General features: G+C 38.1%; 3 protein-coding genes and 1 pseudogene across 4 annotated transcripts; 2 read left to right on the top strand and 2 right to left on the bottom strand.

The window, feature by feature from the left end:
* Positions 1-26160: 26160 nt before the first annotated feature.
* Positions 26161-30817, bottom strand: GNG11 (G protein subunit gamma 11). Its single transcript, XM_059171145.1, has 2 exons — positions 30332-30817; positions 26161-26585 (listed from the first exon to the last, which is right to left on the bottom strand). The coding sequence occupies exons 1-2, from the start codon at positions 30425-30427 to the stop codon at positions 26460-26462; spliced, it is 222 nt and encodes a 73-aa protein (XP_059027128.1). The 5' UTR covers positions 30428-30817; the 3' UTR covers positions 26161-26459.
* A 5946-nt stretch (positions 30818-36763) lies between these two features.
* Positions 36764-58799, bottom strand: GNGT1 (G protein subunit gamma transducin 1). The gene is made up of 4 exons (XM_059171144.1): positions 58713-58799; positions 56956-56999; positions 40762-40864; positions 36764-37138 (listed from the first exon to the last, which is right to left on the bottom strand). Exons 3-4 carry the CDS (start codon positions 40855-40857, stop codon positions 37010-37012), a joined length of 225 nt encoding a protein of 74 aa, XP_059027127.1. The 5' UTR covers positions 40858-40864; positions 56956-56999; positions 58713-58799; the 3' UTR covers positions 36764-37009.
* Positions 52608-56958, top strand: LOC131829385 (tissue factor pathway inhibitor 2-like). 2 transcript variants are annotated; one of them, XM_059171142.1, is made up of 5 exons: positions 52608-52922; positions 53243-53428; positions 54389-54568; positions 56082-56252; positions 56614-56958. In XM_059171142.1, exons 1-5 carry the CDS (start codon positions 52643-52645, stop codon positions 56673-56675), a joined length of 879 nt encoding a protein of 292 aa, XP_059027125.1. In that variant the 5' UTR covers positions 52608-52642; the 3' UTR covers positions 56676-56958. The 2 variants fall into 2 exon arrangements, with proteins under 2 accessions (XP_059027125.1, XP_059027124.1); XM_059171141.1 differs by having other exon boundaries at positions 53222-53428.
* Positions 57112-64864, top strand: LOC131829386 (tubulin polyglutamylase complex subunit 2-like; annotated as a pseudogene).
* Positions 64865-72089: the final 7225 nt, after the last annotated feature.

The following is a 72089-nucleotide window of genomic DNA, read 5'->3' as shown; positions in this document are numbered from 1 at the left end:
AACAGAACATCAATAGCTCTCAAGCTGTGCCAAAAGTGCTTCTCCAAGTGTGTGTCTGGAAGACCACCGCCAAGAGCATGTCCTGGGAGCTTTTTGGGAATGCAGATTTGGGACCTTGCACCATAACTACCGAATCCTGGGAGGGGGCCCAGCCATTTGTGTTTTAATAAGTCAGCCAGGTGACTGTTATACCTACTAAAACTTATGAACCACTCTACTAAAGAAATTGAATTCACTACCATCAATAAACACAAGACTCAAAATAGCAGTGCAACACAAAAGTTCTCAGAAAGTGGAACAGTTTTGAATTCATTGCAGGAAACCAGCATAATTCGGATACCAACCTGATGAAGACATTACAGGGAAAGAGCACTAGGGACGAATATCCCTGAAGAACTCATATTCGAAATATTTCTTAAAACTTTTAGATAAATTAACCTAATAATATATAAAATGATAATACATCATGACCAATGAGATTTATTCCAGAAATGCCAAGTTGGGTTGACAATGAAAAAAATCAACCATGCAATTGATACTAACAAAATGAAAGAGAAATATCATATGGCCCATTTAATAGATGCAGACAAACCATCAAAGTAGGAGTAGAAGAAAAAATCCTCAATCTGATCAAAGGACAGCTAACTTCCTACTTACATGTGAAACACTATGCATTAAAACTTTCAGAATAGTGCCTGGTACAAAAGTAAACACTAAGAAGTATTTGCAAAACAAGAAAATTCACACATTTTTAATCTATCTTTTCAGAAATGCTACAAGTAACTACATGTTGTGAAAATTTATGATACAATATTAACTTTCATCCTGGCAGAAAGTAGATGTTTAACAGATGTTCTTTTATGTTTTCCCTTGGATCTCTACATTTTTTAAGAAATTGTGTTTATACTTAGTTTTGAAATTTAATGATCTTATGAATACTTCAGTACAGGAAAAGAGAGATGTTGACTCATAAAATTAATTTTAAATACTTTTACTATTTTCTCCTTCTCCAAAGAACGAGTAATGCCTTCATATTTTCATAGACTAAAAGCTTTGTAGCAAAAATACAAGTTTCTCATAGTGTGTGTGTGTGTGTGTGTGAGAGAGAGAGAGAGAGAGAAAGAGAGAGAAAGAGAGAGAGTTTCTGAGAAAGCTTGAGTGTATGTATCTGACCTGTCAGTTCATCGGGTCCCCCCCCCCTTTTTTTTAATTTAATAGAGGTTTTATTTATTTATTGGTTGGTTGGTTGGTTTTTAAGATTTTATTTATTCATTTGAGATAGAGAGATACAGAGAAAGAGAGCATGAGCAGGAGTAGAGGGGGAAGCAGACTCCCTGCTGACCCAGGAACCTGACATGGAGCTGGATCCTAGGATTCCAGGATCATGACCTGAGCCAAGGCAGATGCTTAACCATTTGAGCCACCCAGGCACCCCTATTGGGGTCCCTTTTTATCTCCATTATATGTCCATCTGCATGAGGCCTGGACTCTGCTTTTAGCATCACACATCACCAAAGCACATACATTTAGGTGTGGCTCAGTGATTCCAGATGGATCTCTGTGTCCCAGGAATGTTTCCCAATACAAACCTTAAAAATCAGAAACCCATTTATGGAAGTATAGTATTTCTACTTTTCTTTAGGTTTCTGCAGAATAAGAGGTTTTCTTCCTTAAAAAGCTGCCTTTAGAGATATGAACTACTCCTAACTCCTTATTTCAAGCTCTGTGAATTTCCATTGTCTCCTCAGAAAAAAAAAGCCCCAACTTTATCCATAATAACTCACATCCCCACTGCAGTCCCATGAGAGGTATTCATATTATCCTCATTCTATAGATAAGGACACTGAGCCAAAGGGAGATTCAACAACTTACAGTGCTCTGACTAGCAAGGGGCAGAGTTAAGTTTTGAACCCAGGTAGACTGGCTCTGGACTTCCAGCTTTTAATGCATATACTGCCACTCACATTAGCCATTTCCTTCAAGCCATCATTAAACCGTAGAATTCATAAAGCCACCAACTACTTACCTTGCTCATAGGGCTTCACACATGGTAAATATCTAAGAAATAGATACATGTTAAATGAATGAACCTTATCGGGTAGCTATTCTTATCCCTGATCTACTGATGAAGAAACATAGATTAAAGAAGCCAAAGCAGTCTACGCAGAGTCAAACAAGTAGATAGTACATCCAAAATTGAACCCGGACCACTGACTCTGAATCTTTCTCATTCCTCTTAAAGCATGCCATTCTAACTCCTCTTTAGATATCTGGGCATCTCCAGCAAATTAATAGACAGCAAAAAGGCACTGGAAAGAATTTGGCCCTTTTAGGGATTACATATGAAATCATTTTGGGCATGAGCCCTTTATAAAAGGAGGTACTCAAAATCACCTTCTGGTGATGGCAATGGCCTTGAGGTACTTGATGATGATGACAATGATGAAGAATTAGGAAAAAAGTGGGGGGGAGGCCAATGTTCTACTCCTAGAACATAAAATTGTGATGTGTTCTGTCAGATAGATCTGTTATTTAATGGTCAGACATTATCTGGGCAAGTGAAAAATTCACACAATTCAGTAATAAAACATCAGATATTGATTCAATACTGTCATTAAGATAACACTGCACAATCCAGTTCACAGTTATTTATTTAAAAAATTGTTTTAAACTTTTTAGTTTTTAACTGCATCTTTGACACTATATAATATGTGTTCAAACAGGAAAATGGCAAAATGAATGTAAGCGACGTTAGACGAAAGACAGCAATACAATCATAATAAAAAATATAAAGGAAGTAAATCAGATTTGCTTGTATTCTCTACAGATTCAGAGGTAAAAATGGAAAAATTCACATTTTAGCAGATAACTAATTATTAGTTTTAATAGGAGCAGACTTCTTGTCCATGGTAACAAAGTCAGAAAGCCATTATCTTAACACTGACGTTCAGTGTGGTTCTATCTTGTTATATACAATTGTTTTCTTAAAGAAGGAAACTAAAAAGGAATTGGAAAAGCAGTTTGCTACCATTCAGGGTCAGCTGCAAGCATTGCCACGGGGTCTGTCCACGTAAATAATGGTCTGTTGCTGTCCAGACAGGCTGGTGAGTCATCCCCAGACTTGCCCTCTGAATAGAATCACAATTACTGGAAAATTTCACAATTTTCTGCCTCATGATGTGAATAATAAGAAAGCACAAGTGTTATGTTTAATGAACAAATAAAACATTTGTTTTGTTGGTTTGAGTGACTTAATCTAATGCTTCAATCTTTTGAGCAATAAAAGACTAAAACACTTTCCACTAACTCTGAAAGTAGCCAGAAAAGGCAAAGGCATCAGTAAGACATGGGATGACAAAAACCTGTGAGTAAAAAACAAACTGAAGTACACTGTCCTTACTTTTATGCCTTCTTTCCTTCCTCACTTCCCTTATTCACTCATCCATTCAACAAATACGGTTGGAGCACCTATCATGAGGAACACTGAGCGTGGACATGGATGTTGTGTAGCCAGCACACTTGAGAAAGCAGGACATTACATGGAAATACGGCAGCATGTGGTAGACCACATTAGAAGGAGGGATAAGCGGGGCGCCTGCGTGGCTCAGTTGTTAAGCATCTGCCTTTGGCTCAGGTCATGATTCCAGGGTCCTGGGATCAAGCCCCACCTCTGTGGGCTATGGGGGCTCCTTATTCAGTGGGAAGTCTGCTTCTTCCTCTCCCTCTGTCTGCACTCCCCCTGCTTGTGCTCTCTCTCTCTGTCAAATAAATAGATAAAAATCTTAAAAAAAAAAAAAGGAGTGATAAGCAGATAAGCAGTTCAAACAACTGTAGTAAGAGAGGCTAGATCTTTATCCAGAACTTCCAGCTGGCGTAATGAGATAAGGCGTCTGAGACTCTTTTCAACTCACATCAGGACCACCAATCCAGTTACAACATCTTTAAAAATCAAAACAAAACAGACTAGTCTTCTGTTTTTCTTTACCTTCCTCTGAACCAGAACACATGTATTCTATTATTCAACATTTCCATAACACTCTTGGTCTCACTCTAAATATATGTATGTCCCTACATTTGGTCTCATTGGTTTTGTAAAATACCATTCCTGGACAAACCCACTGACTGACCATCTCTTCCTTGTATTCCTTGTTGGCACTCCGATAACTTTTTTTTTTTTTTTTCATTACTCTGTAGTCACATTACTCAGTGGTGACAATTTAAAACCTTTTCTATTCTCCTGAAATTTTCATCTCTGCTACTTTCCACTTCTTCCTTGGTGTCAGCATGTGACATTACTTACCATCTCAGAGAGAAAATACACAACCATCAGCTGGGCACTTCGTTAACCCCAAAATCACCAAACACATTCCCTTTCTCTTCCTCCATCTGCACCCTCTCTTTGCAAGAGAGGAAGTGGTCCTCCTCCCTCTAAAATTCAAAATCTCCCCAGCTGTGACCTATAGCCCAACATCTCCCAACTTCTCAGAAACTTTAGAAAATCAAATATTTCTTTCTCTCTGCAATATTTTCTAATTTTCTCTTTAAACTTGAGTATTTTCAATTGCTTTTAAGCTTTTTGAAGCCTGTCCTAACGAAAAAATTAAATGTTTACCTGATCCTTCATTCCCCTTTAGCAACAACAAACTTGTCAAAAACATTGTACCTATTTTATTGTTTCTAGTTGCTTATTTCCTGATCAATCTTCTATGTGGCTTACCCCCACCATTCCACCAAAACAGCTTTTGCAAGGTCCCTCGCAGCCTCCATGTCACTAAGTGCAATTATCTTTTTTATGATTTAAGTTTTAATCTTATTTGATTTCTCAGTAGCATTTTACAATGTGGAACACTGTCCCCTTCTTAAGACACTTTTTTCTATTGATGTGTCATATGGTACTCTCCTAGCTTTTCTCCTATATTTGGCCATAGCTTCTTGGTTTCCTTTTCATGCTCATTCTCTTCTACCCAGGAGGTAATGGATAGCTGTCCTCTAGGCCAGGTCGAGGCTTCTTTCTGCTTTCACTTCTCTCTCAAAGCAACTACATGGTTTTAATCAGCATCAATGTCTCTATTGGACATAAATCTTGTGTACCTCCTAAGATGTCCCTCAATTGCCTCCTTCTTACGTTCTTGCTCAGCACCCCACCTAGACCTGGGCATACCTCTCTTGCATGGCGAATACTGGGATTGTTTAATTTGAGTATTAAAGGTTGGGGAGACTTTTCTGAGATGATGTATAAAAGTAGAGAAAATTATCCCAAATATCAAAAATGGCAAAACAAAGGCAAAATTCATAAGAAGAAAAGATGAAGTTGAATTTTGGAATCAGGAAGTTACCTGCTTATATGAATATAAGCTTTACAAATAGGTTGAGCCTGGGTCATAAAGCAGATAAGGAGCTCAGGCCCCACCCAACCAATAATAGTAATTCCATGATGGTTTTCAACAAGGGATAAAGGGTATCAAAACAGTGCTTTAAGATGACAAAACTCAACTTGGGTCCTTATGCGAAGTGGCTCTATGGAAAGAGACAATAGAATCTAGAACACGAAGTTGGAATATAACTATTTTAGGCTTCTTTTTTGGGGTAATAAAGACCTTAATCAGGATGGCAATGAGAACTAGAAGAAAGAATGGGCTAAAAAACACAGTAAAAGGCAGACACTAAATTTGACGTGCAGGATATATAGCAAATGAAAATTCAGGTGAAAAGTCTTGTGAAGGTTGAAAGTAATTGGAAAAAGAGTCACTCTTCAATATTTGGAAGGGGATTTCAAAATGTGAAACTAGCCTCTAGGAAAGAAGCCTGGGGTATTCATATTTATTTAAAAGTCACACTCAAAGAGATGATTGCAGAATATTCAAAGTTGAGTTTTCCAAAGAGGAGGATGTAGAAAAAAAGGAAGAGAAGAAGGTTGAGGATAGGACTTTAGAAGGTACAGAAAATGTTAAGGAAGGAAATGAAGAAAGGACAAAGGAAGAAGAAATTTAATTTGTGCAGGGCCAGAGAAGCCAAGGAAAAGAAGCATGTCAGGAATGTTCCGAGACACTGAGGGGGAGAGAAAAAGCACTTGGCAAGTTCTGAGTGGTTTTAATCCTTGTAGAGGATTAGGAAGGTTTTGATGAAAGCAGCCCAGCCTTTGAAGAAATGTTGTGGTTAAAGGGGAAAAAATTATGTTAGTTTAAGGAGGGAGTGGGATTGCTGAAAAGTTGGTATTTTTGCTTATTTTAGGCAAAGAAAAAGCTGACAGCATATTTATACAGTGTGGAAGGACAATTACTGGAGAGAGGAGACATAACATGATAAGGAAATGATGAAGTGAAAAACGGTTTAGAGGATGGGAGAAACTAATGGAATTTAAGGAACAGGGAAAGGTAAGTTCCAGAAAAAAGGAAGGACGCCTTGTCCTTCCAACCATTGCTGAAAATAGATCAGTTGTGAGGACCTGAGAATGATGTGTTCAGAAGTCTATTCAAAATGGATGAGATCAAGTTTTAAGGCACTGTTGGAAAAGAAAGATAAGGGAGGAATCGGATCACCCACAGTCATTCATCTCCTAAAATGGCCATGTACAAAATAGAAAAGAGGGACTGCCAAGATAGTCTTCCAGCATTTTTTTTTTTTTGAAAAGTGATTAATGGTAAGTTTTGCCCAAATAATTGTTGTATCTGTTATATTTAGAAAAGTCTAAACCTGAGAAAGCAAATGGGTTTAATCTGTCATGTCAACTCCAATTGATTAGTGAGCCTGCAGTGCTATTGAAAAGGACTATGAGACCTGTTCTAGCTCGGCAGGAGAGCCCCTTGTGATTGATCAGCCATGTCTACTTTGGGCCAAGCATAGAGGGTTGATGTATTTGCTAACTCTGGAATCATAACTGTAAGTTATTTAGTCCAATTTCTGATATACAGATCAGGAGCAAGACAGCATTTAGATATTCATCACAGGTTTTTATAAAAGTATAAATGTCAGGCAAAGCCACCCAACTTTAAGATTCCTTAACTGAAAGATTTGGATTTTGGAACCCAAGTTCTGAAACTACAGAGTTAAAGCAGAAATACCAGGCCCCTCTCATTTCTCCAAACTGTTTTCTGATTTCTTGTTCACTCGTTCCTTCCTTTCCTTCCAAGTTCATCTGGGACTGGGGTGGAAACACATTTGAACTTTACATTAAAGAAAGTATGACTGAAATTTGCACCACTATCCAAGATCGGTTGTCTTGATTTTTTCCCCTAGTGGAAGGAAACACTATTCTGAATCAAATTGCTTTCAATTTGTACTCTTTTTAGCAAGATGAAGAGAGAGAGAGGACGGTAGGGAGGGAGGAGAGGAACAGCACAGCATCTCTCTATACATAGAGAAGTTCCTACAGAAATGGTGGGGTAGGTGGGATCCCTGTGGCAAAGCACGTTCTGTAGTGTCATCTCCTATCAAAGATGTAAATGTTGGTCAGGGACTTGGTTGACGGCATAGCAGTCCTCTTCATCTGCTTCAATACCCCAATTTAAACTGGATATAGAAAGTGGCTACAGAAAAGCAAATCAGAAGGGCTATCGTTTCATTAAAGACATTTTACTAAGAATATACATATTGAAATGTTTCTTAAGTATAATTAACTTTTTGAATAACATTGTTGAAAACTAATTTCTATGTTTAATGGTTACATTCTTGTTGCTATACTTGTGTTATAAAATTCCTCTGCTGTTATGTAGTGCATTGTTCATGTGAAGCTGTTTTTAAAGGAAACACAGCTCTGTCTTGATAAATATCAGGAAACTACCAGATGTTTCCTACTGTCTAAGCCAAACCAGTCAACAGTATGATCATGCTTTCTCTGACACAGTTGTGAACTATCACATCACCCACAGCCACCCTATAATACAGAGTCCAGTGCTTTAACTCCCAGCAAAATGTACAGCTTTTAAAAGTTTAAAACATAAAACAAAAAACAAAAAATGAGGACCATCATCCTAATATTACTTTACCTTTCTAACCAAAAGAAAACGCTGTAGTCATATTCGAATTCTTAATCCAAAAAAGGAATAGACTTGCTTTCTAATATCAAGTAACACTTCCATAAATAGAATAGAATTTATATTTTTTTCTCTTTTGAAAGTAGGACATTATTTAAGAGATTAGGCAGAGAAAAAGTTAACCTGTTGTTTAAGAATAATATATTAAGAAAGGCTAGTATCGAAGCAAGATTCTTATTTGAATAACCTAGAACTAGTTGTAGTTCCCTTGCTGAGCAGGCATGCTAATGTTGATGCCACGTGGGCAGGGGGTGAGGTGGGGAGGGAAGACAGGTTTTCACACTGAGTAAATGGCATCTGCAAAAATTGGGTTGCAGAAAAACTTACTTAGGCTTACTTAGCTATCAGCCAGCAGTCCCCTGGACAGGTATATTCAGAAAGCAATGGGAAGACAATGGCAGATTCAAAATGTTTGGAGTGGAACTTTGAAGTCAAGCTGAGTCATTTATACCTACATCCTCAAGCAGGCAAAATAAGGCCATGAAAAGTTTCTGAAGGAAATATTTTATACAATTGCTATTGAGATTCTTCATGAAGAGGGGTAAAGAGAAAAGTGTGAAGGGCAGAGGTCATGGCATGCCTTTGTATAAGAGCCTGGAAAGAATGGCTATCAATAGGCTGGAAAAGCTCCAAGAGGCAGAAGCAGTCAGAGAATCATGGTAGAAGGTTCCGAAGTGGAAGGAGGAAGGGGCTTTGAATAGAGAGAAGCTTCCAGCATCAAGAAGGTCACCAGTGAATGAGAATTTAAAGGCACTGGATTTGACAGAGAGTCATGTGCAGAATGTCGGTAGTAAGAATGGAAGTGGAATTGCAAGATTGCAGAAGAATGAGTAATTAGTAAGGGACAGAGTCAGGCAAATGGTACAGAAAATGCTCTCAACAGTCGAAACTGAATAAAAGCATGGAAGGTATTGCTCACACAGGAAGCAGAACAAGGGAAAGTTTACTCTTTCTTTTATCATTATAATTGTTGTTATTATTATTGATTGGGGTGGGAGGGGGCAAGTTACATTTTTAGGTAGAAAAGAGGAAGCCCATTGAGGTTAAGAATTAAAAAATCTAAGGGAGACAGCATAACTTATATAAGTTCCAGGAGATCCAGGGATACAAGAGCTCAGAAAGATAGGCTTGGCAACAGAAAAGGAAAATGCTTGCTTGTCCATCAGAAAAGAAATGGAACAAGAAAGAAAGAGGAACATTTGAGACATTTTCATACAGGAAGGAGGAAAAGTAGGAGAGTATACATGTGAAGTTCTCAAACTTTTCTCCTGAGTAAAAGGGTAGGACAAGTACCAGCAAAATGGTGGGCTAAAGCAAGGCGGGACTCTTGAAGAGAAGAGAGAGAGTTGGTGATGGATACGGTGGCGAATTCAAATGAAAAGTAACAGAATGCCAGGCAGCAAGGGGGCTAGCCGAGGTTAACCAGGTTTTCTACATACCTAATTAATAGCCTGAAAGCAGAAGAAACTTCAGAGGATGATGGTGGAGAGATGGATTTTCACTAGAAATTACCTGGAATTTGGAGGTGAGAGAGAGCGGAGGGTAGGGGATACGTAGAAAGACGACTGGATAGTGAGGCTCGCCAAGAAGGATGGCAGGAAGACGATTCAACTTAAGGTTGAATTTTATCTTGGAACTTCCTCTTCATTGAAATCGTCAATGGTATTTGCTACACACGAAACTGCCTTGGGACAGCACTTGGGGGAGATGAAGAAAAGACTCAGAGCAGAGCACAGTGGCAGGAGGTGAAATCAAAGGGATCTGGGGGGCGTGAGTGGGGTGGGATTCTGGACCACAGGAGACACTGAGAAAGTAAGTCTCAGGAATTCACATCCATGGGCCACGGGTTCCCACAGGACTTGCCACGCAAGAGCTGAGTGAGCTCTGTCAAACTCTTAAAGGATGGTATGAAATTCATCTGATGCTGGAGCGATACAGGAATGGTGTGAAAATGGCCAGCTGCCAGGTTGGATGGGGGCAGTGAAACCCAGATGGTGGGGAAAATGGAGGAAAGTAAAGCAGCTACAGAACGAGGATGTGGACAAGCCTCTGTGGTTCTGTAAAGAAGAGGGAGAGATGAAGTCCCCGAAAACTCACCGGTTTGGGATTGAAGACGAACGTGCTTTCACGTAAACCTGTGCTGGCAGAGACAAAGGGGAAGAGAAGGGAACAGAAATGGAGTGGCCCCTGCAACGGGAAAGCGCGAGGACAATGCTGGTATTTTGATATTTAAGTTGGTGATTTATCATGAAGCAGGACGCAGTTGTCATCAGATTCTATATTCTGCCGGAGGTGCTGCTCCCCCTGAAAGGGGGTCAGGGTCCAGGCCTGAGGTGCCTTTGACCTTCTGGCTCAAATGATTGATGAAAAAAAATCCTGGTTTAAATAAATCATCTAAGAGCACCAGGGGTCAGGCCCCTGACAATTTACCAGGTTTCGAATAAGGAGAGAAGGAGAGTGAAGTGCATCCATAATCAGCCTTCATGGCTGGCCTGGGGATTGGCCGAGGTATGACCTCCCACCCTCCACTGCTCTCCTCTGCTCCCAGAGCCCCCTACCGCACACCCTCCTGATCTCCCTGTTGTCACTCCCCTGGCCCCCGATTTTTAAGATCCTCTTATGGATCCCAGAAAGTGCAGGGCAAACTGGCTTGGGGAGAACTACAAATGATTAAAACATAAGATTCGCAATTCAATGGTAACCTGGGGAGTCTGAATTAAAACCAGAACATTATCTCTTAGATAGCTTCAAAGAGGAGAAAGGACCTCTGAATATTTTCTGTGATGGCAAACAGTGCCTATCGTATCAGAGAGTACAGCACAAAGAAATATTTCACAAAGTGAACGTAAGTATGAAATGAAGGTCCTCACTCACCCTACATTACCAGCCTCCCAGAAAATCCCTCCCCTTTGTTTGCACTCAGTCACACTCTACGCCTAAAAGCAACCATAATCTTGACTTCTTACCCCATCTATTAGTTTTACATTAAAAAATTTCACTGCCACGGGGCACCTGGGTTGCCCAGTCCTTAAGTGTCTGCTTTCAGCTCAGGTCATGATCCTGGAATCAAGCCCCACATGGGGCTCCCTGCTCTGTGGGAAGCCTGCCTCTCCCACTTCCCCTGGTTGTGTTCCCTCTCTCATTGTCTCTCTCTCTCTATCAAATAAATAAATAAAATCTTAAAAAAAAAAAAAAAACACTGCCAAAAGACAAAAAAGATATGCAACTTGCTCATGATTAAAGAACCACAAATCAAAACAATGACACAGAAATAAAAAAGTAAAAAGTTCACCATCATTTTGCTCATGTTTTTAATACACTCTGGGCATAGCTCCAGATAGAAATTATTAATATCTCAGATGGGCAATATGCCAACAAAAATACTAGTACTTTCATACATTGAGGTAGCACAAGATAATGGAAAAGTGGGATGTACAAAACCAGCACTGTAATCCCTTGGGTGAAGGAGATGAGAAATTCTAAGTTTGAAGTATAAAGAGGGTCATGGTCTTAGAAGTTAGCAGGTGAGGGAGACAGGAGTAGTCGAGGTCTCTGATGTCATCAAGGAAGAAGCAAGGAAGGCAGGTAACTGATTGCCATGCGAGAGAAGGGCAAAACGGAGCAGCCTGAACTTCAAACATGACGTGAGGGCAGTAATGTTGTGGTCAGGATATGGCAGTGGAGGCCCCTCAGCGCGTGAAGGAAAATGTGGAAGAAAGGGCAGTGTCTTGGAATGACTGGGATAATAGGAAAAGCTCATGGAAGGAGATAACCCGGAACATGGGTCAGTTTGATTACTGTGGAATGGGAGAGGGCCGCCACAGAGGAGGGTGTACGCGGGGCTTGTGCTCTAAGTCTCCCAGAAGCCCTCACTGTAGTGAGAGGGTACCTGGTCTGGACTAAAAGCCCAACACAACCTCTTCCATGTGGATTATGTAGGCAATCTACTTCTTAAGGTAAATACTTATTGACCCATTTGAGATTAAAATAGACTGTTTGGGGTGCCTGGGTGGCTCAGTGAGTTAAGCCACTGCCTTCGACTCAGGTCATGATGTCAGGGTGCTGGGGTCGAGCCCCGCATCAGGCTCCCTGCTCAGCAGGGAACCTGCTTCCCCCTCTCTCTTTGCCTGCCTCTCTGCCTACTTGTGATCTCTCTTTCTGTCTAATAAATAAATAAAATCTTAAAAAAAAAAATAGACTGTTTGGGGGCACCTGGGTGACTCAGTCTGTTAAGTGTCTGCCTTCGGCTCAGGTCATGATCCTGGGGTCCTGGGATTGAGTCTTGCTCAGGCTCTCTGCATAGTGGGAAGTCTGATTCTCCCTCTCCCCCTCTCTCAAATAAATAAGTAAATGAAATCTTTCTCAATTAATTAATTAATTAATTTTTAAAAAGCGGGCTGACTTACCCTGGGGGTTGAGGGAGGGTGTTGAGCATATGTACACAGCATGTCAAATGGAATTTCAGGAGGTTAGCTCGCTCCTGAAACCCACTCACATATAATCATGCATACATAGTACAGCTTAAGAGCTCCCGGTTTTTAAAAAATAAAAATGAGTGTTTGAAAGAAAAGTTCGCCAACTGAGGATATTTATTTAAACAAAGGAAAGTCAGAAGTCCTGACTTAGACATATGACCTTTGGAAACTCCTTGACTTGAGAGGGGAGGGAGCAGGGGGAGGCACGAAACACTTAATCTTGTCATCTCTAGGATGAAAATAAGTCATGAGGTCTTTAGATGTTCTGAGGCATTTCAGTGTTGGGGGTGTATGTGTGGTGGGGGGAGGGGTCCCCCACAACACCAAACAATTCTTGGACATCAGCTGGGTATGTCTGAATTCAACGCAATCCTGACACTACCCACCTGAGACAGCCTCAGATCCCATAGGTTAAGCTCCCAGTGCTCCCAGACTGATGCTCCCCAAACACCACCTCCCACTTAAGATGCTGACTGTAAGTCCAGATTGTTACCTTTGCTTCTGACCAACTGGCTATAAATGAGAGGTTCCCATGTCCTCCTCCTTGGGTGGGATTCATTTGCTGCAAAGGCTCACAGAACTCAGAGAAGCATTCCTTACTAGATAGCGGGCTTATTACGAAAGGATAGAACTCAGGTACAGCCAGGTGGAAGAGAGGCACACAGCAAGGCTCGAGGAAAGGCAGCATTCTCTCCTGGAACACATTTCCCCAGTCTCCACTTAAATAGCAATGAGAAGCTCTCCCAACCCTGTCCTTTTGATTTTTTAAAAAATCGTTTATTTATCAGAGAGAGAGAGCACAAGTGGGAGGAGGGGCAGAGGGAGAAACAGACTCCCTCTGAGCAGGGAGCCCAGTGTGGGGCTCGATCCTGGGACTCCAAGATGATGACCTGAGTTGAGGCAGTCGCTTAACCAATGGAGCCCCTCAGGTGCCCCGTCCTTTTGATTTTTTAAGGAGGCTTCATTATATAGGCACGATTGGATCATTGGCCTTTGCAATTGATTTACCCTCTAGTCCCGCTCTTCTCCCCTTCCCCAGGTCAAGGGGTGGGACTAAAACTTCAAATCCTCTACTCACATGGTTGGTTCTCCTGTCAACAAGCCCCCACCCTTAGGTGTTTTCCAAAAGTCACCTCAGTCACATAGCAACAGATACCTTTGTTGCTCTCATCACAGAGGAAGTGCCAAGGGTTATGGAAGCTCTGTGTCAGAAATGGGAGGAAGACCAAATATGTATCAACTTATAAATCACAAAATCCCATGGGGTTTAATACCTACACTGTCTCCCTCTCAGGATCAAATGAAATAATGGATGGTGCCCAGAAAGTGTCAAAAGACCATACAAATAGACAGAAGTCACTCTTAGTGTTATACTTATTTATTGCTTGTTGGTTTATTCATCCCAAGAATCTAGCTCTTCCTAGAATATTGACGACATGAGGAGCAGGAAAACATCTTTTTTTCCTCCTACTAGTGAATAAATGGTTAAATCTCTCCATCTCTACTCTGGGATTAGGACTGGGAAAATAAATTAAATTAAATATCTTTCAAAAGGGAGATTTCCTTTAGATTTGTTAAGTGGCCTGAATTATGAATTAGATGGTTAGAACAGTCTTCTTGACTTCAGAGCATTTCAGAGATACTATACAGTCCCTATTTTTCCATTGCTGCTCTCAGATTTCCTTTTCTGGGTATCCTTAACCTAAATGCCTGAGACGGGGAGAAAGGAAAAGTTTGGGCTCCATTATGTACTAAGTAGCAGGAAAACACTGTTAGAGAACATCCAACCAAATACCCCAGTCAGCAGCAATTTTGGCTTAACTCATTTTTTTAAGCAATTAAGAGGTTTAGATTAGTCTAATCAGAATTTGCCAATAATAATAAAAACCGTACAGATGGAGGATGAAAAGTATAGGAAGCAAGAGAAAGGGGAGAGGAAAGTGGGGGAGAGAGAAGAGCAAAAGAAGGAAAAGAGGCAGAGAAAGAAAACCAGTGTCTCAACAATGTGGAAAACCAAGAAGATACATGAGAATCTAACCCAATGGCCTTTATTTTTTTATCCTCATTCTTTTTTTTTCACCCTTTATTTGTTACTGGTTAATTATGCCAGGTACTAAGGGGAATACAAAAGATGTGTATGACTCAGGTCTTTGTTATATACATACGTCCAAGATAACCTGATGGTTTCATGTGAAATAAATAAAATCAGCTTCTCTAGAGAATACAATGTACAACATCCAAGGAAACAATATTAAGCAATGATACAGTATAAGATTCCAGTGGAAACAAGCTTTCTGGCTTTGAATCCTGGTTTCGCCATTTAAAACCTGTACAACCCTGGGAAATTTACCTGAGCTCTCCAAACCTCAGTTCTCTTGCTGTAAATGGGTGTAATCCTACTGAGATAGGAAAACTGAGGGACCTCATGAAAAACCAAAAAACCAAAAGACCCCTGCTTTCTTGCTCCTTTTCCTCCTTCTATTCTTGCTAGGATGTGCATCCTGACCTTATACATGGTTTAGAGTACTGATAATGTCTTCCATGAAAAGTCAAGCAGTTAATGATTTCTTTGGAGTTTTCCAGAACAGTTGATAACATCTAAGGAGTGACTATGGGGTCATCAAGTCTATCTTCCAAGACTATACACTCCCGCCACCTGGATGTCCAAATCCCCGGCTCCAGGGCATAAGTGACTTATGCAGGCGACCTGAGCTTTCATCCTCGCTTTGAAGCTCCAGAGGACACACACTGCTGACCACTCCCATATAAAAGACTTAGATCCCCAAGCAGAGATGAGACGCTCTCTCCTTTCCCCTCAGAGACTCTCATGTGATGTGTCTATATCTGCTTCCTCTCTTCAGTAAATTTCAGTAAACTATCCTCCCACTTCCTCTGGGCTCACATTTGATCTGCATGAAGCCAAGGACCCTGTTGGCTGGTCCTGTGGAATCACCTCTGGGTCCTTGGATGGGGCCAGCCTGCATCACTGGTATGAATCTTATAGGGTCCTTCTGAGGATAAAATAGGTTAATGTGTACAAAGCCTTTGGGACAAAGTCAGATAAACTCAACAAATGTCAACAAGCATCAGGAATAGGCACAGGAATAGGAAGAAGCCTCCAAATAAGGAGTCTGCAGACTGCATATGCTTGTTGTGGTTTTGCTGCCCTAATTTGCTACAAGACCTTTATAAATATCACTGACCCACAGCTACCACAGCTTAGAAACTCACAGGACATAGTCCACAGTACCCCCTTTCACTTCTGATACCAGTTACAAGTTCAGGGGTACCCAAGACCACTCTTAGAGTGAATAATTTGATAGGAGAACTCACAGGGCTCACTGAAAGCTATTATAGTCAGGGTTGCATGTTCATTACAGCTGAAAGAGACAGAGAAAATCAGCCAAGGGAAGTGATGCATGGAGCCAAGTTCAGGAAAGTTCCAAATATGGAGTTTCCAGTTGCCTTCTCCCAGTGGAATTATGGACAACATGTTCCTCTTTCTCTCAGAGATGATGTGTGACAATATGCATAGGGGATTGTTAAACAGGGAAATCCACCAAAGCTTGGCATCCAGAGTCTTTATGGGGGCTCCATACTCAACTACCCACATGCTTAGGTCCCATCTCTAGCCTCCCCAGAGATCAAACTGACTCACACAAGATTCAAAGACTCACCTTGAGTCACATTGTTATTCTTCCTGGCATAGTTCAAAGTCCCCAGGTAAACAAAGACACTCTTAGCAAGCAGGACATGCAAAGGGCTCAGAGATCAGCTTGGGACTGGGGGTGAGTAGTAAAAAGCCAGGCTTCTCTTTGGGCAAGTTTTAAGTCATTACTGTATACTATCAAAAGCCAGACTTCAGCTCTAACACTCTGGACTAATGGTTTTCAGACTTTCATTACCTGGAACCTACAATAAGAGATGAATTTTTACATGGTGACTTGGACAACTATGTTTTAAAAGATAAATACTTACCCTTTTACAATATGGAATGTGTCCCGATATTTTATTTTATTAAATCATTGGTACCATTCCACTAAATTGATCACTAAGTGAGACAATGATCTAGAGCTAGGCCCTGTAGGCCAAATCCAGCCTGTGGCCGCTTGGTATAAAAAGGGTTTTATGGGAACACAGCCCCACCCATTCAGTTATCTGTTCTACTGTGTGTAGCTGCCTCCATATTGGAGTCGTTACCACAGAGATTACATGGCTTGCAAAAGCTAAATTAGTTACTATCTGGCCTGTTACAGAAAAAATTTGACAGCCTCTGCTCTAGTGTACCAATATGACTTAACACTCCAAGAAAATACATTCATAATATTGCCTTATAGCCCTTCTCATATGCGACAAATGCATAACCCTATGCCCAGTTTTTTAGTTTATACAGATGCAAGATGGCGACACAAAGTTCAGATTACAGGTACCCAAGTAAATTTTGTGAGGGAGAGTCTCTAGCATTGCTTTAGGAAATGTCCTTCTAAAAGAATAAAAGAAACACTTGTTTCCAGGCACCAAGACAGTCTAATACTTTAAGCTCATGATTTGTGTGCCCTCAAACTTGTGATTGTGTTACTCATTAATCAAAAAGTATTTTCAAACTCCTTCCCTTCCAGATAAACTGCACTCTTTCAACTACAGGAAAGTATGAGGAATTATGAGAAACTTCTGGCATAACAAAAGAAAGCAGAAGCCTCAGAAAACACTGATTAGGATTAAAGAGAAGTTCAACTTCAGTAAGATAAGTGTTATGCAAAAAAAAAAAAAAAAAGTCCAACATAGACAAATACTGAAACAAATATCAGTAGATGTCCCTCTCAAGTCCAGATTCAAATGGAGTGTGCAGAAGAATGTCGCAGCTGGCACAACAAATCGACCAGGAAAACGTGAGGGTAAGAGGATGGTGAAAAGAAACTAAGAGACAAAGAGATGGGGGCAGGAGGAACACTGAGGAGGATGTCCAACAGTGCCGATTTTATTCCACATCTTACAAGCATTTATAAGGCAGACCACAATAGGAGGAGTAATAAATACATCAGTACCTAGTCAGATGATCGCAGTTCCTATAACAAGTTTACATTAACTACAGGCAAATCTCATGATGCCAGGTAGTTTCGGCTAAAGCCATTAGCAAGACAATCAACCAGGGAGTGGGTTATGGGAGGTACAGAACATCAAGGACCCACTAAGAATTCATGACCCTGACCACTTGTTCCCTTCCGTAGGGAGAGTGTGTGGGAAGTCACGTAGGTGAGCCCACAACACATAGCACAGACCCTTTTCTCCCTGTTATTCAACTTTCCCGTCCTTAATCTTGTCAAGGTGTCCGGACTTTAAAGGAGACACAAGTCAGGGCCTGGTTTGGTCCTCGACTCCAACCACACTGTAGCCTCCAACAGATGAATTAAGATAAGAGCAAATTTGGGAGGTAAGCTCTAAATTGAACAGCAAACTGAATTCTCTAGACATCTCTCTCACTGTCTCCATCTAAGTTTGAATATTTGGAAAAGACTAGAAAGAAATGCAGACTGCCAGGGGGTAAACCGAGAGTGGCATGTTATCATCAGTTTCTGAAATACTGGCAGGATTGGCATATTATAGCCCTTCCACTCACCAGATTGGCTGGCAGTGCTGGGAACACATCTTGTGACTTCTTGGAGGCTGACTCTATTGAAAACGAGTCCCTCTGCACAAAGGGGTCATCAAGTTGCAGGAGTCTTTTCTGTTCTGTAAAAAGAAAAAAAGGGCAAAATCAGAACCTGTCGTCTTCTGCTTTCTAGAAACTGATGTTTTTGTAAGTTGAGTTAGTGCAATTACTTTTTGAGAGGCTGATCATTTTCTCCTGCATGTAATTTGGGTTTGCCACAGTAGCTGTGAGAATTGGTCAAGTGGCAAATTCATTGTCATGTTTCCCCTCTCACAACAAATTTCTAACCCATTTCTTCCCAACTTTTTGAATTACTAAGTGTGTGCCCTGACCATCCCCATGTTTTGCCTTTATCATCAGAACCTTCTGGCTCTTATCCTAACCAAGCATCTTTGCCCACATAGCCCTAGGTTATTCCTACTGGCTTTCCGTTGCCCAAGTTTAGAGCCAAGATCCTCCCCCAAGGTGATGGATAAGTTGTAAACTGTCCCTAATATTTTACGCTTCCTACTATCTATGCTTTGGCCATATGGCATTGCCATGCCTTCACTCAAGAGGGGGCATCTGTTTTCCTGCGCTTTGCATCTGTGTTTGTCTTGTGTCTTCCTTTGTACAACTGAATGCAGTGGAAGGGATGATGCCCTTGTTCTTTTTCTTGGCCTTAAGATACCTCTTACGCTTCTCCTCTTTTTAGAATTCTGCCATGCCGAGAACAAGCCTAGGCAAGTCTGTTAAAGGATGAATGACATATAACCCAGTCACCAACTTTGCCCTAGCCAACTCCTGGCCAACAACCAGCTAACCAGTTGGGCCCCCACTGATGCATCCGCTGATTGCACACCAACCAACGAAACCAGGCACCATCAACAGAGCAAGGCCCAGCTACACTGACTGGTAGACTCACAAACAATAATAAATGTACTGTTTTAAGTCATTGAATTTGGTGTAATTTGTTTCCCACAATAACTGAAACAAGAATTTCAAAGACTTTTTTTTTTTTTAACCAAAGACAGTGTATCCAATTAGCTATAGGTTCCTTCTGTTCTTATTCTATACACTTGGCAAATGCTTTCTTAGTCCGCTAAGCTCTGCACTCAACAAGTGAAATTTCTTCCTCTTAGTTTCATACTTTCCAAATTCTTTTCCTTCATTTAAGCTATTATGTCTTCTTCCATGAAGTATTCCTCCAAAAGATAGAAAATGTCCTGATCTTATTCTACTAATCATTCACTTATTATCCTCTTTTTCTCAAGCACTTAATCCACTTACATTTTGTACATAAATTGATTTAATTGGACTTGATAAATGTCACTACCATTTGTTTTGACTGCCAATTCCTAGAACGCAAGAAAAATATTGGCTGAACTTGTCCAAGAGTGTCATGTTTATAGGGCCTTAATCTATTTGTTGAATCAAATTTTAAAATATTGTTTTTAAATGTCTAAATTATTCCCTGCCCCAAATTGCAAAATCCAAATGTTAATAAATATTAATTTATTCTACCTGATACTTGCTTTTTTTAAATTTATTTTTTATTAACATATAATGAATTATTAGCCCCAGGGGTACAGGTCTGTGAATCGCCTGGTTTACATACTTCACAGCACTCACCTGATACCTGCTTTTATATTAATGTATGTAAATAAGAATCAGCTTAAAATCCAAAGAAATAAAGGCAAGCCTCAGTATTAGCAATTAAACAGCACCTACATCCATATTGTGGTGTTCCTTGCTAACATATTACTTCAGTTATAAAGATGAAACATTTAGCAACAATGGCCTTTGAACTGTTCTTAAGCAATCAGTGAACTATGTTAATATTTATAAGATTTTTTAGATTATGTTTCAAATTATTATTATAGGTTAAAATGTTTCTCTCTTCTCCTCTTCATCTTTCCTTCTTAGGTTGAGACACATACAGGTTTCAGTGCTATTTCAAAACACTCAGTAAGGCGAGACCAACTCCCTTTCTTTCCTTCCCTATTCCTGTACCAAACAGAGCTGTGAAAGTTTGAATGAATGCACTAATTCTGTAGAATAAATATATTTTTAATATATTTGTATTTAATCTGGTTACTTCCAAAAGGGATTTGGAAGTATTTACTGATAAATACAAGTCAATGCTAAAAATATGAGGACCTTTTTATGGATTTAAAGAACTCTACTCATAGCCTAGAGAATCAGGCCCAATAATTCCCAAACCAACTCTGGGAAGTAGGTCATTCACATTGTGTCTCAGGCTGGCTCTAAGAAGAGGCTGAGATGACATAAGTTAAAGCCAATGGGTAACATTATTAGGGAAAGCATATAAGTTTTTAGAGAGAATGAGCTCAGTCACTTCTTAGAAAAGATTCTTTGGTACCTATACGTAATTCTCTAGGGCTAACTATGATGTAATAATTTTGGTAAAGAAAGTCCTTACAGAATATGATTTATTTTTTCTAGACACTCTACCATAACTCATGTAGCTTTTATCAGACTAAATTCTCGTACTAAACTGAGATATTATATTATTCAGCATACGAGCAAGTGCTATTTAATATATAATTGGAGGTTATCACTGTTCCAAAAATTTAGGTTGTGATATGATTTTTACTAAGAAAGCAAAATTCACTCCCTTGTATAGGTTAAAATTTTCGTATTAGACTGTGATTATAGAAAACCAATCAGCCAACTAACCAACCTACCAACCAAGCAGTAGAAACAACTAAAATAAGCTACTATAAAATGCTATGTCACAGGGCGCCTGGGTGGCTCAGTAGGTTAAAGCCTCTGCCTTCGGCTCGGGTCATGATCCCAGGGTCTTGGGATAGAGCCCCATGTTGGGCTCTCCACTCAGCGGGGAGCCTGCTTCCCTTCCTCTCTCTGTCTGCCTCTCTGTCTGCTTGTAATCTCTGTCTGTCAAGTAAATAAATAAATTCTTTAAAAAAAAATGCTGTCACACACAAGGGCTAACCATTTCTGAGGCTATAGCAGCTGGCTAGATATGTGCCAAAACCACTTCAGAAAACGACTGAGTTAATGGTTCCTTTCAGTCTGCATCTATATTGACTTCTGCAAGAGACGTGGTGCTGCATGTTGTTTAGGACACAGTCTCTGTGTTGACAGTTAAGTAGCTATATGACTTTGTGTAAATTATTTCTCCGGTATATAAGGCACTTGTGAGATTTAAAAGACATAATCTATGTAAAAAGGCTTATTCCAGTGCCCAATGGATATTAAGCATTTCACATGTGTAAGCTACTGCTATCATCATCAATGTCATCATGATGCCATTTAAGACGCTGCCTTCGGCTCAGGTCATGATCTCAGGGTCCTGGGATCGAGTCCCACATTGGGCTCTCTGCTCAGCAGGGAGCCTGCTTCCCTCTCGCTCTCTCTGCCTGCCTCTCTGCCTACTTGCGATCTCTGTCTGTCAAATAAATAAATAAAATCTTTAAAACAAATCAAAACAAAAAGTAGAAAAACCACTCTCCTATTTATCCTAACCTATACATTATAATATGCTCTGTAATTCCCACCTACATCTGATTAATTATGATTCCTGTAAATTTCATGATGCTAAGGACTTTGTCTAATTCACCACTATATCCCTTGGGCCTAAACCAGTGCCTAGTACACAGAGCTCCAAATATTTTTGGTTTTGGATAAATAAATGCATACATTTTTATATATGCCAATGTGAATTATTTTTCATGACTGTTAATTTTACGAGGACCTTATCTGTTCATTTTTTCTTTTCATCTTTTTTAAAAAACAATTTTATTTATTTATTTGACAGAGAGAGAGAGACAAGAAGAGAGGGAACATAAGCAGGGGGAGGAGCAGAGGGAGAAGCAGGCTTCCCACTGAGCGGGGAGCCCTACACGGGGCTTGATCCCAGGACCCTGGGACCATGACCTGAGCTGAAGGCAGATGCTTAACTTCTGAGCCACCCAGGTGCCCCTCCTTTCATTTTTAGTGTAATTTTTGCACAATAACTTCGAGGTCATTTTCTGAACTTTATAGTCCACATATTTTAACCATTTGTGTCTTTTTATGTTCAATGAAATTGCTCTTTAAGTACTCTTTAATATCAGGTTGATTAAAAAAAAAAAAGTCATCATTTAATATGTGTGCAAACCAAAAGAAAAAGGAAGAAATGGCATCAGTATGTCTCTACATTCTCCTAGTGCCAGTGGATGGTTTTCAATGGTCTGTGGATTCATCACCTCAGACTGAAGGTAGCCCAAGTGGAAAAGTTGCTGATGATGCCCTGATCTTCCCTGGTTAGGACCACAGACATACAGACTAAGGTATCAGGGTTTCTTCTTCTTCTTCTGTTTTTTAACCTCTTTATTTATTTGACACAGAGAGAGAAAGAGATAGATCACAATTAGGCAGGTGGGGTTGGGGGGGGGGGGAACAGGCTACCCACCGAGCAGAGAACGCGATGTGGCGCTCGATCCCAGGACCCTGAGATCACAACCTGAGACAAAGGTAGAGGCTTAACCCACTGAACCACCCAGATGCCCCAGAGTTTATTTTAACGGAGAGCCCACAGCACTTTCCTTCTGTGACCATTCTATGAAATCTAATTATCTTCTGACTGGTCCCTACTCTCCTAGACTGTAATACTAGAAATAGGAACTTATTTTTCATTTGTTGTCATCCTTCTAAGACTCAGTTAGAGGGGATAAGGGTAGATTATAACTATTACTGACTTAATTTTTCTAACTCAGTGGGATGAGCTGAATAGATATAAATGTACTATTAATCAGATCGTGTTGACGAAACAGACTCATTTCTGATTCATAAAGATGTTAATACCAATACATACTTAGTCTCCAAAGCCCAAGCATAGTAATACAAAACTTCTTCTATTTTTTAATTTTTAAATTAATTTTACTTTTTAAACTGGATAATACACTTACAGGTTACACAAATCAAAACTTTATAAAAAGAATATTCCTTGAGAAGCCTCAATCTCATCCTTTCCTACATAGTTGTCCCCAACTTTGACCCTAATAGGTAGCCATTATTGGTTTCCTGTAATAACCTTCCAATATTCCTTGAAACAGCATATAAAAGCAGATAAAAATAGGTACATGAAAAGGTGCTCAACATCACTAATTATCAAGGAAATACAAATCAAAACCATAATGAGATATCACTTCCTACCTGTTCAAGTGGCTTTTCTCAAGAAGACAAGAAATAATCAGTGTTGGCAAGGATGTGGAGAATAGGGAACAACTGCACATTGTTGGTGGGAATGCCAACTGGTGCAGCCACTTTGGAAAACTGTATGCAGTTTCCTCAAAAAAAGTACTACTAGAATTACTCTAAGATTCAACAATTCCACTTCTGGCTATTTATCTGAAGAAAATGAAAACATTAATTTGTTCACTGCAACATTATTTATAATAACCAAGATATGGAAACAACCTAAATGCCCAATGATGGGTGGTGAATGGATAAAGAATATATTGTAATTAGATGGAATATCTATACAAACTGGAATATTATTCAGCCATAATGAAAGAAGGAAATCTTGGCCATTTGCAACAACATGGATGGATCTTGAGGGCAAATGAACTAAGTCAGACAGAGAAAGACAAACACTGTATATAATCTTTTTTTGTGGAATCTAAAACAACAATAACAACAACATCCCAAATAAACCAAGCTTATACTCTTGGGTATAAGGGTAGTTGTCAGTGGTGGGGGTTGGGAGGGTTGAAATGGGTGAAGGTCGTCGAAAGTCACAAGGAATCTGACTATTAAATATATGGGAAATCAAGGAAATACAAATTTAGAAAATAATGAGATACCAGTGTGCATTCAACATGTAAGATAAACTCTTAAAATACCAAGTACGAGGGAGCTCGTAATGTAGATTCTGGCTGGAAATAGGAAAGTCAATTTTGCTAATTTAATGAGTTCTATGAACCTAAGTCTCAATACACAAAGGATAGCAACTATTTAATCAGATGCCAAATGATTAACACAACTATATACTTGGAAGAAATTGAATACATGATTTAAATTCTACTTAACAAATTCCCATTTACTAAAGGTTACTTTTATAATACACCCAAATATGTAGTTACCATATTTTTCATTTTCTTCCTAATGTAAGCTAATAAGTTTTTAGCAGCTGAACACTTGAAAATCAAGAGGATTTTATTACACTTCCGCATATTTGCCAAATTACTATGATGAAAACAGTAAGAAAATAAGAACAGAATTAGATTTGGTAGAAACATCTACAAGATTGGGAATTTATTAAGGAAAAAGCAGAAGTGGGCTAAGTTGTCATTTGGCTGAAAGTACATGAAAAGCAGAGGCTAGGACTTGGAGGTGTACATGAACGGATAGTTGAACGTGGCTAACAGAAACTCAGGGCACAGCCTTCGAAGCCATAACTCTGAAGAAGTTACAGGATAAACATGTTGACTTGGCCCTCCATGAAGAAAGCAGGTCATCTGATCTGCCTTAGCAAGAACGAGATGCTTCCTTCCTCCTGCAAAACAAGAAAACTCCGTGACTTGAGAGACACGAAACAGTGCGTTGAAGTCAAAACTTCACAGGCCCCAAAGTATTAAAATCCCAGGCCACCTTAAATGTGAAATGACTGATAGTAGCAACACATCCCAATACAAATTATTCTATGGCAGTTGGTAAAATTATGCCTTTACTTTTCTTAAATCTCACCTTGGAGTAGAGTGTGCTTTGGGCTAAAATTATCCCTGGGCTCTCAGTAATCCCAATTGACGTCAACACTTGGAAAACGGCAGGAAACTGAAGGAAATAGTCTCTGCTCTTCCTTTGCTGTAACCTGCTTGGGGCATCCTGTTCCCTCTCAGAGAGGGAAGGGAAAGCAGTTTCAGAGGAGGAGGCTGGTATGCTTTAGGAAGCTGCTAGAAGTCACCGGCACATCTCTGGCTAACATCTTGGTCTAAACAGGAGAAAAGAACCTAATCAAGCCTGGGTTTCTGGTGTCACATTTAAAATTGCGGGGTGCATTAGTGACTAAGCCCATTTGAACTGGAACTTGCCTGGAAGGGTTTTCTCATCTTTCTTTTGGCTCAAACATTGAACAACTGACATTCAAAAGTCAGAGGGAAACAGGGAAAAATGCTTCAAGAGAAGAAGAAGAAAGGTCGCTTTCTTTGAGGTCGCTGCTGCAGTTGCCTTCATAAAGAACTCTCCGAGTGTGAGTGGGCCCTGTACCTTGGTGCGTTCCACCTTGGGGCTAAAGCCGCGGCAGCTACCATTCTGCCATGAAATGTTAAGCCATGGATTGGAGAAGGTATTGGTGACACCTATCACTGATGATGGCCAAAATATATGAAGAATGCCTACAAATTAATGAGGGGAGAATAAAACAAGCTGATTTTAGAAATGGGCAAAAGATTAACTGGTCCCTTTGGAGGAGAAGGACCCTGGAAAGGTGATGTGGTTTGCCTGGGCTTGCTGAAAGACACTGGTAAGAGTAGGTCGGAGCCCAGTGTCTCTGCCAATGCCACAGGGCCAGAGGGTCACAGTGCCAATACATGCATCCTGTGAGAGATGAAGCTCCCTGAGGATGAACATATTGGGGCTGACCTCCTGGGGGCTTCTCGCAGGCCCCACATGTGGCCCTTCCCCACAGCACCACTGCAGCAACACTTTGACCAAAATCTGTATGGTGACTGGTAATGCGGGTTTCGAGTGCTAATGTGGTTCCTGACTCAGCTACTCCATCAATGGGAGGAATTCTACTCCCTTGGTTCCCTCATAGTTAAAATTAGATCAGAAACATTCCAGAAGTCAGAACTCAGCATCGTAAACCAACTGAGATTTGAAGGAGAGAGCTAGATTGGAGAACTGATCTATCAAATCCCCTAATCCTTTGATATGTATGTGTCCCAAAAACGTGAATGGTTATGGGAAAAATATAAAAGTAAATGCAAAACAAACAAACAAAAAACACCAACCCCCCGCCCAGCAACAAACTGCTTTTAAAAATTGCCAACACTCATTTTCCAGAGATAAAACTTTATTTAAGGCATCAAGCAATATACTGAAAGAGGTGAGTCATGCACAAGTAATGTCCTTATTTCCATAATTGTACATTTGATACTCTCTGCCCTCTTAAGAAGGAGGTGTAGTGAGCAAAGATAAGAAGCACACAGCTTTGATACGTAACCATATCAATATAAGTGTTTAAGAAAGTCTTTAAATTTTGTTTTCCTTCTTTGAAAGGAATTTCGGTTTTAGTTCAGAAAAACAAAACAAACTAGTTCTTCTACTGAGGATGAAATTTCTCTCCAGAGTTATTTATGAAATAATACAGCTGCCTTTCTCTTTAAAAGGATTCTTGTCTTCTGGAATTCCTTTCACCAGCGGATCCTCTCCAGAACGTTCTTCAATGTAGTTCTTGATTTCTTCAGAACATTTAGATACCTTAAGAGAAAAAAAAAGAATGAATTAGGTCAGGATTGTCTACACTTCATTAGCACCCTTTAGTGAAATCAACATAATTGAGCACAACTAGCATTTAAAAAAATAAAATAGTATAAAAATAGTTGTACAAAGCATGTATAACATATATATATGTTATATATATATGAATGGCACAATCTATGTAAAATATATTTCTCAGTCTGGTGAGGGTCAAAAAGCTTGAAAGTCATTGTATTAAATAGCTCATCCCAGCAATTTCTATCCATTGTGGCTCATGTGAATTCTCTCCTCTGCTGAAATATAATTATGATCTATTCATAATATTTTACAAACCAAATATACTGCACTTTCAATTTCCCATGCTAATGATCAGGTGCAGTAAGAGATAATCCCCAAATGTTTTGGGCTATGTCCTGCCAAAATTCTCACTTATGGGTGTGTGCCATGTTCTGCAATTTTACAAAATGATAGAAACATTGGAGAAAGTCTGATGCCTGGAGAGGCTGAGGTTGCCCAGTCATACCATTTGTGTCTCTATTCAGGATTCCTTCCCATTGCTTGAGGGCAATGATCATAACAAAAAATTTATCTGAGGTTTATTGGGCTTATATGAGATCCTTGTGTTTATGTAATTAGTTGAAACTTTTTCTGTAATGAAGAAAGGACTGAATAGTGTTTTCAAAATTTCTATCCTTCAGAGACAGATCACAAGTGTGAATTTAAAAAAGAAAAAGGATGAAAAAAGGAAGAAAATAAAAGGATTAGTGTGTTAATGAAGGCCTGCATTGTTAAGAAGAAATTAGTAAAAATTACAGAAGCTCCAGTAAATTCTAATAGAGATCTCTTAACCCTGGGAAACTGTCCCATTGAATTTGTAATCTAGATTAATAATCTTCAAATTGTCTTAATGGTGATCACAAAAACATGCTTGCATATATATATATATCTAATATATATATATATTAGATATATATATTCCAAAATGTACATAATTATGTAATGATATCTAATTTACTTATTTTATAAATAAGTATAAATGCTACTGTGTTATACTTAATGTGTGATTATAAAACATAAACTGAAAACTGAAAATCTCAGAAGAGATTTAAATCTAACCAAAATCAGATATTTTTAATATTATACTCCCATACACCACATACTTTTTGCACACAAAGTGAAGACCACTGTTCTAAAATTTAGAACGAGGGGCACCTGGGTGGCTCAGTGGTTAAAGCCTCTGCATTTGGTTCAGGTCATGATCCTGGTGTCCTGGAATGAAGCCCGGCATCGGGGAGCCTGCTTCCCCCTCTCTCAATCTGCCTGCCTCTCTGCCTGCCTGTGATCTCTGCCTGTCACATAAATAAATAAAAAATCTTAAAAAAAAAATAAAATAATAGAACTAGGTGATGGAGTTAGATGATTTAAAGTGTGGTAAAATAAAAATCTTTTCAAGTGCCATTCTCTTGGATAACAACTGCTCTTATTTGTTGCTGACGTTCATAGTGCACACATTTTATGGGAATTGTCAGAAGTACAGACGCAAGTAACCACAATCTGGGGTCTGTCTTCCCACAGATAATTGTGGGTAAGATTAGAGCTCCCCCAAATTGTATCTGTTTCTATAGAGGCTTCTTCACTAGGTTTCCAAAGAGATCTGTAACCTCCAAAAGTACATAATTACTCCTCTGAGCATTTCCTTCCATGATCAAGAAGATGTGTTTGAGCAACAGTTAGCTGGAGCCAGAATTCAGCCTGTGGATTCTGTGTCCTTGGCCTGAGCAGAGCACACAGCTCAGACATGAACAATTTATTGACAGAATAATGAACTAGTTTATCAGAACACATGTGTTTTAGTACACGTCTGTATCATTACCTATGAGGTCTTAAATAAGGAGGTACTTAGCCTCCTTGGGATTCAAGTTTTTGATCCTTAAAAGGGAGAGCACTGAATGATCTAAGAGCCATAATGGTTGTAGAACACTAACACTCTATAAACTGAAGTGTGTGGTAACATGTTTGAGTATTATCATTAGGATTCAGATACCTCTCCTTGTATCTGCTAAGGCTCTCTCTGAAGGTTTCTCTCCCATTAGCATACACTTGGAGTTGGAAACTGATTCAGTAGGGTGTGTCCTAAGGAGAGGAGGTGGGGAGCTAGCTGGGAGGAATGGCTCAGGAATGACACCTTCAATTTCTACACAGTCAGTTGCATCCAGGTCCCTGCCCAATTTCAAATTTGAAGCTTAAAATACCTAGAAGACACTTGTCTCTTTTTTTCTCCTAGAAGTTCTGTGCACTCTGGTATTAGGATATTCCAACTTTGTACAAGGCTATGCTTCAGTATATGTAACTATGTTTGATATGTCACCTCTAAGATGCCTTGTGTGAAAAAGTCTCAGTGGCCAACACGGACTGCACTTTGTCATCCACAAAATGGGTTCCTTAAAGTTTCAAGAAACTACCCTACTCTTTGGGTACCGTAGCTTTGCTTATTCCTTTAAGCACAGCAGTATTTTTAAAGGTACAAAAACTTTCAACATGGAGAGAAACAACCTTTGCACTCAAACATCTAGGAAGAATAGGGATTTGGAAGTGAAAGATTAAATTTCAGAAAAGAAATGTGTATAAAGTAAAACTCAAAAACATCCGCACCTTCCAGATAGCACTCAAATGTTCATCTTGAGTAACAGGACTCTGTCATGAGTAGATTTACCATAATTAGAGCAGGAAAGTAAAAGAGCTTATTTACTATAACTGCTTAACTTACATTGTTTTCCTTTTCTATTTTTTTTTAAAATTTCTAGTATTAAACCATAGATAAATGAAATCAGTTTACTTTTTTCTTGCTGTGGAGAAAGGAGTGGATCATTTCCTAAAAAAAACAAAACAACAACAACAAAAACTATCCAAAAACCTATTCCAGAACTTTAGGTTGCCTGATTGAGGAAAAAAAGGAAGAAATGCATGCTCAAGCTAGCAGTAAGAAGTCAAAAGTACAAAATCTCCAGCACGTTTTGGTGGAGACTTCTGAACACTGAGACATACGTTCTTACTGAATTTGTAATCCACTTCAGTGGTCTCTCAAATTTTACATCATGATCACTAAAAAGAATTTTTGTATGTACCCAAATATATGTATAATTATTTATAAATAAATGCAGATACTGCTGTACTGGTTCACTGTGTATACCTATAAACCAAGTGGAAGGTATAAAGAGATGGGAGTTACGAATAAAAATAGAAATTGCAATGTTTTGTTCCCAAGCCCCAGTGAGCTGTTCATTGCATACCTCTGGAGAGGCCTGGTGAAATTCAAAATTATGTAATTCAAATTACCTAAATTAAATATGAATTAAATAGTGATTAAAAAGCACTAAAATACCATTCTTTCCCATAATGAAAAAGATCAAGGAACTAAATAGCCATCTGCCTTTTTCCTACATTTTGAGTTTTTAAAACCAAGGAACAGCAGGCAGAATTTTTTGTCCATTTGCCCAGTCCTAGGCTCAGATGTTCTGACATTTGGCTTTAAATTACTCAGCCGACCCTTGCTCTCCTTTACCTCCGATGATTTCCCCACACCAACTGGCAGTTCCCAGGTACCAACAAAAAGCCCTACTTCAAGAGAAGCTGGGGGGGGGGGGGAGATAACAAAAACCAGAAAAGCAGTACTGCTTTACTGTAACAAACCAGGAAAAACTGCCCTTGGTTGATTTCAGAGAAGGAAATGCTCTGGGACAATTTACCTGTTGCCTCTGCAACTTCACTTCTTTGCGAAGTTGCTCAACTTCCATCTTCAGCTTTTCCTTTTCTGGCAAATCTTCAATGTGAAGGGCCGGCATTTTCGCCTCAGAACCGGGCCTGGGGATAGCTCTGGAAGCGGAGAGGCTGGAAGTGCAGCAAATTAGGACGCGCCCCAAAATAACTGCGGTGCCCGCGCACCCCGCCCGCCGGCCGGCGTCGGACAGGACCGCCTCCCCGCCGTGCTCCCCAGAGCCCCTAGAGCTCGGCTGCCTGCGGGGCGGCCCCACAAGCCGACCCTGCCCCGCGTCCTCGGCTCTTTCTCAGGCCCCCTCGACTGCGGGAAGCCTGCTCTAGCGAGCCCCGGAGGGTTGAGTGGAGCCTGAGAAGCTGGGCGCTGCCGGAGCTCACGGCGGGATGCTGGCCCCCTGCCGGCTCCCAAGCCTGCCACGCCCGCGGGGGACTCGCCAGGGCTGTGGCCGGACAGTTGGGGTTGCACTAGCCGACTCTCCTGGAGAAACAACTGAAGTTTTACTTTTTGTTCCTTTTTTTTTTTTTTTTTTTTCCGTTCCCAAGTCACATCCGGGTTTTGTTTGCGAAGCCAGAAAAGGAGGACACTAGCCTGCAGGAAATAACGGCCCTTCTCCTCTCCAAGTTTCAAAAATATACAGCGTGTTACTTTTCCCCAGTTACATGCGTGTTGTGGGAAAAGGCCCAGGAGGAGAACAAAACTGAGCTGTAATCTCAGAAACACCCACCATGTCTGTTGATGTGTATCCATCCCGTCTGTTTAATGCCTGAAACATAGTGACACATTGGGGGGGTCAAGGGGGCCTTGGGATGTGAATATTGTTTCCAATTTGCAGGGCCATTTTCGGACATTAATGAACTGTCTGCAACTTCCACAGCAGAGCTCTTACTCTTTCTTCAGGGGAATGTTTTGTAATGATATGGACGACACACGGATGATACTAGAGAAGACAGAAGAAGGAATCTGAAAGTTCTTACCAGGAAGTGTTTCCCCAATCCCCATCAACCGCGGTTTGGGTGACTGTCGACACCAAGGGTTAGGAATTCCTGGCTCCCGCAAACTTCCTGGAGGTCGGCAGCGGATTCACTCAGCTTGGGCTTCTCCGCTCTCTGGAAAGTAGTATTCATCTTGCTGCCATTTTGTAAAGCCAGGAAAGGTGTGGGGCCTGACATGTTTACCTGCAATACAAAGTTTCTCTTTGACTATAAACTAAAACTTTATGTTTGGTTTGTTAAAGATGCTCAAGAGCCTAGAAGAAAACTAAAGCACAAATATAAGAAACCTTCCCAAGCAGTTAGATAATTCTCTCTTTGGAGATGACCTCCTTGCCTAGAGAGTCAAATTCAAGTTAAGTGTGGTGGCCTGAATGGAGAATTTCAGGGTACCTGGGCTTAGACACCCCAAGCCACTCCCTATTTTATAAGCACAGGCTTTTGTTTGTTCCTAATTTCTCTCTAGGTTCTACCCCCTTGTCCTCAATGAATACACTGGAGGGACAGGAACAATTAGCTACTTGGTAAGAACTCTGGGTCTAGTCCCAGCTCTGCCACTGGCTATCACTGGAAAAGTCATTTATTTTTTTCTGGATTTTGGTTTTCTAATTTATAAAATAGACAGTGGGCCAGGGGAACAGTGAATTAGCTAAGGTATGTTACATTTCTAATTGCATTTATATATCTACATCTGATAAATCACATTCATGAAGAAAACTGTTTGGGAGCTTTTCTATATTTTAACTACCACACATTCCAGGATCTCCCAGGCTCAAAGAAGTTAAATAAGCTTCTAGAGGGCCCCCCACCCACCGTTAGTATGCAAGGTGAGCCAAGACAAAAAACTCACATCTGTCTCCAAAAGCAATTAATGATTTTTGATTCCCCATTGCTCAGATTTAAAAGGTTGGTTAAAAATAAATAAGTTAGTGAAAGTAGTTAATATGGCCCAAATTAAATAAGTTCAGCACCAAATCAAATAACCTAGTTAAGTAACTTAATGCATGTCTTTTCCAAATCATAAAAATAGAATTATTTTGGCCTGGAAATTTCTTCTTTTTGAAATCACCTACTTGCAGACAGTGATAAATAGATATAAATCCATAGTGGCCATTTAACTTCTTCCCCATACTAAGAGAACTTAAATTGGAGAGCAAATGCATATTAGTCTTTTTATTTTATTTTATTTAGTTTTTACTCTTACAGAATAATGCATGATACTAAAATCACATTAAGTGGACTGATTAAAGTGAATTGGGAAATGCTGAAATCCTATGATGACATAGCATTCTGAAAAATGTCTTGTTATTGTTTGGTTTTAAATGGTAAAAGGATACAACACTTCTTTTTAGAAGAGCATGTAGCCCCCATCCCTAAGCATGGAATTTACCTCTCAGAGAGCAACCATGGTAAACAATTTCTTGTCTATTCTCACAGAAATGTTCTATCAACAAAACTTATTGGATAAACAAAGTTTAAAATCCAAGTGAGTTATAGCCAAATGTCATATTAGCTTTTTACTTATATTTTACATATTACTTTTAATAAGATTTGTTTTACAAAATAGTATGTGTACAAACTACTCTGCAATGAAAGATAATAGGTATAATTAGAAACTTTTATTATCCCCCTGTCTTTTGACAAATGTTTTAAAGATATCTGTTTAAGAAAATTAACTGTGTGGTTATTTCTACTTTTAAATTATAAAAGAGCAAAGGCCATGAAATACCTACTGTGACCTGCAAAAAAAAGGAAAAACAACTCTTTGGTTACTTTTCTGATGTATTAAATGTGTTGTTAAAAAATCCATATAAAGGAAACTGTATAAAAAAATATCAAGGGCAGTTATATTGGAGTTGATTTAATGCTAGGCTGAACTCAAAAAGACAAGTGTTCTTGTCTTACTCTATCTTGTGATTTTTGGCAAGACATAGATACTCTCTGCCTTTGTTTTGTTGTTGGAAATAAACTAGGCTATTTCCCAAATTCTGCTCCTCTGGAATTTATAAAGTTAATGGTGACTGTTTAGGCCATTAAAATGATGGGTTTCTAAGGAGCATATTTAACGCATATTTGATCCACCCAGTTAACTTGTTTTAGTTCAATTAATTACAAAAATCACATGGAACATTTCATAAACTCACCCATTTCATGTAACTATATGCATAAGCTTCCTTTTCTAGATGGAGATAATGTAAAGTTACAGGATGGCCTATGTCTGATGCTCTGATCATCTTAACTACTTATAGTTCATATAAAAATGATTTATTTTATCAATTTTGCTTTCACAAGACTTTAATTTCCATTGTAAGTGGTCATTCTTATTATTCAGTTTACTCTTTTCCTTATGTTAATACATTCTTTTAGGAATTTAGGAAGTTCAGTATTAGCTTTGTTTTGAAATCTGGCTAAAATCAAATCAACGCAAATTAAAATAATCATTTTTCTTTCCTTGCTAAAGCTTAAACTCACCTATATGTACAAAATACTTTCAAAGTGCAAGTATCTCAAATGATATATTACAGTAAGTATGTAATATATGCTTTACCTATTCTCATTACTGGTACCAGGGAATTCTGTGGATGAGCCAAATGTTAAGGCTATGCCTAGAACATTTTTTGTTTCCCTATAGTCTTATCTCATTCATTTTAACCTAGTAATCTGTGGCCCCGAAATAAATTCCGGGGGAAAAAAAAATCACTCACTGTTGCAACTGTGTATCCTGTGGGATAGTCATGACTTCACAATCTTCTTCCTAGACCATCTTTCTCTGTATTCCTTTCTATGAATTTTATCTTATTCCAACTCCTGCAGACAGTCTGTATTTTAAAGCAACAAAAATGTTACCCTACTGTTGATTCATTCCTTAGTTAAGCTAATAAGAATTTTGAATTCTCCAAAATAAAAACTACCGTCCTTCCTGCTTTTAATTGAACACTTATTAACTCAATTAAATTGTAGAGACAATTTAAGAGTTGTTATAGCAGTTTCAAAGATGAACAGAGCTTCTGGCTTGGGAAATTTGTAACACAGATTTGAGAGTAACACAACCATACAGACTATATTAAAAGAAAGCAAGGGAATGTTAAGTGAGTTAAAAGATTTTGCAGAATTCTCTTGGGCTGGAGTGAGGGACAGAGGAGATAATTTATAGGGAGCCTCAGAGAAGAAGGATTTCCAAGGGCTGAAATGAGTTAGAGTGGAGGGACATTTCAGGTGGAGAGATCAGTCTGATGGAACTGCAGAAGGTGGGGAAATGGGGTGTCATGTTGGGAATCATTTAATACTTAAGTTTGTTGACCACAGGAAGTCTCCAGGTCTATTGTAATAAAGGACATTGATTAGGTTTTTATCTATATCTGTTCTAAGTGACTTTAAATTTTCATATAAGAATCCATTCCAGTTTCTCATTTTATTTTGAAAAGAAACAAAAAAACAAACAAATAAACAAACAAAAGTGATGTTCAAAGAGTTGAAGTAGAAATTAAACAAGCCAGGGTTTTCACTTAGAATCACCTGCCTTCCAAATCCATTTCCAGTGTTAGATAAAACTAGAGATGTAGTTAGGACCATACATGTTACTAAATGCCATAGCCAAGATTCTGTTATACTTTTTTTAGTCAGGGGGAAAAAAGATAAATGGACCATATAATAAGCACTAAATTGCACACAGAAATACCTTTGAGACAGACCACAATTAAACAAATAATGCAGTGAGGTGTATGGGATGCTAGATGGTGACGGGTGCTATGGGAGACAAGAGAGCGGAACAGGGAGATAGGAAGGGCTAAGGGTGTGGCTGGAAAGGAGTTCTGCAGTTTTAAATGGAAAATAGTGTCTCCTGAGGAAAAAGATAAACTCCAATAGTTTATCCTGGAATCTCTTAATACTCAAAGCATATTTGATATGTGGTAGAGTGTGGTGTTAACCATTCAGCTAGAGATCCAGAGTCTGGACCCGAGAAACTTGCCAACTCACTTCTCTGAGCCTGGATTTCCTCCATTTCAAAATGAAGGGGTTGGACAAGCGTGCAACCTTGATCCTTGTTGAGCATTTACTACGGCCAGAGTGGAAAGGACAGTGCTAGGTGCTAAACTTGGGACCACCTTAAGATTCCCTTCCAGACCAAATAATAGATAATTCTTGTTCTTAAAAAGGATGACAATCAATTAGCATTCCCTTGTATTCTGATCACTGACAAACCCAAAAATAGCACTGTAAATGTGAGATAGCAACAAGGAAACACAACAAAAATAGTTTCCAAGTTGCAGTAATCAGCACTCATCATTTGTTACAGATGAGAGGCAAATTATCTCTCAGTTTTTAGCACAAAGGTAGTGAAATTTGGCTTATGTCAACTTGGTGAGATGCCAGGAGGAAACTGATTAGCAAGATGATACAGAAGACAGCTATTTTTCTATCACTTTGTTCTTAAGACTGTTATAGAAAAAAGGGCTATACTGGTGAGAGTTTTCTTCAAGATAGGATGGAATGGAATGCTTGGCTCTCAAAGGGTTCTGGATATTTATCTAGTTTCTTTCTCAGCAACACGACTAGTTAATACTTACTGGATGTTGCTACTATGTGCCAGGTACTATGCTGAGTGCCCTTATCCCCCAAATGTAATATGTAGCTCCCCATGAAAAAGGTGATAGGACCATATTATTCCTATACTACAGGAGAAGAAACTGAGATTTAGAAAGAGTAAGTAATTCATCCAAAATCAGGCAGTAAAATGCCAGAGTCAGAACTCTCTGTCTTCTTATAACCTTTACTCTGGTGCTGGTTAAATCTGCTGTCTCCATGACCACAGAATGCCTTTTGATCCATTTGGTATTGTGGTAAAAAGTTACATCACTGGTAACAAGTAAAAATGGTAAGAATGTAGGAAGAGGTTATGTTAAAACCATCACTGCTGCCTGGGGGTTGAGAGAGCAAAAGAAACAGAAAACGAAACATCCACAGTGAAAATCTTCAGAGTACACATTCTGTCAAGATAGATCTTCAAGATAGAATCAAAAGAATAGAGTTCCTAACTCTACAAAGGAAGAGAAAGGTTGGAAAGCATATAAGGCTAAGCATAAAATTTCCTCCTGTTAAAATATTAGTAGTGTTGAAAGAGAAGTTAAGAAACAGAAAACTATATATTGGCAACCAGAATAATATAGACTCATTCATGAAACATAGTATTTTTGTTTGTTTGTTTTTTGCTTGTTTGGGTTTTTTGTTTTTGTTTGTTTGTTTTTGAAAGAGTGAGAGAGAGTGTGAATGGGAAGAGGGAGAAGGAGAGAGAGAATCCCAAGCAGGTTCCATGCCCACAGTGGGGCCCAAGGTAGGGCTCAAGTTCACGACCCTGAGAGCATGACCCTGAGCCAAAATAAAAAATTCAGACACTTAACTGACTGAGCCAACCAGTTGTCTCCATAGCAGTCATTGTTAAAGAAAGGGGTCAATCAATAGTTATTGCCAGTTATGTGCTAAACTCTGTGTTAAATACCTTAAGAAAAACAGATTTATGCATTATCACATCCCACTTTTTATTAAAAGTTTGTACTTACAAATCAAAAGGTTACGTACATGCTTAACAGTATTATTATAGATGACCAAAAATTAGTACTGTTATTAAAGCTCAAGTTATTCCATGGAATTTTTTTTTTTTCTTATGAAATCACACAGCCTCCTTTGAGTTCCTTGAAGGGGTTTTTGTCCTCTGGGATACCCTTTACTAGTGGATCTTCCCCAGATCTTTCTTCAACATAATCCCTTACTTCTTCACAACATTTGGAGACCTTAAAGGGAAGGAGAAAGAAATGACACATTTGGTTTAATACAGAATACTGCAGAATCCAAGAATGTATTATAATTTCTGTGTTCTTTTTGATGTGTTCTGCTTTCCACCACTGCATATGTATTTTCTATGAGAGAAGAAAAAAAATAGCTGCTCTTTTTTCCTGTCCTGGATATCTTCAGGTAAAGGAGAACCATTTGGCCATAATTCAGCTAAGGGTTCTCAGGAGATACTGCCTCCAGCTTCTCTAAAGGAGATCAGAACAGGGATCAGAAAACAGCTGGCCACAGAGATCACCAGGGTCACCAGAGTAAAGATTGATTAAATCTGTTTCCTCATTCCAGAAATGTGACCTGTAAAGGTGGAAGGGAATGAATAATTTTTAAATTCTAGGCTTATCACCACTCCTGAATTCTCAGAAGTATACACATATAATTTTATTTTAAACTCATTTACAATGATTGATCATGAGCTCTAGTCAAGGACCTTTGGCTGACTTGTTCACGTGTATCACTGGCATCCAGAACAGAGACTGGATTTAGGTGGTGCTCAGTAAACATGTATTTGTTGAACTAAATCATTATTTTTGTTTATGAGCTTGCCCTTCACTCATCTACCATTATAGCAATGGCTTCATGAAAAATCAGGCTTTAGTAACTTAATGGATTCAGCCAGAGCTTAAATGGTCCATGTGCCATTTAATACACCTTTTAGAAAGAGTCAATGTTCTATAACACATAGAAATATAAATGTGTGCATCTGTGTATACACATATAAACATGCATATCCACACAAGCTCAAAATATTTCTTTTAATGTTCAACTTATTTCCTTTTCACTTATTCTACTGTTCATGACATTAACATGAAACTACTTCATTTCTGGCAGTCCATTAGGTGGCCATTCCATAACTTCTCTAACTAATTCACTGTTTTTTTAAATAAAATATTTATATCATTTTTGTATGCAAATTTCCAGCAACACTAAACATAAGACTTAAGATTACTTTATAACTCTGCAAGTTCATTATCTACATATTAGGAAACATCATTTCTAACTGGGGCAAGGCCTTGGTCAGATGTCTCCTTCATATGAGGATACTCGTAGTTTATACACAATTCTGAAATATGCAGTAATTTAGATTCACATTTTTTTCTTTTCAAAATTCAAAATTAAGATTTAGGTTCACTTTTCCCCCTGTTCCTCCAAACACCAGCTATTTTGGCCCCAACTGGGTGTCAGGAATAGAGGTATTGTAATTCTAGAGTCAGCGAAGGGTTGGTTTTGACAATGTCTAACTAGAATCTGAGGCTATAAAGAGCAATAAATTACCTAAAAATCCTATGTGAGTGTATGTGCTCAATTGCAAATCTGTCACTTTAAAAACTGGGTGCAAAGAGTTGTGTCTTCTGACAATACTAGCACCTTGATAGCAGAATAGTATGAACTATTCTGATTCACAGACATCAAATAATTATTTAAAAAGTAATAAAAATTAGTAGAAAGCATTTGGTATGTCCTAGGTATTGCTTTCAGAGATTTAAATACATTATCACATTTATGCTTCCCAGCTGCCCTCTGAATTAGATGCTGTTACTATTCCCATTTTATAGACAATATTTCAGGTGAGTATTCCACAGGGAGAAAGTTGTGGAGCCAGAATCTGAACCAGGGATGTGGTTCCAGTGTCTATCCCCTGGAACCGTTTGAGAAGGACTTTATGCCAGCCTGTGTCAAAACTATACGTTTGGTATCTAAAATGTGTGTGTGTGTGTGTGTGTGTGTGTGTGTGTGTGTGTGTGTGTGTTTAGTTTTGGCAGTCTGGTATTATGTTAGTTTGACTTCCAAAAGCAAGGAGATTTTGAGTAGCAGGGAAAAGGAACCCCCAAACCTGCTAGATGGTGATGTATGTGATGTTCACCCAAAATAAAAAATCCCAGATAAGCTGGCCACAAACGAATAATAAACATGAATATGATCCAACTGCCTTTCAAACAACAATTCTAAGGAAATAAATAATGAAACAGCATTTGGATGTTTCAAGTCAAGAAGAAAAAATAAATTTCCTTTATTTTCCCCCAAATATAAAGATTTTAACTGTTCTGTTGTATGTTCCAAGCTTTTTGTGCTGTGTATATATTTAATTTTATTTTTATAGAAAAATATGTTTTGCCTGTACGGAAAGGGCAAAAGAGAAGTTTGAGACTATTATAAATGTCAAAGAAGCCAAAATTCCAATATTTATTGGGAATAAGGGTCTTGAGCAAAGTATGAAGATAATACAAATTCCTTTTCTGCTTTGGCTTGATAAAATGTGTTTTGGAAAAATTATAAAATATACTCTTATCACTCATAGAGGAGTTTTATTCTACTTACTTTCCTAAAATGAAAAAATCTAAAATACATATCTACATTTTCCAAGCTTTAGTCACTGTTTGTTTGGAGGAAACTTTTACTCCTTTGCCACGCCTCTCCTTTTAATGGCAGAGAACTCTTGGTAACCATTTCCAAGATCTGTCAGATGTTTTTAGGAGGAATGAGCAAATTCTTGTGCTTGAACTCATTTTTATTTGCAAAGAAGGAATAGCGTGTACTCATTCATTACCAGCCATGACAGTGCTGGCGGAAATGAGGTCTTGGCTAAAAGTATTTAAACATCAAAGTATTACATTAAATAAAAAGAAACATCAATTTAGAAAAAGAAAAATAAAATGCCTATGTATGCATTGCTTCATTTTACTGCTGAACTAAAACATGGTCTCTGTCTCATTTTCTTTGTTTCCTTTTTCTTTCCCTCTCTTTCCTTCTTTTTTAAAACAATTCTATGAAAACAGAAAAACATTTTTAGTTTTGTGGTCATACAAAAACAGTCTAAGGATTTGGCCCATGGAAAATAGTTTGCGAAACCTTCCATTTAAAGTCTGAATCAAGAGATAATTATGATTATTAATTTTCTTATTCTCTAATGCATTTTTACCTGAACAATTCATTTTTAGCTACATTGAGACTCTCTAGTGAATGGTGTGGGGGAGGACAAATCATTTTCCCTCTACTCTTTAAGGTTCTTAATTGAGACACTCCTGCTAATGAAAAAGGCAGATTAACAGGAGAAAAACACACCAAAATTTAATAGCATGTATACCTCCTTTGTACATGGGAGAGATCCAGGAAAACCAAAATGGCCCAGGACACCCCCTTAAATACCATCTCCAGCTGAAGACAAAAAATGTTGGGGTTTGGGGACAGAAAGGCCAGTTATGGGAGGTTTTCAGGAAAAGCAGTCATCAAAAGCCCACTTAATTCAAGTGCATTTAAGTCCTTGCCTTCTCTCCTAATAAGAGTTTTAGAGTCATCCTTCTCTTCCTGGTACAGAGAGGGAGACTTTATAAATGGAGACTTCTCTTATAACTGTAAATGTCTCTTACAAAAGGACGACTTCTACTTGGTTTTCAGATATTCTCCTACCTGCTATTTCTTAAAAATAACCAGCCTAAAACAATACTTATGTTAAGGAAATATATTTTGTTTGGGGTGGCAAATTCTGCTCCCCTGTGACAGGTCCTCACCTGGCAGTCCTACCATATCTATAGTTTAAAATAAAATTCAAAAGGGAGCAATGGTTTACCAGCATTCTTTCCAGGGTCACTTCTTTCTTGAGCTGGTCAACTTCCATCTTCAATTTGTCCTTTTCTGTCAAGTCTTCAATATTGATCACTGGCATCTTTTGCCTGCTGAAAAAAGAGACAGTTCATACATACACCAAATTTCTGGACATGGTTCAGGTCAATATTAGCCAGTCCCTCCCTCTGCTCTTAACTTACTAAGGGAACTGTTTCTTTGTTTCAGCTTTCTAGGATAACTGATTTCTTACGAATGCTCTCTGAACAATTCCAGCACTGCACACTAGCCTTGCAATTTTAAAGCTTCTTTATAATCTTCACTAATATGATTAAACCAAGCATTTGACTCTAACCACCTGCTAGTAGGTTTGTAGGGATGTGGGAGAGGTCAGTTTAGTCAGCATACAGTCTTAAACATCCAAAGCTCCTCCTTTTCTCTGTTTTGTTTTATTGTTGTTTTTTTTTTTTTGTATAGTGTAAATATTTGTGTTTCCAACACTCAATCTTCAACACCAAAACTCTCCATTATATGATATACACCATTTAAATGAGCCTGAGGTCATTCTGAGGACTGGATTAATCCTCTAAAATGCTAGAGTAATCTGGTATTAACAGAGAACTATACACAAACTGTTACTATAAGTTCTTTACAAATAACAGGTTGTAATATGAAACAATAGAGTGGAGATATAGCAAACAACCTCATTAATCAGAAACAAGCATGTTACTTAGAATTTCTCTCTAAACAATACCAGGAAGTTCTGTGTAACCGTCACAATGCACTGGAAAGCAATCATGACCAAACATATCAGGTTAAAGGTGACATAGTGGGCATACTGTTGGACATCATAAAAGAAGGATCTTCTGCACTCTCAGCAATCTCTTTTCCTTAATTAGATCAATGGGCAACGGGGGAAAATGGTGCAGTAGCTGGTGGTACCCATATGCAAAATGGAAAGTATTTCATTGTAGTTAAGTGACATCACACTTAAAACCTCTCCTTTTTTTGTATTCTTTTTTTCTACTTTGTCTCCCTGGTCCAGTTTTTATAATGAGATATTTTTATGAAAGTAGACATATTTAGGTCACATGTTATTTCAGCGAACAAAACATTGCATATTTATATACAAATACTCTGCTAATAATTTATGAGCAATTAACTTATTTCCTTATAGTGATATAGTGTTATCATTTCCAAAACCTTTGAGGAAATACTATTTCCCTTCTCGATCTTATAATGGACTCTTCTTCTTTGGGAAACAGACATTTTCACATATTTTTAGGGGCAACTGCCTAAATATGCCAGCACAGATATAGAAAAGAACACTCTATGAGGACCCAAAGTCAATGTTTCTCTTACCTTTTTATTTTTGCTTCTCTGTTCTTAATTTAGCAAACAATATGACACAAAAAGATTGTTCTTCAACCTGTGTAATTGTGTAATTGTTGTTTAGTATTTGAGGGAGATATTCATTCTCCTCTTCCTTCTTAACTGCATTCAGACTATCTGTAACCATTCACAAGCAAATCTACGTCTGCTGATCATTTTTAGTGGTTGAGATTATCCTTGGCACATTTTTTCTCCATCTTGAAAAACTAATTCCACTGGCAATGACTCTCACACTTCAGTGTGTATAAGAATCGCTTTAGGAACTTGTTAAAATATGAGCCCAATTGAAGAGGTTTTGATTTGGAATAGGGCTTAGAATTTAATTTCCTCTGTTTTAGAGAATCCCTACCATGTTATTGACAATGATCACTCTTTGACTCTTGCTAGGGGTGTGGCCCTGATCAAGTTACTTAAATTCTCTGTGCCTCAGTTCACTAGGAAATTAGAGCAATATGATTATGTAGGTTGCAGATGTCTTGGGAGGGATCAATATTACATAACGGTATGTGGCACGGAATATGTGCTCAGTACACGTTAGTTGGGTTACCCACTTATTCTGCACCTCTAGACTTATTCTGCACCTCTAGACTTTCAAAATCGGATGGCACTCGCTGATAGGTGGCTTTATAAGTGCTCTTTAGGGATATCATGTGGACATGATTTGGGTCCCTTAATATCATGGGTAGCAGATGCTGTTGGTGCCCTTCCTAGATTTCCCTTTCCAGAGTGGGGTGTTCATTTTCCCAGAGGTGCACATGTTGACTGCCAAGGGCAAGCCTTCTGCATGGATTTGTTCTTGGCTGATGGCAACGACTTCGACTGGTGATGTCTGGGAGATTATGGTTTCAATTGGCCCCTGTGAGTGACCTTTAGTGTAGGGCTGGCTGAAGTGAGGTTGTAACAGTTCAGGGGGTGCCTCTGGGCTGAAAAATCCTGTAATTGAGAACCTTCCAGAGCTCCCCATGGAGTCAGGATATGCTAGACATCTGAGACTATACCTTTGCTTAACCTCTGCTTCATCTTGCTTTCTACCTTCCTTCAGAGATTTCTTGTGAGAGCTCATCCTTGGTAAATCACTTGGACAAGGATCCCTGTCTTAGGCACTGATTCTAACAAATCTAAGACACAAAAGGTTATAAGGACTTTTATAAGAGCATCTAAGTCTTTCACAACTTTTATGTCCTTACTCCTGCCCATTGTTCAATATATAAAAGAGAATCATGGGGTGTAGATACAGTCACTAGCAAGCTATGTCATAAATATTCACCTAACCATAGAAAAAAGTACAAAGTATGTAACACCAATTTACTAACAAATGATCTCTGAACTCTAAAATTCAATAATACTTTAAGCAAAACACATTTCATTTGGTGGAGGCGAATCTTAGAAGATGAGGGAATGCTTGCCAAACTTGATGCCATGGGACTTACATGAGAAAATTCAAAGAGTGAGGATCAAAACTCTAACTTCCTTCAAAGACAGCCAGCCAAAGAAAGGGCAGTGTATATTGTCTGCATGGAGTCCCAAGGCTCAGAGTTGCATTGAAGGGTTTAAATGAATTCAGATATGGCATCATCCAATCATCCTTAAACCCATTTTACAGATGAAGTAAAGGTAGTCCAGACAGTTGAAGTGACCCAAATCATAAAAGGGGTGGCAACAGAGCTGGGCTATAACACAGGTGCTTGGTTTTTGGTCTGGGGTGTTTTCAAATCCAACACACTTCTGTTACCCTTCCCAAATAAGTGTAAAAGCATAGATTTGTTGTGTCACACTTTAGAATTACACAGGAAGAAAGTACAGAATTGAAAAAAAGGGGCACTAAGCCTCTCTGTCCTATCCTCCCCCACCCCTGGCCCTAATCTCTGGGCAGCTCAAAGCTTCCAACTGAGCCTCCTCTACATGGGAAGTTCTCAGAGGGGCTAGATCATATTACTGGCACTATTACCAAGCATCCTTATCCCCCTTCCACCAGAATATAAAAGAGAAGGACTGAAGACTCAGACCAACAAGCTAAGGCAGCAATTATAGCTAATTCATGGGGGGGGGGGTGCTACCTACCCCTATAAGTAGAAGATATTTGCCCTTTTACTTCTTCCATCTTGCCTACTATCAGAGGAGGTAAGGTCCAACAAAGTAAAGAGATAAGAAGGGGGAAAAAGTACCTCAGAGCTGTACCCCATTCATAGAGCAGGGGTTCTCTGTGGGAGGCAATACTGCCCCTCCCAGGGCTTTTTGAAAATATGTCAGGTTGTTTATGGTTTTCAGGGGTTTTGTGGGTGCGAGTATGGGATGTAGAGAAGATAGAAAGATTTAGAGTAGCTTAAGTGTCTCACTAATATTGTCCATAGTTTTCTTGTTAATCTATTCAAGAATTAAAGTGGGCTAGTATAAAGTTCAAAAGCTACCTGTTTTCTATTTGTTTTTACACATTATATAGATAAGCATATTTTGAAGTAAGGCAACTCGACAAAATATTGAACTTACAAAATCTGTATTAGTGGAAATTATTAAAATTATTTTTAGAAGTCCCCTGTTTTATACAGAAGATAAATCACACATTCTTTGAAATAGAAATGTTGCTAACACACTTTAAATATTTTGATTTATAAACATTCCATTTGACACATTGTTTTCAGAAACAAATCCACTATATTATTTACAGTAAATTTGCAATCATAGGGCTATAAATTTTCTTATCTTGTACTATTCTTTTCCATCCTACATTATACTTAGGACTATAAAAATAGCTAACATATTCATTCATCCAACAAATATTATGTTGGATGAATGAATATGTTATGTTCTAGACTCTATTCTAGATGCTTGAGGGTAGAACAGAAAAAAAATACAGAAAATGTTACTCATGAGGAACATACATTCTAATGAAGGGGAAAGGCAATAAACAAGATAAAATGTAACATATATTAATTGTGATAAGTACTAGGGGAGGTATAATAAGTAATTTGTTTATTCCACAGACACTTATAAGATTCTACTTTCCATAAGTCTAGCTCTCAGCACTGGGAAACAATGGTGACTACAACAGGAAAGCTTCCTGCTGTCACAGAGCTTACGTAATAGTCAAAGGATCAGACAAGTGAAACAAAATGAATAAACATAGCGATTTAAACTGATAAATGCTATAGTTCGTGATAAGGAGGACTAGGATGTGAAGCAACATCATCTAGACTGATTAGAAGTAGTCAGCGGGACTGACTGTCCAGAAGGAGACAGTAAAGGTCAGTAGACAAGCATTTCATGCAAGGAGGAGGGCTAAGCAGAGAGAACAGCTCATGCAATGGGCAGGATGTGGGAACAAATTTGTTGTACAAGAACAGAAAACACTATGTAACAAGTAGAGTAAGATAGAAGGAGAGTGATGGGGTGAGGTCAGGAACGGAGACAGTAGCCAAGTCACGTAGAGTGACTCAGAGGAGTGGTAAGGAATAAAGTGAGGAGCCAATGAAGGGTTCAGATTCTACTTTGAAAAAAGTGAGGTGTGTGGGGTTGAAGAGTAACTACAGTGGAAACTGGGATTTTATGGAAGAACGTAACAGAAGAGTCCCTTAAGAACAGGTGGATTTGAACAATATTGGTGGCCACGGATATAAGGAAATAGGGCAGATTAAAAATGTGATTTGCAGATAGAATTGACAGGACTACTGATGGATTGGGTGATGAAAAGATGGGAGATGTCCAGAGTGATTCCACAGTTTTGGACTTGAAAGTCTAAGTAGAAGTGTCACTGACAGAAAGAAGGAAGATTGGGGCATATGGTCAAGATTTCAGTTTAAGACATAAAATATTTGAGGGGCGCCTGGGTGACTCAGTGGGTTAAAGCCTCTGCCTTCGGCGCAGGTCATGATCCCGGTGTCCTGGGATCCAGCCCTACATCGGGCACTCTGCTCAGCAGGGAGCCTGCTTCCTCCTCTCTTTCTGCTTGCCTCTCTGCCTACTTGTGATCTCTGTAATCAAATAAATAAATAAAATCTTTAAAAAAAAAGACATATAATATTTGAAATGCCTATTAGATATCCAGGTAGAGATATTTAGAAGATGTAAGCATTTGGAATTCAGAGCTGAGGTAAAGACTATACACAAATGTGTGTGTGTGTGTGTGTGTGTGTGTGTACACTTAAAATCACATAAGAAGAAAGTTCAGTTAGAAAGGAGTTCTCAAGGCTGAACTTTGAGTCATTCCACTTTTAATGGGCAGGTAGAGGAGAAGGACAGATTGAGAAGGAATAGTCAACTAAGTAGGGGAAACCAGAAGGATGTGGAAAAACTAAAAACTAAAAGAAAAGCATTTCAAGAGTGAGGAAGAATCTGAAATGGTTAAATACTGCTGAAATGGAAAAACATGGTCCCTGGTGACCTCAGTGGCAACAGCTTTGGATGTTGTATGAATTGAGAGGTCCAGTAAGATGTGGCAATAGGATGAGGTGCCCTTGATGGGAGCACTTCCTGTTCTTCCTCTTCCCAATGTGGAAGTTGAATCAGAGTGCAATGGGGTGGGGGGAGATGAGGAAGTGGAGGCAGATAGTGAAGATAAGATTTCTGCTGGGAAAGGGAGCAATGAAATAAGGCTCTAACAAGAAAGGGGTGGAAAGTCAAATATGAACTTTAAGTTTGGGATGGGAAAAAAAATCAGAGATAGAAATGGAAACTATTGAAAGAACGGATGTTACAGAGGAGTGAGAGAAGTAAAGTCCTCTAGAAGGCAAGAGGTGAAAGGACCTAGGGCAGTAGCTACAGTGTAGGTGTCTGGTTCGACCAGGGCATGCCTTCTACTGTAAGGGAAGGAAAGAGAGTGCCAGACATCCTGCTGACCAAAAGGAAGTTCACACTTCTCTGGCTCATTCAGTAGACCTAGTCCATGCTAGTGTAGTCAACTCTCTTCCAATAACACCTTTTAGTTTGACTCAGTTTTCTTCCTTGGCTAGTAGCCAAGAGAGATACACCCCACCCCCAAAGAAATAGTAAGAGTCTTAGGAGATACATTGCCCTTTCAAACTGCAACTATGGCCTCCCCCTGCCCCCAAATGGTAGGTTGGACGCCCCTCCTGTTTGACTTAAGAGATGAACGCTTTTCTATATAAAACTAGAATAAACGAGCATATGCAGGGTTTATGACAGACACGTTAGTAAGTATTGTATAACTAACATGAGATTTGGGCTAAGGTATAAAGAAAGGACAATATTTTTGTAAGAAAGAGTGTCTTTATACTTGAAAGGTCAAGCTCCATTACTTTCTGCTATATATAACCCTGAAAATAAGGATTTAGTGATTAACTCTCTCAATCCTCTAATCTGATTATTAACTTTGGCAGGTGTTTCTCTTAGAGCATTATAGCAATGTATTTAAATTGCAGTGATCTGTTTGTTCTCAATTACAAACTTCATGTTTGAGTGAAAAGGAAGTCTGTAATCTAGCTGTCCAGGTACTGAACTGAGGTCATGAGCACATGTTATATATAATAAACCCGACTTCGGGCCCCACTAATATGTAAGAGAAATACATTTGTACAGGGAATGAGACCAGTGGATCAGGATTCCAATGGCCTGAACTAACTGTATAGACATGGCGCCATCATATATTCACCTTAAGTTTCAGTGCTCATTTGCAGAGTGGGAAGCATAAAGTATCACCCTCAGTGGTGATTGTGGGAGATGTAAACTCTCAATAAACATCATATTCATTATTATAGTGCTTGCTATTCCCACATGATATACAGGAGTTAGGGGCAATTTTCTATGTCTCTCCTCCCTTCTTGACATGCCACTCTCTGGTGGATTAGTAGCCCAGGCTAGAATTCTGGGCAGGTGGTGGTGAAGCCATACTGTGCTAGGAAAGTCTTGGATAAAATAGTCCAAACTTTGTCCCAACATTTTGGGTGCCCTACATAGTTAAGTATGCAGCAGTGTGAGTAAGAGAAAAGATGGTTTGCCTCTTAAGTAGGCATGATAGCTGGATGAACATACATCTAGGTAGAAGAGAAAGGGGTTTTTTGAGATTCTGCCTTTCTACAGAAGGCAATGCTTTGCTAGAATCACAACACCTAAAAACAACAACAACAACAACAACAACAACAACAAAAACTGACCTAAGCAAGCAGCTGTTTAAGGAATGAGTCTCTGTCCCGCAGGCATAAAAGTTACAATGTTAGATATGTTTGTGTGGATTGGCTTTTGTTTTGAACTGAGCTCTTACCAAAATTTTATTTCCTCCTCTATAATCCCATAAAACCTAGTACATATCTTTAATATTGTACTGAAAATGCGATATTGCAGTTGGGTTGTGATGTCTACTCCTCTATTCTATTATGCTAGGAGATCCCTTTATGTATTTGTCTTTGAATTCCAAAACGCCTAGCAGAAGGTTTGGCACGTATTAAATAGTAATTCTGCTTATTTTTAAAATATATGGATGAAGAAATGATCACGGTAAGAGACACATTAAATACCCTATTATCTCGTTCCCCTAAGGAGAACAAGAATAATAAAATTAGGCACAGGGAATGTCTCATCCTCTTAACCTGTTCCACCTTATTATACACTGCTCACAGATGCACTCTCTATACGACAGAGGGCGCACTAGAGTAAACATTTCCTACGTGACCCAACTCGCTAGAAAAACACCTTGCAGGTGAAAGAGTTGCCTAAACTTGAACAAAATCCTCGTGATCCCTAATCTCTCAGAAGAGATGAACTGCCTTTCTTATCAAACGTGTAAAATTCTTGTTCGTGCCAGATGGACTCACTTCAGATTTTATTTTGACGGGACTTCGCTAACATGCAGCAAGAATTTTGCTTATTGAGGAGTTAATCAATAAGTGACTATGATATATAATATATATTCCCAAATCACCGGTTCAGTTAATTCACCTCATTCATTTATGAGCTAGACATGCCACTTCTCTCTGAGGTGTCTGACAGGGAGGAAGACCATCTGTCTTAATCCTCTTGTTAAACTCATAATCACCGTCCAAGCCTGTGTGGCTCTCAGAAGATAGAACATCTTACTTGAGACTTGGGACTTCTAGGAACTAATGTGTTCCAAACCAACTTAGTCTCCATTTTGGGGGAGGGCATGTGGGAGATGGTGAGAAAGACCTAGAAGCAAGGATCTGACACACGCACAGGTGTTCCTGAAGCTTCCGTGTGTTTTCATTCTGATATTTAACGTTCCACTCTGAGGTCTCCATGCAGTAAAAGGAGTCCAGGTACGGGGATGTAAGGAAGAATACAGGGCTGAATACCAAGAACTAGTCTTCAGCTCTGTCAACAACGAAGGTAAGGAAACATGGCAAGATCTCAATACAGAATTCTGTAAAATGAAAATAGTGGAATGGAGAATATTTATAGTTCCTTCAACATTCAGATTATAAGAACTCCATGCCTTATTTCACAGAACTCCGAACTATTTTGAAACTCTATTTTTAGCCACAGCCACTAAAGTTAATACTTGGTGTAACAATGACAAATCAATCTGGGTGACTGTTCTTTGTGGTTCCCTCCAGCCTTCCACTTCCTGTTGATTTTGGATAAAGGACTTCTTTTCCTTTGCTATGTGGTAAACTTTTGGCCTAGATACTGGTTTAAGATATGGATGCACTGTGACAGCCTTATGGAGGCTGGTTGCTGTGATCACATGGCTCCTTCCACATGATGCTAAAGATGAATTCAGTAATTTAAAATAATCCCAGAAAATTTAGATTCCCCTTACATTGGAAGATATGTTTTTCATGGATATAAAGATACTCAAGTGGTTTGCAATTAAGAGGCATAATTTCCTTCCTGATAACTTGGCCTGATCATCTCAAACTTCTAACTGGCCCCATTTATTGAATTCTTCTTCCCTGTCTCTGCTCAGTGGTCACAGGGGTGTGAAAGATGCACCTGATTTGGCATAGAATAAAGGAAGGTAATTAACATTTCTTGAGTGCCTCTGAACATGAATTTTCCCTGTGTCCATAGACTCTACACCTGGGGGGTGAATGGCCTGATTTTGGCCCTTTCCCCATTCTCCTTCCCCTCCATGGGAATGCAGCATCCTGTGTCCTTACTAGGACTAAGGCCTCTGCTCTGATTCAAAGAACCCTAAGCTCATTTCCCCAGAAGAAACCATCCCAAAGTTATATATGATTGTGTGACACCTTCCTAGGCAGAGATGGCACCACAGAGCTCAGCCAAAGAGGAGAGCTGATGAGAGCAATGTCACAGGCTTTCATCCTACGAGGCCAGTTCATGTTGCTCTTTCCTGGCTGTAGTTCCATCTTAATGTTTTGGGCCAAGGCTCTCAATTGGACTCAAAACATGGACAATCTGTCTGGATCCTGTGCCTGTGTATAAGGCACTGAAGCCTATCTTTTTGAGTGCTGAGGCCCTTGTCCTTTAATCCTCACAACACGCATGTAAAAATACACTCATTATCCATTTTACAGATAAGGAAACCAAGGCTTAGAGAGTTTATGTGACTGTCCAAAGGAGCAAGGGATAAAATTCATTTTCCCATTGCATCCTGCAATTTTCCAAAATCACCTCCTCTAATATAAGATTCTTCTTTTTATATGAAGCTTAAAGATGATTAAGAAGTACCAGCACATGAGAACAAAGAACAAAAATGACAATAGTCAACGCTGAATGGCAAGTTTGAATCAGTCCTTGAATTTATTTTAGTCCACATGGGAGATATATTTAGTCATATTCAGAAGAATGAAAATCATATTCAGAAGAATGAAAATTTGAAGCTGAATTAACTTTTCTCCTGAAAGTGATACTGGCTGTTTGGTAAAACTTTCCTTCTTGGGAAGGGCTCATCTGATTCTCCTATGAATGTGTCTTTCCAAAACAGCTGGCTGTTGCAGTGGCTCACATGCTAAAGCCAGTGCATGCCAGCTCCAGTGAACTGATTGTACCTATCTATTTCCAGTTCTGGTTGTTTGAAATTGGCCGTATCGGGAGTACTGACAAACCATGGAAATCAGTAGACTATACAAATCAGCAAACACTTCTAAGTTCCCCTCCTGAGAGCTGGTTGTTAAACATTTGTCCTCACATCTTGGACTGTTAATCATAGATATCTGGTAACCTGACAGCATCAGTGAACACTGAATATTTCCGGGACAGGCTAGTTTTCTTAGGAATAGGATTCTACGGCATGACATCAGAATAACTGAAAACTGGCACAAGGGATCTAGTGTGCAAAATGTCCCGGACTATTAACTCTCTGTGAGCATAGGGTTTCTCAGAAACTTTGACGGGGAACTCCTGAAAACTCCTTCCAGGTCCTCAGGAGAAGCCAGGAATAATTGTTCTCTGGAGAATATTAAATACAACAAGAGGAAAAGGGGGAGGAAGACACATTCATCAAGAGAATCCATTAAAATGTTCACCAAAAGTATCTTCAGTATTTCATGTGAAATCCAAGCATAAATAGTTTGTTTTGTATGAAGAAAAAATCAGACCCAGGCTAATATGTCAGAGGAGCAATGAACGTTCATGCACTGACGATTAGGAATGGGCAGGAAGGGATCCCCTACAGCCACCTTCCTATGGAGTTTCAAGTTCCAGCTCAAAAAACACAGCCACAATACTAACACAGGGCTGATGAGGGGTGGGGAGGATATAAAATGATACAATCATTTTGGAGAAGTGGCAGTTTTTTTAACATTTATATATATTTTACCCACAAGTAATTAAAGCTTAAACAAGTATGTACGGACTAAGCAGCTTTATTCATAACAGTCTCCAACTAGAAACAACGCAATGACCAGTAACAGGACATTTGTAGTATTCATACGTTGGACTCAGCATTTAAAAGAAATGAACTATTCAATAACATGGTGCGTCTTGAAAACAGTAGTGGAGCAAAAGAAGTACAAACAACACACACTTTATGATTCCATTTTTCAAGAACAGGCAAGACTCTGGTGGTAGGTGGTTGCCCCTGCCTGGGATCAGGAGGACTGACTGGGAGAGGGTATGAGAGAATGTTCTGGGGTGCTGCAAGAGTTCTAATTCTTGTCTGGAATAGTGCTGTACACTTAAGATCTATCATGAGCCTTTTATTAAATGTAAATTAAATCTTGACTAAAAGAAGTACGTATGCATAAATGTAAATAAATACACATAATTAACTTTCTAATCTTTCTAATCTAATCTAATCTAATAATTCGTTGCAAGGAATTAGGCTCTCCTCAGCTGAATTTCACACTTGCTCTCTGCCTTCAAATACCTGGACTCAGTGCTTTCATCATGGAGATTCAGGCTTCCCTGTGATGCTGCAAGTTGGAACCTTGTGCAATCACCCCCAGGTCATTTCCCTCTAGCTTGCCAACTTCCTATCACTCACATAATGTCCAGTCTAGTCACTCCTGCAAAGCTAGGAGAAAGTTTGGGAGGCAGGTTCAACCTGGTGGGGAATCCCCCCGCCCATCCCCCGCCCCCGCACTTTCCTACACAGGGCTGTGATAGGTCACAGCCTGTGGGGCATGAATCAGCCTCCTGGGCTTCACGCAGGCATGCTCCGCCCCTGTCTGGGGTCCGAAGGACAATCACCCTACATAAAGCAGGCACCCACCGCATCGGCACCCAGGCTGCCTGGAGACTGGACCTTGTGCACCCTCTTCCTGCCTGCACATTCAAGAAACGCCTCGCCCCGAGGGCCACTCAAACGGGACAGCATGGACTTTATGACCGGCATAGGGGTTACACTTCTGTGGTTGGTCCTGTTGATGAGCGGGCGGGGAGTCAATGCTCAGAGCTCTCCAGGTACTGCCCTTGCCAGGGACCCCTCCTCTTTGCGCCTGGCTTTTGCCCTGGGGTAAGCAGGGGTGGTGCTGCAACTGTGGGGTTCCGGACTGCACCCGCTCTCTCTTCCCTGCTCTCTCTGCCCGCTCTCCCCAGACCCCTGTCGCACAGGACGTCTGGGAGCCGCGGGAAGATATACTCCTGCAGAAGTTTGTACTTTTCTCTCTGCAACTCCCCTTGTGCGGGGAAGCAGAGGGACAGAAGTCCTCGGGAAGCCTCTACCTTCCCGGAGACGTGGCAGGCCTCCTTCCCTCTCTCAGGCTCTCCTTCTGCTCCTCCAGAAGGAAACAATGCTGACATCTGCCTCCAGATGCCCTATGTGGGGCCCTGCCGAGCCCTGCTTCCCCGTTACTACTACGACAGGTTCACACAGAGCTGCCGCCAGTTCTTCTATGGAGGCTGCGAGGGCAATGCCAACAATTTCAGAACTTTGGAGGACTGCGATGAAGCTTGCGGGAGGATAGAAAGTAAGTGGTCTTGCTCAAGCTCAGATCTCCTGGCTGCTAGTAACTTCATTTCCTAGATCCCATTTTCTACAGTAAGTTTTAGCCTTTATTTTCTCAAACATTAAGTAAGGCTCGCTTATTATTTCCAGAAAGTAATCCCATGTTTACACTGGCTAACAAATTTCTCTCCTAAGTGGCATTTATCATAATTCAGGGTCTGTGCAGGCTCAGAGCAAGAGTTCATCGTAGGGCATAATAATGCAGGGGTGTGATGTATTGGGTACCACATAAGTACTTTTCTTTATCCTTAGTTCTAAACCCATGTGTTTTTTTTTTATGCCTCCTGGAGAGCCCTGTTTCCTCCTGTCGGTTATCCATCAATCTGACAAACTTTTCAGCAGATTTTATTGTTAAGATGTGATTTAGCTAACTGTAACTTTTCCTTTTGTCCCCTGACACCCAAACTTGTTTTGGGTTAGTACAGGGATATAGTAGAGATCCATGATCATGGTTTCTATTTCATTTTAATCATATTTATTATATCTGGTAAGGCCAGTAACAAAACATGGGACTTCGCCATTCAAGGAACTAAGCCAAAGAAAAATGTGTATGTATTCCTATGAATAAGTCTGATTAACTTCCTATGTAGAAAAATCAGAACACCCTGAGAGAACAGAAAGACTTTCCACTGTATTTGGCTGACTCGGGTCTGAGGCTGCTACTTTAAAAAAAAAAAAAAAAGAGCTAAATAACTGGATGAAAGAAAAGTCTTCTGGGGATTTACTATCCCGGTACTAAATGTGATACCGTTTTCTCCCCAGTTGTTTCTGAAAATGCAGTAAAGTTCTGAAGTAATGCTAAGGAAGTATTACTTACTAATTACTTCAGTAACTTATTAATTAGTAATACTGAAAGTAAGTAATACTAAGTATTACTAAAGCTAATTTTTGACTAGCATTTTTTATGCCCTCCTTTTCCTAGAAGTTCCTCATAGATGCAGGTTGGAAGTCAGTAAGGGGCAGTGTGGAGTACGCACAGGAAAGTACTTCTTCAACCTAAGTTCCATGACATGTGAAAAATTCATATCTGGCGAGTGTCCCAACAATAAGAACAGTTTCCCGGACAAGGATACTTGTATGGCCTACTGTGCACCAAAGAAAAGTAAATACTATTTTTATGGGGTTTCTGTTTCATTTAAGATTTTAGGATGGAAGAAAAGTAATACTTTGATGTGTAATTACATGCCTTGTGTTCTGATGATTTCACATATAGTAGGGTATCAAACCTACTATATATATATATATAGTATTATTATTATTACCCCATTTACATACGAGAGTACAGGCTACCAGAAGTTAATGACTTGCCAAGTTCTCAGGGCTAGGAAGTCACAAAGCTGTGCATGATTTAAGTTTTTGCTTCCTGTTTACATATAAAAATTACAGTATTCTGGGGGTGCCTGGGTGGCTCAGTCTGTTAAGCATTCAACTCTTGATTTAGGGTCAGGTCATGATCTCAGGCTCCTGGGATCAAGCCCCAAGCATGGAGATTAAGTTTTCTCTCTCCCTTTCCCTCTGCCCTCTTCACTCTCTCTTGCTCTCTCTCTCAAAATAAATAATACCGTTAGGGAACCTGGGTGGCTCAGTTTGGCTCAGGTTTTGATCCCAGAATCCTGCATCGGGCTCCCAGCTCCCCAAGGAGTCTGCTTCTCCCTCTGACCTTCTTCCCTCTCATACTCTCTTTCAATGCCTCTCTCTCAAATAAACAAATAAAATCTTAAAAAAAAAAAAAGGAGAAATCTTAAAAAAGAAATCACAGTATTCTGAATGCCATGAATTCAGGTTTATATGGAATCACTTGTGTATAGGATGTAGTAGAACATATCCAGACCTCAGATGGTGAATCTTGAAAATTTCTGTCTAAGGTTTTTGGTTAGATTTCTGTAACCTTTAGTAATTGCAAAGTGTAGGACAAAGACCTCTCCATCCTTCTTTTTTCTGCTCCTATTTCTTACCTACATCCCCCCCCCCACCTCCTCAGTCCCTGAAATAACAGGTTACTTGGGCAATATTTCTGTAGAGAGAGGCAATACAGGCATTCTCCCTAGGCATAGCAGAGACACACATACAGAAAGACACATAAATTTAACAAACAAGGAAAACTTGCTCTGGAAGAGATTTGAGGAAGCTCTATAATTGTCCTGTACGCAGAATCTCGAGTTAATGAGAAGATGGTTTTGTTGCTTGTGTTTCCTTAAATGTTTTATATAAAGAAAAATGTTCCAATGACTACTTGGGAATTACATAAATGTATACTTAATTAATGATGGAAGGAGAACTGATGAAAACATTTAAAATAAATCTACCAACACAAGGAGGTTTACTAAAGCATGTCATGCATCAACCCTTGAAACACAACCAGTTTCTACTTGACCGTATCTGCTTTTTGGGTTTAATTTCTTAACACATTCAAATGATACAAGGACATAACTTCAGAAGAAATTCTCTCCAGTTTATAAAAATTTTAGAATTAACAAACTAGAGCATGCAAGCTTTCTTGAAAATTGAGACACACTTTTTAAATGGTTTGGTATGATATTCTGAATTCAGAATGAAGTTTCAGTAATTAATTTTGGTATTATTACATTTCTAATTTTGTTTTCCCTTTCATCAAGGTCCATCATTTTGCTACAGTCCAAAAGATGGGGGCGAATGCTCTGGTAATGTAACTCGCTATTATTTTAATCCAAGACACAAAGCCTGTGAGGCCTTCACCTATACTGGCTGTGGAGGGAATGACAATAACTTTGATAACATAGAGGACTGCACACGTGTTTGCCTAAAAGGTAGTAGATTTTTTCTTATTCAATTTTTAAATTAACTTTATAAATAATTCATTAGCAAAATTATATTTTTATGTATCCGTTGTCCTAAAAGCACATTGCCATTTCTAGACCATTTCTACGTAAATGGCACTTTAGTACCAGTCAGTTTTGTTAAATACTTGTAGTGGCTAGCTTCAACAGGTAGTAGCTGTATCCTTGCATTTTAAAGGTAGAAAGTTATTAACTTGAGTGGATAGTAAGTAAAACTGACTTTATAATCATTAAAAATAGTTGAGGTGAGTGTGTAAGCATATTGGAAATGTTGATTTAAAGTGAGTCTATGGACTGGAGATATGTGATATTTTTATTTTGTTGACTTTAGCTGTGAAGAAGGAAAAGAATGAGAAGATACCCGACACTATTTTGCCCATGGAAGATAACTAACTTGGAAGGAGTAATTTTAACCTTTTCCCCTGTATGTCATCTTGTGGATGCTACTGGCTCTGTGGTTATATCTGAAGAATAATATGGTGATACAGGGAAATGAATCATTAATGATTTATACATCAGTTTTTATTGCTACAGGTTACTTTTTCATGTATTTTTACACATAACCAGCTGCTATTCAAATGTGAATCGATTATTTTTAATTTACCATTCACCTATATTTTAATGTAGTTGAATTGCTGCTGTGCCTAAGATATAAAAGCAAATAATGACTCACTCATTTCTTGGAGTTGTTCTTCCTGATTTCAGCAGTGATCATAACTGAAAAGAAAAGACGATATAGTCATGTTCTCTTAACACATATGATCATAAAAAGGACCAGCAAATACATTTTATTCTGCATTTAAAAGTTGGATTATATTTTAGGTCCAAGGAAACAAACTTGCAGATTTACCAACAGTTTAGAAAATATTACAAGTGCTATTATATAGACATCACTAACTTTTATATCTACTGTGTCACTTAGAGGATAATAAGATAACTTTTGAATAAAAAGTTGGTAAATTGATTAAAATCTGAAATGCTTTCTTCCAGGATAAAATTCTCACCTCTTTTCATCTACCTTTCCACCCATCCATCCCCACTCACATTATGTATTTCTTTATACATAATAGATCTTCATTACTTCCAAAGACATAATAGACAAAACACTAAAATTGTTAGAGCTTTTGAACTGAATATTCAAGGCATTTACTTAAATTAACCACAGACTATACATGAATTTGATAATTTAAATTCTACTAATGAATTATTCTTGATAAATATGATCATTCCAGTTAAACAGTTTTTTCTTTCCACTGTAATAAAAATGTTTTAAAAAATTCCTACATTTTCATGGTAAGGTCCATATATTTAAAAGTATACCCCCCAATCTAGCAAACTTATAAGTGCATTTGCATTTTGCTTGAGCAATCCCTCTTTTAAAAATCTATCTCGAAGGTATTGTGAGAAAAATACAAAATGGTATAATCCTGAGGGCATTCATTGATGTATTATTTAGAAAAACCAATAACAGGAAATAAACCAGATAATCATAACCAGGGGATTAAAGATATGAATGTAAAAATAAACAAAATACCTATATATGGATATCATCTGATCCTCAGAATACATTTTTAAAAAGGGTCTAGAGCAACATGAATAAATACACACATTACAGAGGACATAACAATATTAAAATAGTTACCTTTAGCAGGAAGGGGAAAACAGGATGGGACAGGCATTTATGTGAATGTACCTCATTATATGGCTGTGATATTAGACCATGTAAACATTTTATATAATAAGAAAACAAAATATAAAGAATAGAAAGCATTCCTTGTACAACTGGAAACAAACCAAAACAACTCAACCCAAATGAATAACAAATAATGGCCTAACTGCAGAAATCTGTAATTATTTCTGGTGACTTTCAAAGCCAGTATTTTGACTCTCTTTTAAGGGATATAATCTAAGGGTCAAGTAAATTCTGAAGAAATCTGAAAATGCATTTAGTAATCTTTTTTTTTTTTTTAAAGATTTTATTTATTTGGCAGAGAGAGACACAGTGAGAGAGGGAACACAAGCAGGGGGAGTGGGAGAGGGAGAAGCAGGCTTCCCGCTGAGCAGGGAGCCCGATATGGGGCTCTATCCCAGGACCGACACTTAACCAACTGAGCCACCCAAGCACCCATGCATTTAGTAGTCTTATTATTAACACTGATATTTTTATTTTGAACTTAACACAGAATGCTACATTTTACTATATATTCTGTATGAATATATAAGAATTTATTTCTTTAGAAGTCAAGATTTTTAGTGTTAAGTGAAAAAGTATGGAAATTAAGAAATTAATCTCTTTCGATTTTAAATTGGAATATAAGTATTAGCATGAAATCAAAATTTATTTTCTCTTTGGGAAAAAAAAAAAAGTATTTTCCACCCTCCCACTGAAATATCCTTGAAGCAATGACAATTCAGTAGCAGTAAGTGTACCTCCCATTCACACGGTGGTCTCTAAATATGATTTCTCAGTAGAAGGAACCAGGGAACCAGGGTTCTTAGGAGAAATCACTGAATCCAGGTCTGGAAGAGGAAATACATAAGATGAACCTGGGCCATCTTATTCCAGAGAATAAGGAAGCTATTTGAATCATGTCACAAAAACAGGAGAGTAACATTAAGGGCCTTTCAGTGATCTAAAATAGGGTGATATGAACATAAAAACAAATAATGACTGGAATATATATGAATATATTAAAATGAATACAGAATGAGTTAATAATTACACACCTCCTTGGTCACTTTTGGAGGTTGTTAGGGAACTCTCTCATTACTTTGAAAAATGATAAATTAAAAGAAAGAATAAAGCATTTATTCTATTTTGTTTATCCTTAAAATTTTGCCAGGAAACTAAATAGTGTATGAAAGTCATTCACAGAGAATCTCAATCACACACACACACTGAAATGTTAGAAGGGAGCTCTCATGAAAGTATACATCTGGACAATGATCATCCTTGGATGCTGAAATCAAGACATGAAAGGTTGATGCAGGAATTAGGCTATGTCTCTGAATCCATGGATAATTTTAACATTAATAAAAATGTGCCACCAGACATTATTTACTTCTTGATATGATGCAGTAAGTATTACACACCTACTCCCCATGAAGGACTCTTGAAGAAAGAAAAAGGAAAACAATGAAGTTAACCAAACCTTTAGATCTTACTATCATATTGCCAGATCATGAGGTGATACTGGGGATGAAGGCACAATTTACAAGAAACCAGGGAAGGTCAATCAGCCAAATCCATAATGTTGGACACTGTATAGGACAGATACGTTAGGTTCTCCAAGAAACTACTGACATTTTTAAAAGGAGTGGGAGGAGGAATGCTTTTATAGCTTTTATATGGGATGTAACCAAAAAGCAGCATTAACATTAAAAGGTTTTGGTTGAGTAAGGCCTGCATTTGGACTACTTTTGGTGGGTTTTGAGAATGATCGTAGCCGAAGGATCTTATGTGCTCGGGGACTGTCCAGTGAGTGATTTGGAGCCTTTGAGAATTCTGGGGGTTCTTGGTTTATAGGGAAGTTTGATTTGGTACTTGCTGCCTTTAACTTCCCTGCAGCCAAAGCCCTCAGGGGGATTGCTCACCCTACATTCAGTGTACAGCTGTAGCTCTCTGTTCAGGTTGGGTAGGAATTCGAGCCTTCAGAAAACAACTTTCTAATACCCCAAATGTCTGCCATTTTATTTTAATGAGGAAATATATAAACCTGGCATAGGTCATCCTGCCATCTAAGGGAAATTCCTTCTTGCCACAGCCAGTCTGAAGACAAGTCACTGCTGTGGTTTCACCAGACAGACTGATTAAAAGGAATGTCTCATTGTGGGACACAAAAAAAGACACACAAAAATGGGCTGGCTTTTAATAAAATAGCCTTTTATTGAGAAAAAAAATTACTCTGGACCACCACTCATTCCTCCTCTAGGCACACACACTGTCACATGTTGAAACCCAGAAACTGCAATGGAGCCTTTCAGATTGCTTGGATCACAGTATCTCCAAGTATACATGCTCTCTGCCAACAATCTTGGAGACATTTATTTAATGATATTATTCAGTAAGAGAATGTCCTCTGGAGTGTCTGCCCATGTATTATTATAGTGGCTGCACAAGCTTATCTTTATAGGCTTCATATTTCTAGTAAAATATAGGTCTTGTGAGAAAACAAGCAAAGGTAGAAAAGTGAGAAAACAAGCAAAGGTAGAAAAGTACAGCTTATAGTTTTAAGATATTCTTTGTCTAGATATTCTGTTTTAAGACTAGAATGGAGGCAAGCAAATGAAGGAATTGGAATCATCCCAAAGCATTTCTCCCTTCACTCTGTATTCAATTTGTCACCAAGTATATGTATTCAAGTCTATGGTAATGCTGCTATCTTATTCCAGGAAAATTAAAACATTGTCCCAAGTTGCCCTTCTGCCTCTTTGCTCCCTATCCAGTCATCCACACTGATGCCACAGTATCAGGTTACTCCTTTTAAAACTCTTCAGTGGTTCCCACTGAATCTTCATGTTAACTGTCCAAGCTCCTAGTGTGCCATTTAAGACTTCTTACAAGTGGACCATGACATTCCTCTCCAGATTTATCTCCCCCATTCTACCATCACCTATAAGCTACAATTCAGTTGAACTAAATTATGGTCAATTTCCAAAGTATGTCATATTATTTTGGGTTTTTGTTGTTGTTGTTGTTGTTGTTGTTGTTTTGTTTTTGTTTTTTGTATCGTAGTGAACAAATTTTGTGCATGAGAACAATCCAGGGAGTCAGGCATATGGCAGGTTACTATGCCTCATGCCCAGGAGTTTTGATTTAGTTGGTTTGAGTTGGCAAAGATGTACATTACAATGACTCCAGCTGATGAGGAGGTATACATGTGTCATACTTTGAGGAACACTATTTTATGCCCTTGTAAGTTTTTTTTTCCTTTTCCTTTGAAACAAATATCTTTCCTTCCTAACCTCTTGACAAGCTGAATCTTCTGGACCTACCTCAAGTAGGTTTAATCATTTGCCCTGTGGGCTTGGCTGTATCTAGTACAGCTTCCTGGTTGCACTAATACAGCATATAGTTATTTTCCAAGGAGTTTTATTGTTAGGATGTTCAAGTTTTTCATGCAAAATTAGTAGATTATATTTTGATTTTAAAATGTGTCATTATACATATTGTATACTATATAAAAAATTAAAAGTATATAAAAGGATAAAAATTAAAATGATCCAGAATTTCAGCACTAGGTGATTATCAACCACATTTCTGTTTCTTTGAAGTGGAAGTAGCTTAGTCAAGAGGTATAAACATGCTAATGGTCTCAGTATATACTTACCAATTACATTACAAAATTATATCAGTTTATCACCATCTAAGAATAAGAATATATGCAAATGCCCAACACACTGGGTTTTAAATGAACAGAAAAACAAATCCCTCTTTGTCATAATAAAATGGTATCTCATCATTACTGTAATTGATATTTCCAGGATTGTTGCTAAGGTTGAACCTTTAAAAATTTTATGTTTTCTTTCACTAAATGTTAATACTTCCCTTTAAACTTAGCTTAAAATTTTTAACATAAAAATAGAGCTTACATTATACAATTTAATTTTAATCATGAAAGTTTTCAAATATACAGAAAAGTACAGAAAACTATATAATCAACCTACTTTAAAAAAACATGATAGGAGTTTCCCAAGTCTGTTTCAGGTGCTTTTTCTATTTTAACAGAGCTCAAGACTCAAAATGCACCTCTTTCTTATTTCCCCTCACTTTCATGAGAAGCAACTGCTTTCCTGATGTTGGAGTGTATACTTTCTGTGCATATTTTAATGCTTGTATTATAAATATAATAACCCAGAGCAATATGAAGTATTATTCTATGTGTTTTAAAGTTACTTATATGGTGTCAAACCGTGTGTATCCATTGCCATCATGCCTTTTCACTCTTAAGTTTTGGACATACTCTATAAATCTATCTTGTTTCATGAAGATCTGCCACATTTATTTTCTGGTATTCCATTACATAAATATAGCACAGTGCGTTCATTTCCCTGTTGATGGATATTTAATTTAGTCCCAAATTTTGGTTATAACAAATAATAATATTTATATACATTGCTCATTGAACATATATGTGTATGTGAAAGTGAAATTGCTAAAGACGGATTCATTAGAGCTACTATATTTTGCCAAATTGCTCTCCAAATATTTGTAGTCATCAATGTCTAAGAATTTATATTTCAAGTTTTTTACAACATTGTGCATTACTCAGGTCTTTATTGCCATTCATATAAGTGAGAATTTGTACTTCATTACTGCTCTCATTTTTACTTTCTTGATTAGTAATGGGATTGAGATTTTTTTTTTAATGTTTTCTTGGCTATTCTCCTTCTTATATAAATTGCCACTTTATACTCCTTTCTCACTTTTCCATTTGGCTCTGTGTCTTTTATTGTTAACTTACGTATTTTTTTAGGCATCCTGAGTAAGAATTCCTTGTTAGTTATATGAATTACAGATACTTTCTTCCAGTTTGTGGAAAAAGTGATGTTATTTGGTTTTTCCTCTGCCTGTTGGATTATGATCTTACATTATTGCATGAAATGTGAGAAAGCCGCATTAATTTAGTAGTTTCTCAACTCTTAAATTGATTATGTGACCTTGTTACAGGAAAGCTCAGAGTATGATAGTTGTGGCAAAGTCCAGTAGATCAGGAGATACTTCCTCAGTAAAACACAGTAACATTTGAACAAAGAGGTAAGAAAGGTTTTATGTGCAATAATAAATATTACATTGAATATAAAAAGCAGTATTAGAAGAAATATTGGCTAAGAATTTATCCAAACTCATTAAAATACATATGACTATACATTCAAAAAGCTCTATATATCCCAAACAGAACAGAAAACTAAACAAACAAAACACAACTGGGCACATCATAGGCAATCTTCTGCAAGCTAAAAACAGACTGACAATCTTTGTATACCTAGAAAAACAGACATAATACTTCCAAATAAGCATCAAAAAGACTAATGACGGACATTTCAACAGGAACTATGGAAGTCAGAAAATGAAAGATTAACATTTGAAAGCACTAAAGGAAAACAAACAAACCCGCAAACTGATAGTTTATATCCAGTAAAAAATCCCTCAAAATCGAAGGAGAAGTAAAGATGTTTACAGTTAAACACAGCTGAGAGAACTTGTTGCCAGCAGATCTCCACTACAAGAAACATTTCTGGGAGTTCTGAAGGAAAATGATCCCAGATGGAAGCACATAACTGCAAAATGGAATGAGAGCACTTGAAGATGTAAACATGGAAAACTAGAAATGAGCCTGGAGTGGGAACGTGACCCATGGATGGTATGCTGCCGCCAGGTTGCAGTGAGCTGCACCAGAAGGTGACCTTGGGGATGACCCGCTGCCTAGAATCTTCCCCAGGTGTGACAGAAGTCACTACTATAGAAAAGCCACCTGCCAAGTGTCATAGGATTTCCTCAGGGGAACAAAAACAATAACCATGTGCTACCTGAGAATGTGATGCATATTTATCTGATGACCAGTGGCCTGCACATGACATGGAATGTGAAGCTGGATGAGCACACTATTCCACTGGGCAGCATGGCAAGTGACTGCATCGCAAACCTGACTCAACCCAACCAGTCTTCTGAGTATTCAACCCCCTAGTGCACCAACTCTGGCAGACCTGGAAGTTGATGCACCTGAAGCTGGTGAGAACCAGCGAGAAAAAACTCACTTTGATTCTCCCAGTGTGGTTTTTGAGCAGGATCCTTGCAATATGAATGAGGAGGTTTGCCTCATCTACAAAAGAGGAAAACTAACATTCATGAGACCCTGAGATCTGGTTCCTGGATAGAGCATTATCCTGCATTTTCTCACAAATACCTTTACCACTTACTCTCGCCTTATTATCATGCACCTGGGCTTGCCGCAATGGTAATATGCCTTCCCCAGCTATGGCATTAGTTCACAGGCCAAAAATTGGTTCAACATGTATAAACCTATCACCTAGAGACCAATTCCTTTGCGAACAAGCTGGATCCCAGAAAAGTATTCAAAAGCAAGAAAAACACCTTACTCCCTAAAAACAAAGGGCTTATCCAGCCTGCAGGTGGCCAGAAAGGGCCCTCAGGTCCTCCCTCCTCCTCTAAATCCTCTTTTAGCCCTGGAAACCCTGTCCAAAAATGAGCATCCCCACCAGCCCCACGGTGATGATTTCCATGCACAGATGGCCCAAGCCTCAGATTCTGCATGTGGCACCACAGGCCTTTTCCTATATAAGTGAAGCCAAATCCTAGGCCTTTTACTCCCACTGTCATTAGCCAGGAGTTCAAGGGCATAGTCAGGTCTCCCTTATCCTTTCCCAGCCCCTGCCTCTGAAAACTGTGGAGAGGGGCACCTCGTTGGCTTAGTCATTAAATGCCTGCCTTCGGCTTAGGGCATGAGCCCAGGGTCCTGGGATAGAGACCTGCATCGGGCTCCCTACTGTGTGGCAGGAAGCCTGCTTATCCCTCTCCCACTCCCCCTGCTTGTGTTCTTTCTCTTGCTGTGTCTCTTTCTGTCAAATAAATAAATAAAATCTTAAAAAAAAAAAAAGTTGAAAGCTGTGGAGAGTTTCAGAACTTGTTTAAGTAACTAAGTAGATCTGTTAAGAACTTTCCTCTCTTTCCACCCCCAACCCTCTACACCCTTCAGCGTGATTAGAGAAATCACCCAGAAAAACCATTGGTTTTGAGCCATGAGGCATTAACTGTGCTGTTCAACTGGTAACCACTGGCCACCCATGGCTATTTAAACTATATTAAAAGTTCAGTTCCTCAACTACATTAGCTAGTGTTAACCACTTATGTGGCTAGTAGATTCTATATTAGACAACACAGACCTAATTGAACATTTCCATCATCACAGAAAGTTGTGTTGGGCAGCACTGCATTAGAATATTTTCATACTGCCCTTTCTCAGTTTGTTTTTGTTAGAGAATGGAGATTCCTTAACCTGATGGTTCATAATGTTCCATAAAATTCTTAAAGATACAATCGTATATGTTCTTTTTATTTTTATTTTAAGGAATTCTTACTCTACTCGTTTTTCAGTTTCCTGTAGTTTGTTTTTTCCAGTAAATAACAGAACAAAACAAAAACCTACAAAATTATAAATGAACATTCTGTTTAAAACCATTAACTATTATATCTTATGCATATAAAATCTTATATTTAAAATATAGGAAATTGATGGCACCAAAGGTGTTTTGGTTAATGGAATTAAACTATTTTAGTTTCTTGTATGCTTTGGGAAGTATTATAACTCACCATGTAGAATTCATATGGTGATATTAAGAGTAATCAATGAAATAACAAATAAATATATATATATATATATATATATATATATATATATATATATATATCTAGAAAACCAATAGAGGAAAGAAGGAATAAAAAACGGAACGATGATTAATCCAAAGGAAGGCCAGAAAAGAGAAATGAAGAAACAAAAATGAAACAATTAGAAAACCATGATAAGATGGTTGACTTAATCTCAAACATCTCAGTCACAGTAAATGACTAAGTACTCCAGTTAAAGGGAGAATGGCCAGATTAGATTAACAAACAAACAAAAAAAAACAAATAAAAATTTAAAATCTAATGCAATACTATTTACAGGAGACATACTTTATATATAGTTACAAATATCTGAAAGCAGAAAAAGGTGAAAACACGTAACATGCAATGAAAAATCAAAATAAAGCTGTTGTAGCTTATCAATAGAAGAGAAAGAAGACTGACAAGAGTAAACAAAGTGTATGAGGAACATTTCACAGTAATAAAAGGTTAACTTAATCAACAGGAGGAAATAACAATTATAAATGTTTACACATCTATTAAAAAGCTTAATACTTTGAAGAAAAAGCATAACTAAAAAGAGAAATACAAATCTTGTAATTTGATATTTTAAAACTTTTTAGTAAATGAACAAGAAAAAATACAAGACCTAGGAAATTTAAACAACTGAATGAACATTACACCCAACCTAATCAGAATAAACATTTTCAAGTGCATTTGAAATATTTAACAAATGGACCATTTGCTAATCTAAGTAGGTAATGTACATAGGTACATTCCAAGGAATTGGAATCCTAAGGAGTATATTCTTTGAATACAAGAGAAACTAGAAATCAACATAAGATTATTGGAAAGTCTCTAAGTGTTTTGAAATTAAACACACACTACTATATAACAGATGTGTCAAAAAAATCACAATGAATTATATTTTAAATTGAATGAAAAAAATCTGACATATCAGAAATTCTGAGATGCATTTAAAATGGTGGCCAAAGGGAAATTTTTAGCTCTAAATTAGTATATTGAGAACAAGGGTTGAAAATCAAGGTTCCAATCTACTATTTCGAGAAACTAGAAAATTAACTATGAATTAAACATATTTAAATATTCCTTTAAAAGTAGAAGGAAGTTAATAAAGATAACAGTAATTAAAATTTCAAAAAGCAGACATAATTTTTAAAAAAATATTCTATTTATTTATTTATTTATTTATTTATTTATTTGAAAGAGAACAAGAGCAAGAATGAGAGAATGAGAGAGAGAGAAAGCACGTACCAGCAGGGGGAATGGCAGAGGGAGAGGGAGAAGCAGCAGCAGAACCCAAAGCAGATGCGGGGCTAGATCCCAGGACCCTGGGGTCATAACCTGAGCTAAAGACAGACACTTAACTGTTTGAGCCACCAAGGCACCCCAAAAAGCAGACATAATTTTAAAGAAAATAAACACAGGAAAAATTTTTTCTCAATAAAGATTAATGAAGTATTTTGTTAATAGCAAGATAGTAAAGAAAGATAAAGGATAGAAATTATCAATATCATAAGTAATAAAACCCAGATATTACAAATCCTAAAGATACTGAAAACAGAATTAATGTTTATTAACAAATTAATACTAATAAATTTTATAAGTTAGATAAAATAAGCAGATACCTTTAAAACCACGTATGACAAAACATGAATAACTCTATCATTTGAGGAGTCCAGGGCAAAATGAGGAGTTTCTTTGTTCAAAAATTAATAAAAAATTTAAAGATGGTGACAATAAAGCATTAAATTATGTGTAAGACATTTATAAGTGGATATGACTTCATAGGCTCTATGCCCATGAAGCTGGCCTTGCTTCCAAAACTGGCATAAAAATAGAAATTCTGATCATTCCTATACCCATTAAAGAAACTAAAGCCACAATTTTCAGCTTTCCAGAGATTTAACATGGAATAATCTCAATTAGCAAAATCACTTCCAGCAAATAATTAAAATAGAACACTTCATATTTTTTGTTTCTCAATAGGTAATAATTGGTATTGCATTGCAAAGAAGAAAAATTACAAGCCAATTTCTTCCTTGTGAATAGATGCACAAAACTTGAACATATATTATCAAATCAAATCCAGCAATATATAATACTTTATGACTAAGTGAAGTGTATTTCAGTGGCATAAGATAGTTTTCAACATAAGAAAAATCAATAATTGTAACTGACCACATTAACAAAATAAGTGACAAAAATCATACAATCATCTAAAGAGATGCAGAGAAGGCATTTGATAAAATTGAATGTCAATTCAATGACAATGATGAAAAAAAATAATCTCAACAAATAGGAATAGAAGAGATCCTCTTTCATCTGCAAAGCATGTCTACAAAAACCTATGGTTAACATGGTAACTAATAACGAAATATTGAACATTTTCCCTATGAGGGTGGAATAAGACAAATTGGTCCAATGCCATCAAGTCTATTCAAGTTTTATTGGAACTCCCAAACACTGTAAAAACTCAAGAGAAGAACATAAATTCTATAAAGACTGGATAGAAAAAAGTAAAACCATCATAATTTTCAGTAACATATTTGAGTATCTAGAAAATATAAAGGAGCCTACAAATGATTAGAATTTATAAGTGAAGTTAACAAGGTCACTGGATACAAGATCAATATTAAAAATAAATTGTATTTCTACATTCCAGGAATAAGGAATTAGAAAATGAGATATAGAGTTACATATAGGAGTTTCCAAGAAATTAGATGCTTAGGAATAAATGTAACACGACTGAAAACTACAGCCATTGCTAAGAAAAATTAAAGAAGACCTAAATAAACAGTGATGAATCAATTGGATACCCATTGGGGGGAAAAAATGAATCTGAACCCCTATCTTATGCTGTAAACAAAAATCAACTGGAAATAGGGCATACACTGAAATGTGAATGGTAAGCTATAAAGCTCTCAGGAAAAAATGTAGGAGAATACCATCAGGACCTTGGGGTAGTTAAAGGATATAGGAATGAAAAACACACTATAAAAGATAAGTGGTGAATTGGTGAACTTTATAAAAATTAAGATGTTCTATTCATCAAAAGAGATTTTACAAATAAAAAGTAAACCGAACACTGGAAAAAGTTATTTTTAGTGCATATATCACACAAACAACACATATGCAAGCTATAAAAAAATTCTAACATATCAATAGGGAAAAAGCAATAAAAAAATAATGGGACAGAAATATCAACAGACTCTGTATAAAAAAGAATGTACAAATTGCAGGTAAGCATATGAAAAGGCGATCAACAGAATTAGCCATCAGGAATACATTTGAAAGCCATAATAAAATACTACTACACACCCACAAGCCTGACTAAAATTAAAAGAACTAAGAATATCTAATGTTGGCAAGGATGTATTGGAACTCTGGCTATCATACATTGCTGGAAGGAGTGTAAACTGATAGAATCATTTTGGGCAATTCTTTGGCAGAATCTACTAATGCTGCTCATGTGTGTACCCATATTACCCATCAATTATACTTCTAAGTATGCATGCAACAGAAATATTGCATATGCCTATCAAAAGCTGTGTAAAAAGTGGTCATTTTACATTTATTCATAATAGTACGAATCTAGAAACATTTCAATTGTCCAACTTGATAGTGAATAAATAATACCAAACTGTCTAATGGTATATAGATGGTACCTAGTAATGGGGGGAAAAAAACCAACACAACTACTAAACACATTATATCTAGCAGATATAATATTGAGGCAAAAAACATATATATTGTCTAGTTTCATTTATTCATGGTCAAGAATAGGCTAAACGAATCTATTGTGATAAAGATCAGAAGTGTAGTTACTCTTTATTTTGATAAAGGTCAGAAGAAAGTGTATTGGCCTTAAAAGGAAATGAGGTAGACTTCTGGGCTGGTGATAATAGTCTATATCTCAATCTGGATGGTGGTTATGTAGGGAAATAAATTAGTAAAAAATGACTTTTTTGTACTTCCCTGTGTGTTAAAACTCAGTTTCAAAAAGCATTCAAACTTGAGATTTGCAAGATGAGAAGTTAGAACCGATTCCAAGGGCTTTTGTTGTTGTTGTTCGGTTTGTTTTTTATTTTTGGCCTACAATTTGGAAGGATAGCATTGTCATTAATTGAGATAGGGAATGGTATGGATGGAACATTTATTATAAGTTAGATTGAAAGTTCACGTTAGGCATACTGAGTTTGAAATACCTATTAGATCTCCAATTCAATGTGTACTTGGTAATAGAGGCCTGGTGTTTAGGAGCAAACTGTCTAATGGTATATAGATGACATTTTTAGCCTTTAGACTGGATGCCATCACGAAAGGAATAAAGTAGATAGCAAATATTAGCAAGGATGGATCTCTGGTGTGCTGTCATGTCAAAGAGTGGGAAGAAGGGAAATGCAATGCAAGGTAATGGAAACTGAGAAGGTGCAACTGAGTGTTATGTCCTAGAAACCAAATAATGAAAGTGTATCAAGGAGATGAACATGATTAGCTTCATTAGATGTCATTCATAAGTAAGAGGAGCAATGAGAATTGAATATTAGTTAGCAATATGGATACTACTGATGACCTTAGAAAAAGCAGTTTTAAGTGACATAGAGGGAATGCAAATCTGAATGGAGTAAATCTGAAAGACATGTGTTTCAAGGAGTTGTAATGCAAAGGAGAGTGAGGGAAAAGTTATGCCACCCAGAAATGGGATGTAGCATTTTCCTTTTTTTATATGTTAGGAGAAATGACAGATATGTATATGCTGAGGGGAATGATCTAATAAAGAACTGATACAGGAAATAAAGAAAATTTGACAAAGCTGTATTTTTGGGTAGGCAACAGCAGACGGGATTTAGAGCACAAGGGGGGAGATTTGTCTCCAACTGGCTCGTGGGTAATTGATCTGGAGTAACATACAGAAAAGCAAAGTATGTGAGTGCAGATACTTGTAAGTGAGGAAATATGCTGTGGTTGTAGTCTGTGGAAGTTCTCTTCCAGTTGCTTAATTTTCTCAGTAAGGAAGCATATCATCAGCTGGAAGTGAGGAAAGGAGAGGAAGTTTAAGTGGTTTCAGGAAAGTACAAAAGATAAGCAATGGTCCTCCAAGAGAAGAGGGGGGTGGCTAGACTTTGACATGCATCTTGATGGTCTGATAGCATTCATGGCTCACCTGAAGTGTGTGGTCATGAATATGGTTTTGAATTTTTCTACAGTTATTACCAGCTCATGGGGTTTATATAAAGCAAGAGGAGAGATTAAACTGAGTAGTGATTTTTTTGGAAGTTAGCACAACACTCAGTTTCACAGGATAGAGTTATGGAACTGAGAGAAGAACAGATGCAGGATATATGGAAGGGCACGACTATAACTACTATCTATGAAACTTAAAATAGATGAAGAAAGGAGAAAAAAGCATTAAGTGGAGAAAGAGGGAAGTGTGGTAGGATCAGTTGACTCAGTCTATTGTAAATTGCTGTTGAAATATATTGCTGGGAAGGAAGATAATAAGGATTAGAACAGAAATAATCGATGTAGAAACTAAACAACAACAACAACAGAACAGATCAATGAAACCAGAAGCTGTTTCTTTGAAAAAAAATCAATAAAATTGATAAGTCTGGCTAGAGGCTGAAAAAAAGAGAAAGAACTCAAATAAATAAAATCAAAATAAAATCACAAATGAGAGAGGAGAAATAACAACCAACACCACACAAGTACAATCATAAGAAATTATTATGAAAAACTATATGCTGGGGCACCTTGGTGGCACAGCTGGTTGAGCATCCAACTCTTGGTTTCAGTCCAAGTTGTGTCCTAATAGTTGTAAGATCAAGCCCCAAGTCAGGCTTAGCATGGAGTCTGCTTGAGAGTCTCTTTCTTGCCCTCTCCCTCTGCCCTTCCTGCTCACGCTCTCTCTCTCTCTCAAATAAATAATCATAAAAAAGGAGAGAAAAGCTATATGCCAACAAATTGGACAACTTCTTAGAAGAAATGGATAAGTTCATATAAACATATAATCTATCAAAATTGAAATGGGAAGAAATAGAAAATTTGAACAGAACTAATAACAATATCCAGCAAGGAAACTGAGTCAGTAATCAAGAAAGTCCCCAAAAAACAAAAGTTCAGGATCAGATGGCTTTACAGGTTAATTCTACCAAACATTTAAAGAAGGTTTAACTCCTGCACTTCTTTAAACTATTCCAAAAATAAGAAAAGGAAGGAAAACTTTGAAATTGATTCTGTGAGAACAGCTTTACTTTAATACCAAAACCTGATGAAAAAAAAAAAAAAACAACACTAAAAAAGGGAACTACAGGTCAATATCTTTGATGAACAAAAATGTAAAAATTCTCAATAAAATACTAGCAAACCAAATTGAACAATATTATTTAAAAAAATTATTCACCACAATCAAATGGGAT

Source organism: Mustela lutreola, chromosome 4, assembly GCF_030435805.1.
Source record: "Mustela lutreola isolate mMusLut2 chromosome 4, mMusLut2.pri, whole genome shotgun sequence".
NCBI classification, from domain to species: Eukaryota; Metazoa; Chordata; class Mammalia; order Carnivora; family Mustelidae; genus Mustela; species Mustela lutreola.
This window is presented reverse-complemented; position numbering and strand designations above follow the sequence as displayed.

What these genes read in the sequence shown, in the direction of transcription:
- GNG11 (XM_059171145.1), bottom strand. Translation starts at nt 30,427, where the DNA reads ATGCCGGCCCTTCACATTGAAGATTTGCCAGAAAAGGAAAAGCTGAAG. An exon ending in TGAAGTTGCAGAGGCAACAG is followed by an intron (nt 26,586 to 30,331) that starts GTAAATTGTCCC and finishes TTTTCTCTTAAG; the next exon opens with GTATCTAAATGTTCTGAAGA.
- GNGT1 (XM_059171144.1), bottom strand. Translation starts at nt 40,857, where the DNA reads ATGCCAGTGATCAATATTGAAGACTTGACAGAAAAGGACAAATTGAAG. An exon ending in TGACCCTGGAAAGAATGCTG is followed by an intron (nt 37,139 to 40,761) that starts GTAAACCATTGC and finishes CTTCCCTTTAAG; the next exon opens with GTCTCCAAATGTTGTGAAGA.
- LOC131829385 (XM_059171141.1), top strand. Translation starts at nt 52,643, where the DNA reads ATGAATCAGCCTCCTGGGCTTCACGCAGGCATGCTCCGCCCCTGTCTG. An exon ending in AGCTTGCGGGAGGATAGAAA is followed by an intron (nt 53,429 to 54,388) that starts GTAAGTGGTCTT and finishes TCCTTTTCCTAG; the next exon opens with AAGTTCCTCATAGATGCAGG. An exon ending in CACACGTGTTTGCCTAAAAG is followed by an intron (nt 56,253 to 56,613) that starts GTAGTAGATTTT and finishes TGTTGACTTTAG; the next exon opens with CTGTGAAGAAGGAAAAGAAT.